At 43.0% G+C, this 71375-nt stretch overlaps 1 protein-coding gene and 1 non-coding gene across 4 annotated transcripts; both read left to right on the forward strand.

The window, feature by feature from the left end:
- The first annotated feature begins 7071 nt into the window (after positions 1-7071).
- DDX3X (DEAD-box helicase 3 X-linked) lies at positions 7072-36748 on the forward strand. Of its 3 annotated transcripts, XR_006609503.1 has the most exons (18): positions 7072-7895; positions 11074-11131; positions 12681-12728; positions 14528-14660; positions 15558-15716; positions 15800-15899; positions 16321-16456; positions 17525-17610; positions 18278-18376; positions 18485-18645; positions 19048-19192; positions 19280-19424; positions 19620-19801; positions 19890-20007; positions 20253-20406; positions 20725-20864; positions 32900-33013; positions 36553-36748. XR_006609503.1 is itself a non-coding variant. In XM_004754915.3 (17 exons), exons 1-17 carry the CDS (start codon positions 7851-7853, stop codon positions 21174-21176), a joined length of 1986 nt encoding a protein of 661 aa, XP_004754972.1. In that variant the 5' UTR covers positions 7072-7850; the 3' UTR covers positions 21177-23672. The 3 variants fall into 3 exon arrangements, 2 of the variants coding, with proteins under 2 accessions (XP_004754972.1, XP_004754971.1); XM_004754915.3 differs by lacking the exons at positions 32900-33013; positions 36553-36748 and adding an exon at positions 21097-23672 and having other exon boundaries at positions 20728-20864; XM_004754914.3 differs by lacking the exons at positions 32900-33013; positions 36553-36748 and adding an exon at positions 21097-23672 and having other exon boundaries at positions 7073-7895.
- Positions 32616-32688, forward strand: TRNAK-CUU. The gene has a single exon. It is a non-coding gene; the product is annotated as a tRNA-Lys (tRNA).
- Positions 36749-71375: the final 34627 nt, after the last annotated feature.

A 71375-nucleotide genomic window follows, 5' to 3' on the forward strand; every position in this document is an offset into this window, starting at 1 on the left:
AATGAAGTCTTTAAAAACCTTGGACAGGGGCACCTGGGTGGCTCAGTGGGTTAAAGCCTCTGCTTTCATCTCAGGTCATGATCCCAGGGTCCTGGGATCAAGCCCCACATCGGGCTCTCTGCTCAGCAGGGAGCCTACTTCCTCCTCTCTCTCTCTCTTTCTCTCTGTCTGCCTCTCTGCCTACTTGTGATCTCTGTCTGTCAAATAAATAAAATCTTAAAAAAAAAAACAAAAAACAAAACCTTGGACAGACCTGTACAGGGTAAGGAGTGAGGCAGGAGAAGCAGTGAGGAAGTTTCTGGAATAATCAACAGCAGGCTTGAGCAAAGCCTGAACTATCCGGGAGAATTCTTGTAAACATGCATATTGCTTTTAAATTGGCACTCATGCAAGAGAGAGAGAGATTGCTCACTACTGATGTGAAGGTAAATAAAGGCCTGAACAGGGCAGTGGGACAAGGAGACCAGTTGGAGAGGCATAAGGTGCAAAGGAAGAGGGAGGGTCTGTTAATGGGCGGCAGGTAGGCTAGGGGGGAAATGGAGTCCAAAAAAATCGCTGAGGTTTTAAGTCTGGGTATGCAAAACGATGATGCTAGTATGTGAGATAAAGGCCAGAGACACAGTGGTTTGGGAGGCGATGGGGAATCGTGTTTGAGGTGTTGGGGTGGGGCCTGGTTAATGGGCCCTGGCTTCAAGGGCACGGATTGACCTCTGGTGGTGTCCACCAATCACCAGGCCTGCCAATGACATGGAGTCCTAGTGCCTTCAGTCTGTGTCCTGGAGTGTGTGTGTGTGTGTGGGGGGGCAGTTCCTCCCTTCTAGGGCTGCTGTGAGGATTAGATGAGCTAATAATGCCTGTGAGGTATTTAGAACAGTGCTTCTGAACAGACACCGAGAACCAGGCCATAGAAAATGCAGCTCCATCTTCCCAGAAGACGTAAAAGAAGAGTTCCAAAGCACTTTCCCTGGTCTCTGCATTCCAGGAGGGCTCATCTGCCCTGTGTGGGTGGCCACACAGACGGTCTGTAATTAAACTGGATTTCCATGACGAAGCTTTCCTGCCTTTTGGTTCATAACGTTTGGATGGTCAACATGAGGGAGGACTCTGCAGAAGTGGGTCCGGAGTTTTCCCTAAGTGCACGATTCTCCATTTATAGAGTACAAGGGGTCGGACAGTAGGATTTTGATTCCACTCACAATGTGTATTTTCTTCTATACCACCAAGCAATTCTGACACCAGCTGGGAGCCCTACATTCAAATCCTTTCTGATGCTGTCTCCAGGTAGATGCCATAGAGTAAGGGCTCAGGCCTACAAGATTGCCCCCTTCCCCCAGTTCAGATGCCACGAATCCAGATTATCACCCGTGCTTCTGATCAACCGGCTACAGATCAGAGATTCCAACAACCTCCACCTCTGGTTCGATTAATTTGCGGGAGTGGCTCACAGAAGTCAGAGAAGGATTTCACTTAACAGATCGCCGGTTTATTATAAAAGGACATAACTCAGAATAGCCAGATGGAAGAGATGCACAGCACAAGGTAGGAGAGAAAGGGCAGGGAGCTTCCACACCCCCTCCAGAACCCACCACTCTCCCCACATCACCACGTGCTCACCAACCCGGAAGCTCTCTGAACCAGTCTTTCTGGGTGTTTACGGAAGCTTGTTACACAGGCACAATTAAATCATTGGCCAATGGGATTGAATTTAACCTCCAGCTCCCCGCCCCCTCCCTGGTTGCTGGAGTGGGACTGATAGGTCCAATCCGCCAACCAGCCCCCATCCTTAGGCACTTTCCAAAAGTCACCTCATTAACGTAACAAAAGACCTTTATCACACACTCCCTTCCCAGGAAATGCCTAGGGTTTTAAGAGCTCAGAGCCTGGAATGGGGGTCAAAGACCAAGTATTTATTTCTTATTCTAAATCACAATCTCATAGATTGCCCTAGCAAGAGGTCTTTAAAAAGAAATCAAAATTCAAATGTTGAAAAGGTCTAAAACACTTTAAAAATGATTAAACCCAGCACCCACCAAGGTCTGTAAGACGACAGTAATAATCTCCAAGTAGGAAGGGGTATGGGAAAGAATTAATGAGTTTTACAATGCACCTAGTGTGTATTTCCAGCACAGGACTGCTGACTGCGAGAGTATGGCCAAGTTCTGGATCACCCGAGAGAGCAAGACTGCTAAAGATGCCACCACCTAAGTTGTGGGGTGTAATCTCGAAGGCATGTGACCCCTTTCGTTTATTTCCGAGTCCTCCTCTCCCAAGGCAAGGCCACCTTGTTGCCCGCCCCGCCCCCCACCCCATCCCGTTCCCTCTGGCTCAGAGCCTCTACCCAAGGCTTCCCTATATCTACCCCTTGTACTGCCTAGTCACCTTGCGTGAACGAAGGCAGGAGTGCACTGGGTTTTTCTGTTTGAAAATATTTTTAGCAATGTTAGCGGTAGCGAAGATACCCTCCACTGTAACTTGGTTTTTCGTCTTGCCATCTTTGTGGGAGGAAAGTGGATTCCAGGCCAGGTTAGCTATTTGGGAATATAGTAATTGCCTAAAAAATACCTGGTTTTGAATGTACCAGCTCTTCTCACCCTTGGAGAATAAGGGTGTACAGCAACTTCCCAAAGTCTAAGTCTCCTCTTCCTTCTAAAACTTTTATCAGCCTCCATAGTAACATCTTCCTAATCACAGTTGACCCTGGAACAATGTAGGGATTAGAGACGCCGATTCCTGACCAGCTGAAAATCCGTGTGCAACTTTGGACTCCCCCAAAACTTGACTACTAATAGCTTACTTTTGACTGGAGTCCTTTCGGATAACATAAACAGTTGATTAACACATTTTACAGGTTTTATGTATTACATATGGAATTCTTAGAATAAAGCAAGCTAGAGAAAAGAAAATGTTACTAAGAAAATCATAAGAAAGGGGCGCCTGGCTGGCTCAGTCAGTACAGCATGTGACTCGATTTCGGGGTCGTGAGGTCCAGCCCCACGCTGGGCATAGAGCTTACTTAAAAAAAAATTATAAGGAAAAGAAAATATGTTTACAGTACTGTACAGTAAAAATCCCAAGAATAAATGGCCCGTGCAGTTCAAACCCCTGTTGTTCAAGGGTTAACTGTACTGTAAATTAGCTGGCAGGGGAAGCTAACCTGCTTTATTGGGAGCCCGAAACAAACAGAAACTCAAAAAGGCTATTACACTTTCAAACATAAAAGGAGACTCCGTGGGCACTGCTTTTACCTCCACACCTGGTAATTATCCTGATTACAGGGGAGTCCTGCCCTCTTCGAACTTTATTCCCTGTCCACACTAAAGGGAAGTGTGGGTCAGTTGGACCCGGCAGACCTTTCCTCTGGAACTTGCAGAAAAACTACTGAGAATTATAAGGTTCACTAAAGGCTCTGAGGTTTCTAGCTCTTAGCACCCCTTTCCCTACCGCTTTTCTTCAAGCTGCAAAATAGTCTGATTATCTTTCTGCAAGGTTTTAGGTTATTTGGCCACATTGTTTCTTTGCACCATAATAAATGTGATTTCAGTTTATCTCAATCTTTGAGAATGGTGATGAAATTTACTTAAAACGATTTGCGGAAGCAAAATAATGGATTTAGACCCCTTAACGTGCCCCACATTACAATTTGCCCAAGGCGGGCATTTGCACTAATTACTTATCATCAAACATCTATGGGGCAGTCCTAGGGTGTGACGAGTTCCCTCTTGTCTGTGGGTTCAGACGCAACCGCGGTGAATGTAACTGGCTTAAGCAGCCGGGTGCTACAGGAACTCTCTGTCTAAGGAGCTGAGACAATGGGGAGAGAGCCAAGTGTATGTGGACACGAATCTACCATGTACTAATCTCTCCCTCCTTGCAAAGCATTTTCACGTACCAGCCCTTGAATCCCAATCATCTTTTTTTTTTTTTTAAATAAGATTTTATTTATTTATTTAGATCACAAGTAGGCAGAAAGTCAGGCAGAGAGAGGAGGAAGCAGACTCCTCGCTGCGCAGAGAGCCGGATGCGGGCTCTCTGCGCAGCGAGGAGCCAGGACCCTGAGATTATGACCTGAGCTGCAGCTGCAGGCAGAGGCTTTAACCCACTGAGCCACCCAGGCGCCCCCAACCACCTTTTGAGACAGAAACTACTGTCTTAAATTTATCTATTTATTTAGTAATCACTACACCCAACATGGGGCTCAACGCCATGAGCCGAAGATCAAGAGTCGCACGCTCTCCTGACTGAGCCATCCAGGTGCCGCGAGACATGAACTATTTTCATTCTATCCTTACAGACGAGGAAACTGAGGCCATGAGCTGTCAAGTACGTTGCCCCCAGTCTGAACTGTTGATTCCAGGAGCTGCAGTTCATAGGGTTTTGTCTCCTCGGCTGCCTCCAGGGATTGGGGGATGGGATGGTGCAAAAGGTGTATTTGCTTCCATAGGGGCCATCTGCTTAAGATTGTCTGGGAATGTAAGGAAGTGAGAATGCAAAAAAGTTTCCCTGGTTTCAGCTTTTCCTAACCCTTTTTAGGTCACTTCGGATAAAATTTGCAAATGACTGCCCTGTGAAGATATGCAAATGACTGCTTAGTGGAAAAGTCCTTTGGAATGCTGCGAAAGTTGGTTCTTTTAGCTACCCCAAGTGTGCACGTCATTCTTTTTCAGTGGGAATGTGTTTGAAGACAAAGCTTTGTATGTTTCCCTTCTTCCTTTCCAATTTGATATTCCAATTATAACATATTGATTAACAAAAACCCCTGGTGGTTTGAACTGAGTATGCCTATGAGCAGGGGTTAATTGAAAGTAGGAAAGTGCTGTATATTTTAATTCTTTTAGGTACTCCCAGGGTAGTAGCCTTTACCTTGGCGCTACTGGAAAGTAAAATAAAGCCTGGAGCCAGGGATATCAGTACAGCCTATTGTTGGTACATGCAGTTTGAACTCTCAGAACCATTAATTTTGAATGTTTAGCCTGTTGTATATTAAAAGGAAACTGAGGGGCGCCTGGGTGGCTCAATTAGTTAAGCGTCTGCCTTTGGCTTAGGTCATGATCCCAGAGTCCTGGGAGTCTACCTCTCCCTCTCCATCTGCCTCTCCCCCAGCTCATGCACTCTCTTGTGGGAGCTCTCTCTCTCTCTCAAAAATAAATAAACAAAACCTTAAAAAATAATAAGAATAAATAAAAGAAAACTGAAGCCAAATCAAGCAGAAACACCTCATCAATGCTCTGTGAGAAATCATGAATCTCAGGGCTGAAAGGGACCCTAATGGTCATTAAGCTTAATGGCTCTCAAGGGGGCATTGTGGTTATCTGTATTTTTGGATGTCACAATGACCAGCATGGCTACTGGCATTTTAGTGAGCCAGGCAAGCTAGATGTTTTACAATGTTGGTCAGTCCTATACTGCTAAGAATTGATCCCCTGGACACTCATCTAAGTGAAAAATGAGTTTATCATGATATAAAGCCTGGAACACTACATATAAACAAGAGTATTTTTGCTTTTTTTTTTTTTTTAAGGTTTTATTTATTTGACAGAGAGAGGGAGAGAGTGAGAGAGGGGACACAAGCAGGGGGAGTGGGAGAGAGGGAAGCAGGGTTCCCACTGAGCAGGGAGCCTGATGTGGGGCTCCATGCGGGGCTTGATCCCAGAACCCCAGGATCATGATCTGAGCTGAAGGCAGAAGCTTTAGGACTGAGCCACCCAGGCACCCCTTTTGTCCAGTTTCGATGTACACTGAATTCTCCATGAATGGTAATACTGCAACAATTGAGCGAAGATAATAGTGCTTTGTTTCAAACATTACCAAGAGTTCATCATTTTAGAAAAGGTCACTGATGGCAACACTGCTGTTAGAACCCTTTACTTGAGTTGCATTTGTTGACTGCACTGGGCAGGTGTCTATCACCACTTAAGTGTCCTTGTGCAGGAGATGCACATATTAAAGTACATTGTTTTATTATAATCGTTTTGTTTCTATCCTACAGTTAAGTCACGTTTTTGGAAATTGCGTGCTCTCGTATTTAGGTTATATTAGCTATGATTTGTTATTTCAGCACGGTTAAAGGGGATGTTAACGGTTGTCATAAAAAGGAACTGAGTCTTTTTACAGGGTTATGTAGTCCACTCAACTCCTTCTATAGATGAGGAAATGGAGAACCAAAGCAGTTAAGCAACTTGCCTGGACACAAATGTTATATTATCTCCCAACTCAGAATTTCGGTTTCAATTTTAAGAATCGGATAGGGAGAGAAGCAACGTGGTAATTTATGCGACGAACACTAGCTGTTTGAATTCTGGCTGCAGAAGACCTTTTGAGGGATGGTGGAAAACCCTGTGTGTTATTTGTTAGTCTGAAGGTTAGACGGGCGGGGGGAAGCATTTATAAGAACGAAGTTTGCGCGGCTGCTCGCTTAAAGCCAAGGATCTACCAGTCAATACATTTTCTTCTATTTAAGGGCCTGTGGCACTGACGCAAGAACGTAGGGGTGGCCTGGTTCGGAGGGGGCCACAAGTAGGGGTTCCTCCAACGGCAGAAACCCATTTCCTCCCACTCCTCATCCACTGCAGTGGCCTGAGGGTCACCCCCACCCCAAGCCGATAACGCCGTAGCACTCTCTTCGGCAGGCCCTGACTGCGCCCAGCCGCAAACACTGTCGACTCTCTAGGAGAGCTGTTCGCAACCCCCAATTGAGAGAAGCAGCAGAGCCACCGGAGGCCACCGGCCCCGAGTCGCTGAGCGCCCCGAGGGAGGAAACTAAGGGCCTAATGTAGGCCCGTTGCTTCCACGGAGGGCCGGGGTCCCGGGAGGACCCACAAACACCGGCTCAGCTTCAGCGCCTGATGGTCTCATTGTTTCCTCACCGCGGGGGGCGGGGGCGCGCGCATCAGCGCGCTCGCGTCGCGGGATGAAACAGAAGGGGGTTATTGCGTTTCTAGGCGGCGCCCCCGCCGCCTAGGCAACCGCGCAGTTAAAGTGTCCGGCCATCAGGACTTGTCCCCAGATCCCCTCCGCTACCCACCCCTCCCCGGTCACCATTCCTCCCTCCTTCCTCCTCCTTTCCCCCCTCCTCCTCTTCCCCTTCTTCCCTCCTCTGCCTCTCTTCCCTCTCCTGTCCCCTCTTCCCCCAACCCCCTGCCCTCCGAGCACTCAATTAAGGCCAAGGTTTCCAGCTCCACAAAATGGCCACCGCGATAAACACCTGCGGTCACGTGACCCGCCGTCCTCCCGGCTTCGGGCTTTTTTCTGCCTAACTCCGTTTTCGGGGAGGCTGCCCGCGGAAGAACAAGGGCTGATTAGTTCGAAGAAATCTACCGACATTCCCAAGTCGGAGGACTGACAGAAACACGAACGAGTGCTCGGCTGAAAATAGCAAAAAACTGAGAGCATAGGGAGAAAAAGAAGAGGCCTAGGTTAAATTTTAAAGACCTCCTCGGAGGCGGAAAACGGGACACGAGTTATCGCGAGATTTCAAAAACTCAAAGACAAGCTAGGGTATTAGCGGAGAACAGGGCAACTGAAGCTCCAGCGAACTAGGACAGCATTTGGCGCTCGGAGGTCCAAGGTAGGACGCCAAGCCAGGGACGGGACTGATTAGAAAATCACGCGAGGTTTGGACTAAACGAGCTCGCAGTAGCTAGGCAGAAGTCACAGCGGCAGGAGGAGTGCGGGTGTGAGAGGGAGGGCCTACGTCTTACGTGCTGACGTACAGCCTTCCGAGAGAGTATATTAGATCCGTGGCCGCGCCGTGAGCTTCAGAGCCGCAGTTCTCCCGTGAGAGGGCCTTCGCGGTGAATCAAACACAGTCGCTCAGCAGAGGAAGACTCCCGAGTTCTCGGTACTCTTCAGGGATGAGTCATGTGGCGGTGGAAAATGCGCTCGGGCTGGACCAGCAGGTGAGCTGCAAGGAGCTGCCGGGATGGTTGCTGACCTGACTTGGCTTATGGCGCAGCGCTAACTGGCACTCTTAGTTCCCATTTCCTGCGTGCCTCGAGCTGGCCAGTGTCAGTGCTTCGGGGCTGTGAAAGAACGGGGAGCGGGCAGGAATGCTGGTTATGGCCGTCGCTCGGACCGGGGCTCCGGCTTGGCCCGCGGTATTGTCCCCCGGCCGAGCACAATGGCGGCTTTTGTGTGTGCGTGCGCAGGCGGGAGGAGGGGAAGGGGGGTGCGAGCGCCTTCATGGGGACGCGCACGCGCGAACCCCGACTAGTTAGTGACCCGTGGGTGGTGGTGGGGGGGGGTGGTGCGTGGAGCGGCAGTGTGCGATTGGGGACCCCTTTGGCCTCTAGGGCTTTTGACTCTGCGCGCGCGGCCTGGATTCCTGTCCCAGAGACCCGGCGGCGTTGGGGTGTGTGTGTGCGCGCACCCGCGCAGCGGCATTTGTGTGTGTGAGAGAGCAGGAGGGACGCAGCCCTTGAATGTGGGAGGGGGCGGCGCGGGGGGGTGGCCTTCGCTCGGGGTAATGGCGGCGGCCTTCTTTGTGTGGGGCTGGGCGGTGCTGGGGCCCACTAGCGGGAGAGAGCGGGCCGCGGGCAGGCGAGGGGCTTGGAAAGGAGGATGGAATGGACATCTTGTTTCTCCCGGGCTTCCTTCCTTAGGCTTTTTCGCTTCAGCCAGGTTTCCGCAGGGGCCATTGGACCGAGGGTGCCGCGGCCGCCGAGGCCGCGTTTCCGGAGTGGAAAGTTTTGTGACGCAGAAGATTCGGGGAGGAGTGGGGGGAAGGGGAGGGAGTAATGGGTCCCTGCGTGCGTGGTGGCGCTGGGCTCTAGATAGAGATTGAACACGGCGGGGAGACCTTAGGGAGGTTAGGGACCTGGAGTGGCCCCTTTTTCTTACTCGCTCCAGATAGTGTGTGCGTGGCAATTTAGCGAGGGCCGGGCATTGTTTTGGGTGGTACCACGGGTTGTATGACCATTCCCGTGTCAGTGACGTTTGATCCAGGAATCGGCCGGAGGAAAAATACCCAGAATGTAGCTTGAGGGAAATAAACACTTTGTTAACTTGTTGCTGCCTGTGCAGTGAAATTGTGAAATAGGTCAGATCTCCGGGTCTGTCATCTTAACCAGAATCTCCTCTTCTAAGGCTTTGGGGATAGATTAGAGGAGGACGTGTGATCTGAGCGAGGAGGAGGGGTTATGGGCTTTGGTGGCAGGAAGTCTGCATCCCTCTGCAACAGAAGCACCGTGCTTCCGATAAGCTTTTAGGTGGGATGTGGGATCCTTTTAAGTATTTATCTACGGACGCCAGAGAAATCCTGAAACGAAGTTTAGTGACACAAATTGATCGTAGGTTTTAATGTAGTCCCGTGTAATATTTTTAGAGATTTAATCCTGTTTCTTTGGGAGCATTTTCCCCCCTTTAATAAATCACTTAGATTCTCCAAATTGCTGACACGTCCTTTGTTGAGTGAAGCGCATAGAATATCTTGTCAAGAGCACAGGCTATCCCCAATTTTAACATTTTCTATATCGGTGGTGCCGTTTTAAAAAGATTAGAGGCAGGAATGAAGCAGTGTAATCCTGAGAGTTTGTAGTAGTCTTTAACGTGGTCTTTATCGTTCCTGTTGCCCAGTGTAAAATGAACAAAACTTGTAACACAGGTGCAAAAGGACTTTCTGTTCCTGTTGCTCAGTGTAAAATTAAACTTGTAACACAAGTGCAAAAAGACTTTCTCTTCTTTTGGACTTTAAAGTATCTGTTAACAGAAAGCATGTCAGCGTTTTTGCTGATGCAAACTATGGAAGCCAGGTGCCTACAAGTCCTATCATACTTTGTTTCTTTTTAAGATTTAGCATCTGCTGGGATGGTTCAGTGGGTTAAGCCTCTGCCTTTGCTCAGGTTGTGATCTCAGGGTCTTGTGCTCTGCTCAGCAGGGAGCCCCCCCCCCACTCGTAATCTCTCTCCGTGTCTGTCACATGAAAAATAAAATCTTCCAATTTTCAGTGACTCCATTGATAATGCTTGCAATTTGACAGTATCTGGAGCTTTTAACAGAAGACTTACGTCACCTTTGCAAACAGGTGGCATCAGTATTGTGTGATTTGGTTTTTTGTGGCTTTCTTAAATTAAGCTGTTCCTTTTGACACATGCAGTCCTGTCCCCCCCCCCCCTTTGCTTGCATGTAGTTTCTGTTGAGTCGTAAAAGAATGAGAAAACATAGGTCTTTTTGTAGAATGTTGAGGTTTTGCGTTCAGTGTAAGGGGATGAGAAGTGGAGATTAAATGTAGTGAAATGTGTTCTCTTAAAGTGTTGAATGTCACGTGCAGTTTATGTTCAAAATCTTCTGAACTTAATCTAGATCTTGAAAATGGGAAAATAAATAGGTAGAACCTACCTCAGAGTTTGTTTCTTTCTTTTTTTTTTTTTAAAGAATATTTTTTGGGGGGGGTACAGAGGGACAGTGAGAGAGGGAACACAAGCAAGAGGGGTGGGAGGGAGAAGCAGGCTTTTGGCCCCGCAGGGAGCCCAATGAGGAGCTCTGTGGCAGGACCACGGAATCCTGACCTGAGCGGAACGCAGACACCCCACTAACCACTGAGCCACCCAGGAGTGCTACCCTAATTAAAAACAATTGTGCAACATTTAGGGATAAAAGAACTAAGAAATAGTTAAAATTTTAGTTTATTTTTCAGGTGTGATCTGTAGACTTAAAATAATTTCAAGTAGGAAGTTGGTGGCATTGGAAACATTTGTCAAATATGATTGGAGTAAAGATGAATCCATTGTCTTTTTGACATTTTAAAATAATTTCTGGGGGCTTTTACCATGGAAGATGTTACAGGGAGAAATTCATTTTTCATTGGATGACTTAAGTTTGGACCCAGTTTCTACCGGATAACACCAGCCTCCTAGGGCGCTGCTTTCTGTACTATAAACAGTGTTATTTTGGGTTTGCTTAGAATTTTACAGTCTTCAAAGCACATTCTTAGTTCATATTCTCATTAAGACCTTCCCATCAGCCCCACGAAGCAGGCCGGGCAGCTAGTGCTACTTCGTGCTGGAGGGCAGGACTAGTTTTTTCTTAGTGTAATACTTTAACACACGGGCTGCTAACCATTTAACTCTGTTTTCCTAGTTTGCTGGCCTAGACCTGAACTCTTCCGATAATCAGAGTGGAGGAAGTACAGCAAGCAGTAAGTAAACCGTTTTATGAATTTCTTGAATGTTAGAGCATTAATAACTTAATGCTTTCTTGGACTTATTTAAAGCTTAAGAATTTCCCTTCCACGTTTTGCTGTGGAAAGAATTATATAGTCAGTGTTTGTAGAATTATGTAGTGTAATTAATAATCATAACATTGTGGCCTTGTGGTAATAAAAGAAAGGGACTCATTTTCTTTAGTAAATAGTCCTTAAAAAAAGAACTTGGTAGAACACACATTATCCTTGGAAGTGTTTGATGGTGTTCATTATGAATCTTGAGCCAAGCTTAGAGGTGGTGGGGATGTGTTTATCCCTATTTACCAGAATTAAATTCAGTAAAGGGAACATTCACATTCATCAGCTACAGTTAACCCTTTCCTGTGAAGAACATGAGACATAACAGGCTATAACAATCTTGAGTGGTAGTTAGGATTTTAAATGCTAATTTAGCATCATTTGTTTGAAAAGAAATTAGATATAAAAGCTTTATTTCATTTTTTCAGAGTGTTTGTTTTTGCTTTTTTGAGACTTGTTACAGATTAGTATTAAGGTGTAGGTGGTTTATTATTGGTTTATTTTGTGGCACTAGGACAGCTTCAGGTTCCTTCTGGTCAGGTCTCTTCCTATTAACTCCCCTGCCCCGGAAAAGGAGGGGGGAAAATGTAGGGTGTGAAAGCTTTTTTTTTTTTTTCCAAGCACTGTGTTAGGTGGTAAAGGACGTGGCCTCATTTTTAGGCAAGAAGGGCCTTGTTGAGCACAAAGTTACTTGGTATTTTTTATATTCTACTTTATTTGCCAAGGTAAAGATCTTTAGAGAGTTGATCATCCTACCTAATAGAGATACTTAATATTTAATTCAACCCAAAAGTAGAAAGGGAAGTTAAGTTGCAGGTTCTTTAGCAATAGAGCAGGTTGATTTTCCTTTACCTGGTATTATACATTATTTGCTTTTCCTTCTCATCTATTGTCTAGGCTGTATTCTTGCTTGCCTACAGAACAAGTTGACTATAGGCTTAGCAAGCTCTAAGTTAAAACTCCAGTTCTTGAAATCCTTTTTGCCTTTGCTGTTTTTCCTTAATGTATATTGTCCATTTTTTGGAATTTAACCAGGATGGAAATAAAAATACTTAGTGTCTAATTACATGATTTATTATATAGTAGTCTGTGAGGTTGTAATACTTACATGTTGTTAACTGTGTCTGTTTTATGACCTTTCTCTGAAATAATAGCAGGCCCTTAAAAAAAGTTGTGTTACGTTAACCATTAGAGACAAACTGTTTATTTTTGGATTTCAGTGATTAGGTTCCAAGTCAGATTTTTATTTACCACCCTACCCCCCGCCCCACTTATAGTTCTTAAAAAGCAGTATGCATTTAAAGTAAAAGCAGATTCATTTTACCCCCCTCTCAATTTCCAAATAAGAGACTGGGTGGCTGGATACTAAAAAAATTTGTTCCAGGACCATTTTTTAGTTGCACAAATTTTTGTAAAAAGCTTTAACTGGAAGTTTTGGCATTTAAATTTATATTCTTTCTTTTAGAGGGACGCTATATTCCTCCTCACTTAAGGAACAGAGAAGCTACTAAAGGTAAGTCGAGCAACTTGGGTAGACCTAATTCTTGTTTTTAAGAAGTCAGAGCCTCGGGAAAAATGAGGCACTTTGGGAAGTCCGTAAACATGGTGCTTGGTTCAAATATTAGGACTTAACACTCTTTGGGAAAACTCATCTAAATTCATGCAGTGGAAAATTGTATTTCCTATGTCATATTCTTCTGTGGCCAAGGACATGGTTTTGTACAACCTTACTAGTGTTGTACTTTGTGATTGTGTTTGTGATCATTCACATCATGATTTCAATTTGAAAAGGGTGAGTAGGCACCCTACTATGTAAAACAAATTGCATAGTGATAACCCAGTTATTTCTGTTTTGCAGAGCTGTCAAAAAAGATAGATGGGTTATTGCAGAATAGGTTAACAGATTATAAACAGATCATAGCACTGGGCATGCTCGCAGTAAGTTGGGAGTGATCCTCTGGTTTCATTCATCTCCTTTCCTTGCCTTTAACTGCTTTAGTTTGAAAGGTTTTGTCTAATGTGTCGACAACACCTGGTCTTCTCTGATTGTGTTTGTTAATACAGTGATAGACTGATACTTCATTATGGGACAGTTGTCTGGGTCTGTATATTCCATAAAACAGGTGATCTGAGATTCAGAGGAAGAGTGAAGGTTTGGAAAACTAAAGGTTAAGAAGAAGGAAGATGATGAAGGCGGAATCAGAAGGGTGAAGTCCACAGAAACCTGTGGTTTACTGTCATTCTTCCATATGCATGTGCAGTCTTTATCAGATGCACTGTCCCTGCAATACATGATATAAAATCCATATTATAATCTCTTAATTAGCATATCATTGTTTTAATTACTGTACATTGTCTTTATTGTTGTGGGTTCTCTTATTCTTAAGAGTGTTCTAGTTGGAATTGGCCTCGTGTATATTCAGTGCTTTTCCCTCTTCATCCCAGTGACTGGAGATCAAAGGGAGGAGGTAGTATAGAGCTTTTAGAACTGAAAGAGATCTTAGAAATGTAAAATTCTTTATTGCTAGTGAAGTCTGTTGATCACCTGGCTGGCTAATGGTAAAGGCACCAGTCTGAAGGAAAATAACTTGTAAATGATCTCTATTTAATAAAGTGCTGCTGAAACTAGTTTAAATCCTCTACTGCTTGTCTTTAAAGCCTCTGCCTGTTGGGCTAATTTATACCTTTCTCATTCCCTGTTATTGAATGCTTATAGTTGTGCCTAAGAATTTGTCCACACCAACAGTGTGCAGGAATGAGGATTTTCCTTTTTTCTAGGTATTCTTGATTCTTGTCTGATAGTATGCATTTCATGTGAACAGAGCATTATTCTACTTTTTACTATTGAATCTGGAAAATAATGTATTAAGTAATCTGACACCTTTAGGAATGTCTTAAATAAAGAGCACCTCTAGGAAACATTGAAACAAAGGCAGCTGTTCTAGTAAACTGGGTTCACACGTATAAAATGGAAATTAAATTGTGCCTGTGCTGGTCATACAATTGTTTTATAGGCAATGCGATTGACCTTTTTAGTGGTGGTATTTTATTCATTTAGAACACTTTTTAGACTGTCAAACTGCTTGATTTAGTGCACAGTGTTGTGTAGTATTAAAAATATTTAAAAATTTTGTGTGCCGATTACAAACCAGCTCTGAATCTTGGTTCACTTCTAGTACCACGATAGGAATATTTCCATTGTCCTTTCAGTTCACAGAGATCAAGTTAGAAGGCTCTGAATTCAGAGACCTAGGTATTGTAAATTTCTATTTAATAAAATAAAATGGGTTTGCTTCTCTTTTTGTATTGAAGGATTCTACGACAAAGACAGTTCAGGGTGGAGTTCTAGTAAAGATAAGGATGCATATAGCAGTTTCGGATCTCGTAGTGATTCCAGAGGGAAATCTAGTTTCTTTAGTGATCGTGGAAGTGGATCAAGGGGAAGGTAAGTGATTTTTTACTGATCTTCTTGTCTTATGTGTATGCAATTCAAGAATTGGTCTTTAATTTGATAAGTACTCATTCTTATACCCTGATCATTAAGCATGTTTTTTTTCCCAGTAGATCACCTATTTGGATGTTAAGCATTAAGTTTGTGTAATCTTATTTTTCTAAATGTAGGAGGTCTTAACTAAATTGAACTTGTTGTATAGAAACTAGATGAGAATAAGAATGTGCCCCTGGACATACTGAAATCGATTACTTTTCTATTTCTTTAGTTTTATGTATATGTAAAGGAGTAAAGTTTGTCTAGTGAATGGCCTAATATGGTTGAGATTTTTTGTGGATATTCTACATGATGATTTTTAAACACCTTATATTTTTGATTACACAAGTGGTGAACTGACCTCATGCGCCTAATAGCTGTGGTTAGTCCTGTGTGTCCTGATTTTTCGCAAACAGGCCTAAAACTAAAAACATCTTAATTCAGGTAAGGATTATTTTCTACCTTTTATCCAAAGTCTGTCACACAGGTGAATTGTTTGTCCTTATAAGTGACATTCTAATATAACTGGGACAATTGAGGTTTGATGTGCTATTTTCTTTTTCCTACCACTAAAATATATTTGGATGAGAAGTTTAAATAAAAGTGTAAGTTACATGCTGATACCAAATATTTAAGACTCGGTTCTTAATTTCAGCATGTATGAGGCCTGTGTAGGCTGTAAAATATTACAGAATTCAAGAGGGATACATACTTGATATATGTAAATAACACAGTCTGATGAAGTTAGCATAATGAGTTGTTCAGTTTCTCTCTCTACGTATGATTCTAGAGTAGTTCTAGGAATCTGATAGTGGTTAAATGATACGATTCTGATTGGTTGCTTATGCTGTTCAGGTTTGATGATCGTGGACGGAGTGACTATGATGGCATCGGCAGCCGTGGTGACAGAAGTGGTTTTGGCAAATTTGAACGTGGTGGAAATAGTCGTTGGTGTGACAAATCAGATGAAGATGATTGGTCAAAACCACTCCCACCAAGTGAACGCTTGGAACAGTAAGTTTTTGAAATGTGTGTTAATTGTGATAAAGCCGCATTAGCTAGGATAACAAGTAGACTTACCAATCTTTTGATTTCAGGGAACTCTTTTCTGGAGGAAACACTGGGATTAACTTTGAGAAATACGACGACATTCCAGTTGAGGCAACAGGCAACAACTGTCCTCCACATATTGAAAGTGTAAGTATTTGTGTTTGACCTTTTAAGACACAGACGGAAGTGTAAGCTTTTTCATATTTCACAGCACATCAAAATGAGGTGGGCTTCCTAAAAGCAAATGCCAGTTGTACCTACTTCAGGAAGTCTTCAGTTACATTAAAAACCCGCCTCATTGGTTTGTGGAAAGATTGAGTTCAGTGTCTCCATTACTAATAATTGGAAATAGAAAATGGGTCAAATATAGGAAGAACCCAGATTTCTCCAATGTATATTAAACCTGGGAGTTGATTTTTCTCAAAATGTAATGTCGTTTCACGTGAAGCAGCTGTATAGTACAAATTAGCTATTAGGGTCGTCCCCCCCCCCCCCGATTTAATGTAAAGCAAAAATGGCTCCAGATAGCATTTCTAGCTATTTTAACGCTATTGAATTTCTTTGACAGTTCAGTGATGTTGAGATGGGAGAAATTATTATGGGAAACATTGAACTTACTCGTTATACTCGCCCAACTCCAGTGCAAAAGCACGCTATTCCTATTATCAAAGAGAAAAGAGACTTGATGGCTTGTGCTCAAACAGGTAAGTTTACTTGATGAAAGTAAAAAATTATCAAGAGTACTTTAACTAGGTTTGTTCTTATGAAACTAGTACCAAAAAAACCACAATGGGGTATATAAAAGTTTCATGGTGAAGCTTCTGGGACTCATCAGTATATTTTGACACAGGTGTGCAGTAGCCGGCTGGTGTATTTGCTTTAGATCTTTGATTTTGTTATCTCCAGTGTTCACCTTAGGGCCTATAGAAAGTCCTCAGCCCTTACTGCTCCAAGAGGAATAGATTATTGTTAATGCATTCGTGGGAAATGAGCACTGTAACATTACATGTGAAACAAGGAGGATAAGATTAGAATAGCCTGTGATCCATAGGAATATGGCCAAGGGGAAGGTGGCTTCATGGAAAAGGAGCACCTCCCATCTTTTGGGAATGGGGGTAGAGCCTCTGAATTGAGTACAAGCTTTGTTATATTGGTGAGTTTGACCAATATGAAAGAGGGTGGCAAATCCCCCACCCATTAAAAATAATATGAATCATTCGGTATTTTTTCTTCACTATAGAAGAGTGAGAATGTCATCCTTTATACCATCAATATCTATAGTACCTATAAGGAAATGTTAGAAATTGAAATTGACATCACTTCTGAGTGAAAATTGCTGTTCTCTTTACACACACAAGTGCAAAGAAGCGAATACTACTTTGTTATTGATGTTTGTGGTGTACTTCCTCTGTAAGGGAACAAAATAAACATTTTTGGTTTTATGGGCCATATGGTCTTCATTGCCAGTCAACTCCTTTTTGCTATGTAGTATGAAAGCACTTATAGACGGTATGTAAATTTGGTGTGGCTGTGTTCCAGTAAAACTTTATTTACAAAGATAGGCTGGGTCTTTTGCTGACTCCTGTTACAGATGGCTCAAAGAAGTCACTTCTTGGTATTTTTAACTTAGCTGTTAATTTTTAGAAAATTCATTTGGGCATAAAGTAAAACTACTAATTAACTAGTAATAGGGCAGTTAAACTCAGGGACCAATATTAAAAAATAATCTGGTTTTTCTGTGGTTGAATCAGAATATGCTTTCCCTTAAACAGGGTCTGGAAAAACTGCAGCGTTTCTCTTACCCATCTTGAGTCAGATTTATGCAGATGGTCCAGGAGAGGCTTTGAGGGCCATGAAGGTAAATATTAAATGGGACTTTATTTTAAAGTAAGCTCTGCCCAGTGTGGGGCTTGAACTCACCACCCTGAGGTCAAGAACTGTGTGCTCTACCAAGCCAGCCAGGTGCTCCTAAATGGATCACCATCATTACTGTTTTTAAAGATGTTATTTATTTGAGAGCCTGATAGAGAGCACAAGCTGGGGAGGAGGAGAAGCAGCAGGCTCACCACTGAGCCCTACCCAGGGCTCGATTCTAGGACCCAGGACCATGACCTGAGCAGAAGGCAGACCCAATGGGACATTACTGTTAGAACTTTTGTAAGTAGATGTTGAGAGAACTTTCTGTATGAGAGCTCTTTATAAAAGACTTCACACTTCTGGGGCACCTGGGTGGCTCAGTGGGTTAAAGCCTCTGCCTTCGGCTCAGGTCATGATCTCAGGGTTCTGGGATCGAGCCCCGCATCGGGCTCTCTGCTCAGCAGGGAGCCTGCTTCCTCCTCTCTCTGCCTGCCTCTGCCTACTTGTGATCTGTCAAATAAATAAAATCTTAAAAAAAAACAAACTTCCACTTCAAGTTACTGAATGAAAAGGAGTTTTCAAGTGTAATCTATAAATTACTGAAGGGAATTATGTTGTAATGGGTCTTTAAAAAGGATGTTAAGAGTTTAACTTAAATTATTTCTTAGGAAAATGGAAGGTATGGGCGTCGCAAGCAATACCCAATCTCCTTGGTATTAGCACCAACTAGAGAATTGGCAGTACAGATATATGAGGAAGCCAGGAAAGTAAGTATGCATTTGAGGGATTATTGGCTTTCCTGTTGATTCTAATGAAATGTTTTAAGACCATGTAAAAGTGTTGGCCTTGAAGTTGATAAAATTCTTTGCTTACAGTTTTCATACCGATCCAGAGTTCGACCTTGCGTGGTTTATGGTGGTGCTGATATTGGTCAACAGATCCGAGACTTAGAGCGTGGATGCCACTTGTTAGTAGCTACTCCAGGTCGTCTAGTGGATATGATGGAAAGAGGAAAGATTGGATTAGACTTTTGCAAGTATGTTGATTTTTAAGTGCATAAGATGTAATAATTTTTTAAATTATGGGCCACTTGTTTTGTAGAAGTAATAAGTAGTAGTTGTTGACATTTTAAGATTGAGAAATGGTTTTTAGTCCTCTAACTTTTATAAGCGGTTGGCTGTTTGTAATTTTAATGTTGAAAAATCAAGGACCTTTTTTTAGTAGAGGCTGAGAATAACCAGATTGGGAGAGTGAAAAGTAGTAAGAGCTAGTTTTGCTGTATGCTTGTGAATGATGGCACAAATCCTGGGCTAGGTTTCCTGTACACGAGTCTGATCATGCAGTGTGAGGAATTTATATCAAACTCTTACTATGATAACAGCTATAATAAAACTATCTTTTTTCAAATTCTAAATGGAATTTTTTTTTTTTTTGGCAGATACTTGGTGTTAGATGAAGCTGATAGGATGTTGGATATGGGTTTTGAACCTCAGATACGTAGGATAGTTGAACAAGATACTATGCCACCAAAGGGTGTCCGCCACACTATGATGTTTAGTGCTACTTTCCCTAAGGAAATACAGGTATTGTTTGATGCTGCCGCTTTTACTACTTGGGAATTTGTACTACTTGGGAATCTCGGTAGATGATAAACTTTTTTTTTTTTCCAGATGCTGGCCCGTGATTTCTTGGATGAGTATATCTTTTTAGCTGTAGGAAGAGTTGGCTCTACCTCTGAGAATATTACACAGAAAGTCGTTTGGGTGGAAGAGTCCGATAAACGGTCATTTTTGCTTGATCTCCTAAACGCAACAGGTAAAATGACAATATTAGCATCACATTGGTGGCTTAGGTGATGAGAGTCCATTTGGATTGCCTTTACTGCTTTTCCTCCCCATTCAGAACATTGGTTAAAAGTCTTTTTTATTTGCCTGTCTTTGCATGTTTACTAAATGTAAAGAGAACTAAGTCACTGTTAGTGACAAAAATCCGGTAATTTTTCACAATCAGGCAAGGATTCACTGACCTTAGTGTTTGTGGAGACCAAAAAGGGTGCAGATTCTCTGGAAGATTTCTTGTACCATGAAGGATATGCTTGTACCAGTATCCATGGAGACCGATCTCAGCGAGATAGAGAAGAGGCCCTTCACCAGTTCCGCTCAGGAAAAAGCCCAATTCTAGTGGCTACAGCAGTATGTATAAGACAGTTCTTATTTTCAAGTTCAGCATGTTCAGTGTTTGGCTTGAAGTGCGCCATATATAACAAAAGTTATTTTCCAGGTAGCAGCAAGAGGACTGGATATTTCAAATGTGAAACATGTTATCAACTTTGACTTGCCAAGTGATATTGAAGAATATGTACATCGCATTGGCCGTACAGGACGTGTAGGGAACCTTGGTAAGTGTTCAGTTACTTGATGGTCTGGTGGTGGTTTTTCAGGGGGATATGTGTAGCCAAGAACTCTCTAGGACCTTAGATCTAAGAAATCTGTTTCTAAGGAATGTGGTTAAAATCTGTCTCCGCAATACAAATGACTCATTCTCTCTTTGCATGGTATTCTACTTAAGATGCTGTATAGGAAAGTAAGAATACTACGTTTCAGTGGATGACCTTAATTTATATACTTTTTGGAACTGGTTTAGGCCTTGCCACCTCGTTCTTTAATGAGAGGAATATAAACATTACCAAGGATTTGTTGGATCTTCTTGTTGAAGCTAAACAAGAAGTGCCGTCTTGGTTAGAAAACATGGCTTATGAACACCACTACAAGGGAAGCAGTCGTGGAAGATCGAAGAGGTAAGGCGTATGGGTAGTGCATAAAGAGAGGGATGGTGCCGTGTCCACAGTTCACTCTTCCAGTGTTCAGTTGAGTGGGCTTCATGTTTCTTAGGTTGCCTGGATCCTTCGGGTGAGGGGTGTTAGAAGAGATGACACTGAGTTAAAGCCAGTTATTCACCGCTACAGTGTTTACGATCACTATTAGGGAAAAGAGGGCTGGATAGGGAAACTTTGGTATTGCAACAGAAATTGACCACGGCAAAGTGTTAACAAGAACTGGGTTATTTGGTGGAATTGCATCTTCCCGAGAACCACCAACACACCTTGTCGTTGCAGTAGCAGATTCAGTGGAGGATTCGGTGCCCGAGACTATCGGCAAAGCAGCGGTGCCAGCAGTTCCAGCTTCAGCAGCAGCCGCGCAAGCAGCAGCCGCAGTGGAGGCGGCGGCCACGGCAGCAGCAGAGGGTTTGGTGGAGGTAACTGTCTTTGGGAAGGGGTTCTTCCTTGTAGTCCTCTTTTTAACCTGTATTTGGGAAGGGGTTCTTCCTTATAGTCCTCTTTTTTAGAGCATAATTAAAAACACTGGGGGAAGTTCTGCCCTATAGATTGCTTTTAGTAATGTGACATCAAAGTATTTAAAGAAGGGAAAGATTTAACAGTGGCTGACTTAATTAATTTGTCTCTTTCTTTTTTTAAATCTCTCATTAGGTGGCTATGGAGGCTTTTACAACAGTGATGGATATGGAGGAAATTATAACTCCCAGGGGGTTGACTGGTGGGGTAACTGAACCTGCTTTGCAGTAGGTCACCCTGCCAAACAAGCTAATATGGAAACCACATGTAACTTAGCCAGACTATACCTTGTGTAGCTTCAAGAACTCGCAGTACATTACCAGCTGTGATTCTCCACTGAAATTTTTTTTTTAAGGGAGCTCAAGGTCACATGAAGAATTGAAAGGAACAATCAGCAGCCCTGTTCAGAAGGTGGTTCAAAGACTTCATTGCTGTAGTTTGGATTAACTCCCCTCCCGCCAACCCCCATCCCAAACTGCATTTATAATTTTGTGACTGAGGATCATTTGTTTGTTAATGTACTGTGCCTTTAACTTTAGACAACTTTTTATTTTGATGTCCTGTTGGCTCAGTAATGCTCAAGATATCAATTGTTTTGACAAAATAAATTTACTGAACTTGGGCTAAAATCAAACCTTGGCACACAGGTGTGATACAACTTAACAGGAATCATCGATTCATCCATAAATATTATAAGGAAAAAACTTATGCGGTAGCCTGCATTAGGGCTTTTTGATACTTGCAGATTGGGGGAAAACAACAAACGTCTTGAAGCATAATAATGGAATTAGTTTCTAATGTGGCAAACTGTATTAAGTTAAAGTTCTGATTTGCTCACTCTATCCTGGATAGGTATTTAGAACCTGATAGTCTTTAAACAAGCCATTCCAGTCATGATGAGGTGATGTATGAATACATGCATACATTCAAAGCACTGTTTTCAAAGTTAATGCAAGTAAATACAGCAATTCCTCTTTCAATGTTTAGGCAGATCATTAACTATGAGCTAGCCAAATGTGGGCATATTATTACAGGGAAAGTTTAAAGGTCTGATAACTTGAAATAGGTTTTTAGGAGAATTCATCTACTTAGACTTTTTAAATGCCTGCCATAAATGAAATTGAAATGGTAGAATGGCTGACCACAGCAATGACCAGCCCTCCTCGGGGCCCTGGGTGATTTTTGGTCTAATAACGCATGCTAGTGTTGATGTTTTTTGGTCAAGAGGGTATGAACAGGAAGAATTAATGCAGCAGGCTTTATTTTAAATGCCGATTCACATTACTCTGTTCAAGCTGCGTTGAGATGTTAAACTGGCTTACTATAGACTTTGTAAAAATGGCTCCAGAAGAGTAACAAACTGAAATCTTTTGAGATCACACAGGTTGGAAATATGTACATAACTGCACAAGGTGTCGATTCTGCTCTACAGTGCAGTTGTAGTCAGTTTTAGTTGCATAGGTTTCCATTGTATTTATAGTCTGTTTATGCTAAATCTGGCCAAAGATGAGCATTGTCCACCACTAAAATGCCTCTGCCACTTTGAATTCTGTGCTAATTTTGTGGCCAGAATGCGGTGATCAAAACGCTCAATCTTTTTACAGTGGCATAGGAAGACGGCAAAAATTTCCTAAAGTGCAATAGATTTTCAAGTGTATTTGTGCCTTGTTCTAAACTTTTATTAAGTAGGTGCACTTGACAGTATTGAGGTCATTTGTTATGGTGCTATTTCAATTAGTCTAGGTTTAGGCCCTTGTACATTTTGCCCATAACTTTTTACAAAGTACTTCTTTTATTGCACATTCAGAGAATTTTATATATATGTCTTGTGTGCGTGTCCTTAAACTTCCAATCTTATTTTGTCTCTTGGAGATTGTTGAACGCAGCTTGTCTAGGAAGGGGATGGGACTAGATTCTAAAATTTATTTGGGACCACGGGAATAATAGTCGGGAAGAAAACTATTTGCACACGACAGATTTCTAGATACTTTTTGCTGCTAGTTTTATGTAATATTTATTGAACATTTTGACAAATATTTATTTTTGTAAGCCTAAAAGTGATTCTTTGAAAGTTTAAAGAAACTTGACCAAAAGACAGTACAAAAACACTGGCACTTGAATGTTGAATGTCACCGTATGCGTGAAATTATATATTTCGGGGTAGTGTGAGCTTTTAATGTTAAGTCATATTAAACTCTTAAGTCAAATTAAGCAGACCCGGCATTGGCAGTGTAGCCATAACTTTCTGATGTTAGTAAAAACAAAATTGGCGACTTGAAACTAAATCATGCCAAGGTTTTGATACACTTGTCTTAAGATATTAATGATACACTTCAAAACACTGATAAGAAGTGTCCAGATTCTCAGATGTTTGTTGCGTGAGTTTTGTTTAGTTGTGTGTATTTTTTTTTTCAGTGAATGTCTGGCACATTGCAATCCTCAAACATGTGGTTATCTTTGTTGTATTGGCATATTCAGTGACTTGTACATTCAGCGGTAGCATTTGAGCAAGTTGTATCAGCAAGCAATATTTTCAGTTAATAAGGTTTCAAAAAATTACATAAGAATGGATTTAAACTTGCTGAATGTAAAGATTGAACTTCAAGTCACTGTAGCTTTAGTAATTGCTTACTGTATTAGTTTAGATGCTAGCACTGCATGTGCTGTGCATATTCTGATTTTATTAAAATAAAAAGTTGAACTGCACAGTCTCCTTTGTTGTTGTCAATTGTGGTTTATTATTATAGGTGAAAATAAAGTTGTGCTCTTGCCTGAAGAATTGTAAGGTCTAATTTTTTTTTAAAAATATTTTTTGGTTTGCTGTCCAGTGCTAATTTGGAGATGCCTTTTGGAGACAGAATTACTCTGATACAAGTATTTGTCATAAACGATGAAGTTGGCCCCAAAAAGACTTGGACTAGATGGGAATCTAAGAGGTCCTTAGTGATGTATCGTATGTATTGCAAATTGGTTTGTGCTTTGAGCAGCTTAATATGGGTGGGAATCTCTGTTTGAAGCATTTAATGAGAAGGTCATTTGAAGTAGAAGAAGTTGGGTTAAAAGCAAAAGTACTAGTAATCCAAGTGATGGTGAACACTTAGGGATCAAGAATGTATTTGGTGCTGGGGGTGGGGTGGAGCAAGGGGAACTCCTGGGTGGTTCAGTCAGTGAGTTCAAGCCCAATGTTGGGCATGGAGCCCACTCTTTTTTTTTTTTTTTTAAAGATTTTATTTATTTATTTTACAGAGAGAGATCACAAGTAGGCAGAGAGGCAGGCAGAGAGAGGAGGAAGCAGGCTCCCTGCTGAGCAGAGAGCCCGATGTGGGACTCGATCCCAGGACCCTGAGATCATGACCTGAGCCGAAGGCAGTGGCTTAACCCACTGAGCCACCCAGGCGCCCCATGGAGCCCACTTATAAGTGTATTTGGGGTCAGGGTGATAGAGATGGCATGGGCACCCTTCCTCTGCGTTCTTTGCTGATGTCCATTACTCTACATAGCTGCAGGCCCCTCAACTACCAAGGAACAGATGGTCTGGATAAGCCCCATTCTGAGAAGTGAGGTTGAACCATACAAAAGGACTATTTTGTTTGGGGGGGTGCTCACATGTGGTGAAGTGTTGGCAATCAGATATGCTTAAACCTAGGGAAAATATTTAATTCACCTTGTTTCTCTTGGAGTTCTTTGCGGTATGATTGAGAATTTTTCATGAGCATTGTAGAAAAGTACTTGCCTCTGGATAGTTATTTTCAGAGTTCAACATGATCTCATAGCAGCAAACTTGTTTTTAGGGCAGAATTTTGAAGCATACCGTATTGGTTTTAAAGGTGGGAAAGAGGAAGGGGAGCCTGAGTTTAGTCAAAAGTGTAGAAAGAGGTTATGTTAGGACGGCTGCATTGACAAGACAGTGACTGAAGGTGACAAAGTGTGAAATTGGATTCTAAGAATGGTTCCAGTTTGCTTTTGAGTGAACACAAGCTATCTGGGGGGACTGTAGTTCTGAATTGAGAATTATTTCTAGTCTAGCAGGGCTAAGATTATAATAACTCAGGTTTACTTGCGTATTATGTTAATTTTTGTAGTTTAATTTTTAATAATTTATATGATACGTTTAAATATAAAATACTAGTCCTTTCCCCCCTCTACCCAATGTTAGCAGTTTCCTGGGTTTTTTTCTTAACCATCTTGGCTGAATTTCAAAACCAGATACTTTTTTTCGAAAATGACTTAGTGGGGCCATGTTTGAAAATGTTCCCAGTGTCTTTGCTTAAAATTATATAAATGTTTTTTTTCTATTCTGGGTAGCTGTTCCCCCTGCCCCAGTGCTCATAAGTGACCTGGTTGAATGGTCACAGGCTTGTTCTTGAAGCTCAGTAACTAAGCTATCTAGGTGTTGACACAGGTCTTAATGTGCCTTCCCACTGGAATGCAGAGGCTCCAAACATTCACTGCATTTTAGGTGTATCTCGGGGTTTTTTTCTCTTCTGTTCTCATTGAACACGATTCTAGATAGGTTTAAACCTGCTCTGCTTCACATCTCATCCTCATTTCAGTTGATGGACTTTCCAGCACGTTCAGTCTGTTTGTAATATGGTTTCCTCTATAATGACTCTTCTCCACTTTCATTTTCATTGTCCATCCCCCACCCCACCCCCACCCCCCAGGTTTTTCCTATCTACCTGATTGGGTTGTCTTCAGGGTAATTCTGAAATAGGAATATTTTGACACAAGGCACTAGGTTTAATTATAATGTGGAAGAATATTTCATGACCTGCAAAGATGCTTATTACGGGAGAAAACATAAAACAGATGAACACATTTACTGTAAGAGGAGCGGCAGTCTCAAAACAGGTGTTAAGCATAGAATTACATTATGACTCAGCAATTTTACTCCCAGGAGAATTCTACCCAGGAGAAACGAAAACAAGCTTACAGCTTATGTTTGCATGCGAATGTTCATAGCATTCAAAATAATCAAAAAGTGGAAACCACCCAAATGCCAATCAGCTGGCGGATGGACAAACAAAATGTGTATACATGGAATGGAATGCTGTTTGGCCTTAAAAAGAAGGAAGTACTGATGCTATCTCTATCCTTCCTCTAGGGACATGACCACATCCCTAATTTCCTTTCCCTTCAAAGGATCATTAAGAGGGCTTGTTAGTACTGTGACACATGTCTGTATTCTGACTTAAGGTTTTCTGTGGATGTCTGGTTTCAGTCCTGATTTTATTGTGTTAGCAGATCTAGTCATGGTTTATAATTTGAGGGTTCCTGTTTTCCTTGTTACACTGAGGATGACATTTTACTTTTTTTTTTTTTTTAAGTAGGGCCTTGAACTTAGGGTTAGGGTTACCTAACCCTAATCCTGAGATCAAGTGTGGCACCATGACATTTTCCTTTTGAGCTAAGTGAAGTAAAAATGCCTCCCATCTTTGGGAGAAAGTGGAAATCCTCATTCTCCCTTTTCCACTCTTAACTCTATTCCACACTCAACTAAATTTTCAACAGCCTGTCTCATTACCTGACATCGGTTGGTTAGTTGGATGCGGAACAGTCTCTGAACCTCCACTCCTGACCCAGTCACCTGGTAGGATCCTAGTGGGTTATCTAGTAAACATTTGGATGGCCAAATCCAAAAATGGCTCATTCAAAAGCTGATTTGGGGTCTGCTTGAGTGTTAGGGAATGTGTAGTGTTGATTTCAAATGTAGTCCTTGTCCTCTTAGAACCTAGTTTTTTTTTTGTGGTTCCCCAACTTGATATTGCGACAAGGGAATCTGGGAAATGATTCTATGGCAACTCCTAATAAAATCTATCCCTGGGGATTCACTCTATAATCTCTTTTGCTTTTTGCTTCTGCTTTTCATTTCCCCAGGCAATTCTGATGCAGCAAACTTAGGTATGGAGTCTGCTGTTCTCTACCCTTTATCATGTGTTCCAAAACTTCCAATGCCCATGATCATGTTTCAGGTACTTCATGGCAGAAGATCTCTATATTCCAAATTACAGTAGATACTGCAGCCAAATTAATGGCACTCTATTAAGTTGGTCCAATGGTGTGGCACCAGTCTCCCTTGGTAGCTCTTAAGTTCCCCCTGCCTTATATTGTAGCTGAATATGATGCTCTTGTGCGGACAATCCTGTACTCGGCCAGAGTTTTTGTTCACCCTGTTCCTTCTGAGTGGAATTTGAGCTGAATGTTTAATTTTATATATTGTGCTAAGGATATTAAGCCGCCATTTACAATTATTAGTGATGTAGAGAAAATAATTGCTCTGGGTTGAGGGAGGGTTGAGGAAGGAGTAGGTTTCAACTGGAGTGTGCAGAACGAGCTCAACTCTTTGGAGAATGTGTAGAAAACTAGAAGGAAATCTGCCAAAATAGAGGCAGTTCCTTCTTCTGGTTGAAACAAAGATTTTCTGCTGCTTCACACTTTCCCTGTACTAAACAGGTTTTATACAATTATATTTTCGATAAAACTTAAGTTTATGTTTTTTAGTCTGAAATGATAAATTCATAGGAAGTTGTGAAGTAGTACAAAGAGGTCATTTGGGTCATTTGTACTTTTCAGTTTCCCCTGTTGGTAACATCAGGCATAACTAATACATCAAAACCAGGAAATTGACGTTGGTACAATCCATAGACCTCCTTCATTTCTCACCAGTTTTATGTGTGTGTGTGTGTGTAGTCCTATGCAGTTTTATCACATGTTGATTCGTATAACCACCTCCACGGAACTATTCTACCACTAAGATCTCCCTAGTGCTGCTCCTTTAGAGCCACACCTGCCTGCCTCCCTGCTTCCCCACCCTGTCACCCCTGGCAACCACTTGTTTGTTTTCCATCTCTAAAATATCATCTCAGAATTGTTAACATAAATGGATTTGTGCAGTGTCTGACCTTTTGAGATTGGCTTTTCTGTCACTCCACACAATGTCCTCAAGAGCCATTCAAGTTGTCGCAGAGTTGGTTTCTTTATTGCTGAGTGGTATGGACGTTCCCTGGTTTGTTTATCCAGCCTGTGAAGGGCATTTGGCTTGTTGCCAGTTTGTGACGATGACAGATCAAGGTTGCTACAAGCATTAAACGCTTGTGTACAGCTTTTGTGTGGACATGGATTTTTGTTTTTCTGGCAGAAACGCAATTGTTGGATCATATGGTAAGTGTATGTTTAGTTTAAGAATCTGCCAAACAATTTTCCAGATGCCCATCAGCAATGCACGAGAGATCCAGTTTCTCTGCATCCTCACAGCGTTCGGTATCAGCACATTTTGTTCTGGCTGTTCTGATTGGCGCGAGATGGTGTCTCCTCGGAGTCTTAATTTGCATTCCCTAATGGCTAGTGATGTTGAACATCTTTTCAGGTGCTTATTTGCCATCTCTGTAGTCTCTGGTAAAATATATGTGTGTGTCTTTTGCTCATTTTAAAATAGTTGATAGTTTTGCAATGCTGAGGTTTAAAAAAATTATTGAGTTTTGCAATGCTGAGGTTTAAAAAAAATTATTGAAGTGTAGTTAACAGATGATGTTACATTAGTTTCAGGGATTTGATAATTCTCTACATGACATGGGGCTTACCATGATAAGTGTAGCCACCATCTGTCACCATACAAAGTTGTTGAAACATTATTGGCTATATTCCCTATGCTGTACTTTTCATCCCCATGATTTATTTCATAGCTGTAAATTTGTATCTCTTAAGCCCCATCACCTATTGCCACCCCCCCAACCCCACCGAACTCCCTCCCCTCTGGAAACCACCAGTTTGTTCTCTGTATGTATGAGTGAGTCTGTTTCTGTTTATTCATTGGTTTTGTACTCTGGAGTTTTGAGAGTTCTTTATATATTCTAGGTAGTAGTCCTCTGTCAGATATGTGATTTACAAATATCTTTTCCCAGTCTATAGCTTGTCTTTTTATTATTATTTTAATTCCAGTGTAGTTAACATACAGTGTTCTATTAGTTTCAGGTGTATAAGATGGCAATTCAACAATTCCAGTGCTCAGATAAGTATACTCTGGGATTGAGCCCCACATCGGGCTCTCTGCTCAGTGGAGAGCCTGCTTCCCTTCCTCTCTCTCTGCCTACTTGTGATCTGTCTGTCAAATAAATAAATAAAGTCTTAAAAAATAAATTCCACATATGAATGAAATCATATGGTATTTGTCTTTGGATCTCTCATCCATCAATGGACACAAAGGCTGCTTATTTTTCTTCTTAGCAGGGTCTTTTGCAGAGCAAACATTTTTAGTTTCTTAAAAACATTTCCAATTTTGATGCAGCCCAATTATCAGTATTTCATTTTGCGGATTGTGCTTTTGGCATCACATCTAAGAACACCTCACCTAGCCCTAGGTCCTAAAGATTTCCTATTTTTTCTAATTTATAATTTTACATTTAAAATTTTGAGCCCATTTTTAAGGTGTGAGGTTTAATCTATGGATATTCATCCATTTTGAGCCCATTTTTAAGGTGTGAGGTTTAATCTATGGATATTCATCTATGGATTTTTAAAAAATCTTTAAACTTTTTTTTTTTTAAAGATTTTATTTATTTATTTGACAGAGATTACAAGTAGGCAGAGAGGCAGGCAGAGAGAGAGAGAGGAGGAAACAGGCTCCCCGCTAAGCAGAGGGGCTCGATGTGGGGCTCGATCCCAGGACACTGGGATCATGACCCAAGCCAAAGGCAGAGGCTTTAACCCACTGAGCCAGCCAGGCGCCCCAAAAAATCTTTAAACTTTTTAATCTATGGATGTTCAACTGCTCTAGCACTGTTTGTTGAAAAGCCCCTCCTTCCTCTGTTGACATGCCTATGCACCTTTGTCAAAGCTCAGTTGACCATCCTTGTGTGGGCCTATTTTGGGTTGTCTTCTCTTTCATTCATCTATATGTCTATCCCTTCCCTGACACCACACTGTTTCCATTACTTCTAGCTATATAGTGAGTCTGAAAACTGGGTAGAATGATTCTTCCCACTTTGTTCTTTTTCAAATTTGTTTCAGCTCTTCTAGTTCCTTTGTCTTTTCACATAACATTTTACTTTATTTTTTAAAGATTTATTTATTTATTTATTAAGTAGGCAGAGAGAGACGGGGGAAGCAGGTTCCCTGCTGAACAGAGAGCCCAATGTGGGGCTCGATCCCAGGACCCTGGGATCATGACCTGAGCTGAAGGCAGAGGCCTTAAACCACTGAACCACCCAGGCACCCCCACATACATTTTAGAAAAAGTTTCCTTCCTTTCTTTCTCCTTCCCTTCCTTTTTTTTTTTTTAAGTAATCTCTATGCCCAATGTGGGGCTTGAACTCATGATGCCGAGATCAAGAGTTGTATGCTCTACTAACTGAGCCAGCTAGGCAGCCCTAGAATGTAAGCTTTTCCTTACAAAAAAAATCTTGCTGGGATTTTGATAGTAATTGTGCTGAACCTATAGATCAATTTGGAGGAGAATTGATCTAAATCTAAAACACATTTTTAAATTGTGAACTCAGAATATCCAGCCAACAGGAAAAATCATCTGCTACTTCCTATCTGGAGCGCTTCTATTTATTCATGCTCCTGGAGCACAAGATCATGCTCTTGGTTTGGAGCATGTCCATGAAGCAGGAGTCTCCGTGAAATGCCATATTTTGTGAAGGAAGTTTATGTAGGAATATATAGATGAAGGAGTCCAGCTGGTGCTCATGGCAGTCTAGATATTTAAGAGCAACACTCCTGCTGAAGGCAACCATAAAAATGGACGTAAATTTAATGCAGGCATTCCCCTTCTGGAAGGGTTCCTGTTAGGAACAGAGAGGCTTCCCGAAAGTCAAGTTAGGAACTGCCTGTGCAGAAAGTGTGCAATATTCAGTTTATCTGAAACTTGTAAGAAACCTTACACCCTGGGGCGCCTGGGGTGGCTCGTTGTTAAGGGTCTGCCTTTGGCTCAGGTGACAATCCCAGAGTCCTGAGATCAAGCCCTGCATCAGGCTTTTTGCTGAGGAGCCTGATTCTCCCTCTCCCACTCTGCCTGATTGTGTTCCCTCTCTCACTCTCTCTCTCTCTGTCAAATACATAAATAAAATCTAAAAAAAAAGAAAAGAAACCTTACATCTTTTCAGTTTCATCTTCTTAAAACTCATCATTGGGAGAGTACTTGGGAGTCTTACTTTCATATTAATTCTCAGCAGGCACTGAACCTAATGACCATAATGTCCCAGAATTTTAATAACAAAATTTTAATGTCAGTTTTCATCAGGGAACTGGGTCTTTGGATTGTCCTGTGGTGACTTCCTGTAGAAGCTTCTTTAATTGGCATACACTTAGGCAAAGCCGTCTTTCCCACAAGGGGCACGGGAACTGCCATGTGCAGTTTGTAAGTGTGTTTATTCCGTGGATTTCTAAGAGATCTACAATGTTAACAGTATTTCTTGTGATAGGACCTGTGGGATAGATTTATTTTGGATATCAGTGTCATAGACAGGCTTTTTTCTAAGGACGTGTTTTTACTTGAGCCCACTTCTAGGAATGAGGTCTGGGGCATTTATTAACGACACCCCTGGTTGAATCTCAGCCTACTCATTTCTCTTTCTCTACTTCTTTCATTTTCTTGCGCAGACATCTGAAATTTGCTTGTATGTTTTGGAGATAAGGTATAAATACATAAAGTGAAACTTAACACTCTTTTTAAAGTCTGTTGTTTTGGTGTGTTACCACAGGAAGGAATATCTGGAGATAGGAATTCAGCTTTAACAATGATAATAAAAAAATAGAAGAGGGGGCATGATTCAATTTTGACAGCCCAGCAATGTGGGTAATTGATTTCCAGCTTTGGAGTTGGATGGGATACAACTCAGGTTTTATCTAATTCTATAGGGAAGTTGGGTTTATATTCCCGTCTGTAGCTTTCCAAAAACTAGCTTAAAAAACACTGGATGGCCCTTATAATTGTGTTCTCTCCTGGGACAGAGTCAACTCTGTTGTGAATGGTAGTGTCAGTAGGTGGTCACAGCCATAGCTTACATGTTATAGTGATCAAGTAGCCAAAGGAAAGGTGTTTTTAAAAGGCATTTAGTTCCAGAAGATCAGGATGTATTTGCTAACAGCTCTGTTGAAAACCCTAAGTAAAGAGAGGAACCGGCATCGCCCCTGGCCAGATTCATACTTTGTGTTCCCTTCGATGCTTTCTTCTGTTACCTCCTCGTGGAAGAAGTATGGCGTGCTCTTGTTTAGACCATCTAGCTCTGCTTTTCTCGACCACTTTGTTCTGTGGTGGCCTCTCACCTATGAATGTATTATCTGTATTTCTCTCTCTTCTGGATCATTCCCTTAGTGTCACCGATCTCAAAGCCCTGGCTTGATCTCATGTCTTTCTCCAGCTTGCGCTTCCATCCGTGTTCATAGCTTTCAGTACCATGTCTTTTTTTTTTTTTTTTTCTTCCTGGTACCATGTCTTTTAATTAATATTTTACCTAGAGAATACATTGACTTATTTTAGAATCACCCGATATGTGAAGTTATGCAATGAAGTCTTATTCCCACCTCGCCCCCATCCCAGCCAGTAACCACATATTACTTACTTGTCTATCCTTCTAGAGGGTCTTTATGCAAAGGGAAGCATCTATGAATATATTTTCTCCTAATTTTTCATAAAAGGTAGTGTGCTACAAGGTGCCTGGCTGGCTCAGTCGGCAGAGCGTGTGACTCTTGATCTCAGGGTTGTGTGTTCAAGCCCCATGCTGGGCATAGAGCTCACTTAGGAAAAAATAGATAGCACAGTATATGGTTTCATACCTTTTTTCTACTCAACAATATATAATGGAAAATTTTGCATGTCACTACATAGAGTCCATTCCTTTTTACAGTTGTGTACTCAGAATAGTCTTATTGTGTGGCTATACCGTAATTATGCAACTATCCTATTGATCGGCTGTTTTCTGTCATTTGTTATTTCCAGTAATAACTGCAATGAATGATTAACTTCATACACAGAAGTATATTCTTTGAAATTTGGGCACATATGGTCAAGTTCCCCACAGGAGTTGCATCAATTTGCACTGCCATCAACAAGGTACAAGAGTGCTTCTTTTTCCATAGTTTCATATTTTAGTGTGTTGGCAAACTTCTATGTTGGCTAATGTAATTGATCCTGTTTTATGTTTTTTTTGTTTTTTTAACCTGGATAGTTTTATAGTTCTCTTCTGAATGAGCTCAAACACCTTCCCATTATTTAAAAGACTATTTGTATTTCTTTTTCTGTTAATTGTCCATTCCCAATGATCTTTGGGCGATTTTTCTTTTGCGTTATTGGTCTATTTCTTGTGTTTGAGTTGTAGAAGCTCTATATGAAGAAGAGTAGCTCTTTGTTATAGTAGTAGCCAAATAGTTTTTGTTTTTGTTTTACATTTGGCCATTTGTGTTTTCATGTTGCTTATGGTGTTTTGGTTTTTGACAATACAGAGGATCTAAAAAATTTTTTATTTTTTATTTTTTTTAAAGATTTTATTTATTTATTTGACAGAGAACACAAGTAGGCAGAAAGGCAGGCAGAGAGAGAGGAGGAAGCAGGCTCCCTGCTGAGCAGAGAGCCCGATGCGGGACTCGATCCCAGGACCCTGAGATCATGACCTGAGCCGAAGGCAGCGGCTTAACCCACTGAGCCACCCAGGCGCCCGAGGATCTAAAAATTTTTTAAAAATTAATTTATATGACAGAGAGACAGCGAGAGAGGGAACACAAGCAGCTGGACTGGGAGAGGGAGAAGCAGGTTTCCTGCTGAGCAGGGAGCCTGATGTAGGGTTCCATCCCAGGACCCTGGGATTGTAACCTGAGCTGAGGGCAGACGCTTAATGACTAAGCCACCCAGGCGCCCCAATACAGAGGGTTTTTAAAAATTATTTTTTATTAGGTAGCTTCTACGACCAGTGTTGGGGTCGAACTCACAACCCCCAGATCAAGAGTCGTATGCTGCACTGACTGAGCCAGCCAGGCACCCCTGGCTTTTTTATTTCTTAAAAACAGCATTTACAGGGGCACCTGGGTGGCTCAGTGGGTTAAAGCCTCGGCCTTCAGCTCAGGTCATGATCCCAGAGTCCTGGGATCGGGTCCTGGGATCGGGCTCTCTGCTCCACAGGGAGCCAGCTTCCTCCTCTCTCTCTGCCTGTCTTTCTGCCTACTTGTGATTTCTGTCTGTCAAATAAATAAATAAAATCTTAAAAAAAAAAAAAGCAACATTTACAATCCATCTGTTTAGCTCTAAAAATTTTTCAGGTTCTTTTGGAATGGTGTTGATTTACAAAGTGACTTAAGGATAATTTACATATATGATAACTCTGGTCAGGTTGTCTTTTTGTAACTTCAGTAATGGTTTTAGAGTTTTCTTTGTATAATTTTTGCACATTTCATGTGAAATTTATTCCTATGTGTTTTATGTTATTTGTTGCTATTATAAATGAGGTATCTTCTTTCATTAGATTTTCTAGCTGGTAGTTATATGTAGGAAAGCTGTTGATTTTTGTATATTTTATTTTCTGCTACCTTACTGAATTCTGGCATTTTTTATAGTAGTTTCTCGGTTGAGTCTCCTGGTTTTTCAAGGTATACATGTACAAATATAATAGTTTTACTTTCTCCTTTCTAATTATTAGACCTCAAATTGGGGGAGGGCAGCACTAGCCAGGTTATGTTTCTTTATTTTCTTTTTTTCATTGCAGAAATGGTACTATTTATGAAAGACAAACTATATTTTATACTATAAAAAAGATACACTATGTTAAAGATATACCCTATTAAAGATATACTGAAATCACTCAAATAATACATAAAGTAATTTTATCTGTTCCTTAAATCTGTACTATTAGACCTCTGATCCATTTTTCTTGTCCAGTTGCCTCAGTTAGTATCTCCACTAGAATGTTAAAATAAGAATTGTGAATTCTTTGGGTGTTTGCCATTAAGCATGATGCTAGAATAATATCAACTGAGGGTATCAGTCTGTTCAAATTTTGAATTTTTATTGAGAATGGGTGTTGAGCTTGTCACATGCCTTTTTAGCCTTTGCAGAAATGATTATGTGTATTTTTCTCCCTAGATTCATTAATATACTTAATATATTACTATACTTAAGCATACTCCCTAGATTTATTAATCTCCTTAGCTCTATTAATATATCTAAATTTATATTAAATATAAATTACTATAAATATACATAAACTTTAAGAGATTTTATAATATTCAAATAATGGGGTACTCGCCACCATCTGAACTAAAGAACTGAAAGGTGGTGGATAACAGTAGATACTTGTACGTTCGCTTCCCTTTCCCTGACCTCCTCTGGGTCCTTTCCCCATTTCCTTAAATGGCGAGATCGTTCACCCACTCACTCAGGTCAAAGGCTCCGAAGTCATTCTTTTTTTTTCTCTTTTTCTCCTTCCCTTCATCTGCAAATCTCAGATGCTCTACTTCTAAACCTGGCCACTTCACCACCCCCGCTGCTAAAGTCCAAGTCAACTTCCTTTCTTTCTGGAACTCCTCTCACAGTCTCCTCGCCTGACCTTCCTGCCTCCCTTATGCCTCATAAGAGCCCCTGACTGGGCTCCTCCCTGCAGCCACGGGACCCCCTCACACCAACCGCCTTTCCCTCCCTTAGCCGTGCCAAGTTCCCCCTTTCTGCTACAACTTCCTTTGTCCTCACAGCAGTCTCCTGCTCATTCAGGTCTCACCCAAATGTCGCCTCTTCAGAGGCCCTCCCCGACATTCTTAGCTAAGGGCTCTAATTAAAGTCCCAGGGAAGCCCTCAGGGAAAGACATGCCACTTCTGACAGGGCCCTGAGCCAGTCTCTTGCCTATGAAAGGGGGAACAGGAGCTGCTGAGGCTGATGACTCTTCCTTGGCCCCCTCCTTCCCAGCTTCTGAGGGCCAGCTTCCAGACGGCTGGGTTTCCCCTCTCTCCAGGCCACTAGATGTGGTTCCCTTGATGCTCCTGTACCAAGGGCTGCCCTCCCGATACTGTCTTCCTGCCATGGAAGGATCTGTAGCACCAAACCACATTTACTCCCTGAAAGTAAGATGCTGTGTATTTAAAGGGCCATTGTATGATTCCACGGCTTCACTGGACATATCGCCAATAGTGAACTGTCACTACAGGCACAAAAAATAATGCCCTGCCCCTGCCTCCCAATCCTTCCACTTGTCCACCAGGGCAGGAAGCTCAGCACCACCCTGACGGCTCATTGTAACATCTCTCCTACCGTGATCTGAGATTGGCTCATTGTTTCTGAACATGGCTCCTGTCTGCTCTTCCTTCCCTTCCTGCTGCCTTCTGCCTGGACCCCCGATGTGGCTGCCTCTCTGCCTTTATTCTCTCCCTGTCTGTGACAGATACTCCTTTCCCGCCCGTCTCCGTTCCTAACAGAACCCCACTTGGTTCAGGATGGACATGCTCCTCTAAGAGTCCTTGGCTCCTTAACCCCCCTTCCTCTAGGGCAGCCTCGTCTGTCAATTCTGGTCAATGAGGTGTAGGTAGAAGTCTCTGGGATGGATGGGTGGCCCTTTCCAAGGGAAACCTCATAAAAAACCTTTCAGATCTGCTATTTTTTTTTTCTCTCCTAGAACTTGGAGCCTCACACCCAGGGGTGCAGGAAGTGTTCTGTGACCAGAAAGACTAAAACCATATGCTGACCATAGCGGAGTAGCAAGATTGAGCAAACCTACATCACGGATGACCCTGTGATGCCAGTACCCCAGCCTGAGCTGTCTTCCCCGATGCCTCTCCGTCCATAAGAAAAATAAATCCCTGTGCATCTCACTTTCCTTCCTTTGGGCTGTTTATTCTTATAACTCTTTGGCAGGTTTAAATTTTTTTCTAGATAAAATATTGGGAAGCAAATGAACCTATAAAACAAGAGGGAAAGGGCAGCTCCAATCAATCATGATACATAAATATTTTTACATATATTTTCCATCATATGAGAGATCTGCATGACCCCTTGGCAAATACAAAATTTCTTGTTTTACGACTTTATATTTTATTTTTACTGTTAAAGAAGAACACACACACACACACACACACACACACACACACACTTTCTCTCTCAGGAATATGGAGAGCATGTGGCTGGGCTGACACTGTGTTGTTATAGCGTCACTACGATGGAGGTGAGCCCGTTGCACAGAAACACTGAGAACTAGTGACTCACCAGTAACTACCACTGCTCTTGATTTTAAGTTTTCTCTGTGAGTCAGACCTTGGTCTCACAAGTTCTCACAAGCACCCGGACGTTGAGGAATTGTGGGAGTTTTTTTTCCTGAGGTGTGATAATGGTAGTGCAATTACTTTTTGTGAGGGGGCTTCCGACCTTTCAGAGATACATGTTTATCAGTGAAAGGGAACAATGTCTGGCATGGGCTTCCGAATAATCCAAGGGGCAGAAGTGGGGCAGGGTACAGACAAAATGAGATCACCCAATCAGTTGACAGTTGTGAAGTTGGATGGTGGGTAAGTCTTTTAAAAAATATTCCCTGAGGGGGCGCCTGGGTGGCTTAGTGGGTTAAAGCCTCTGCCTTTGGGGGCGCCTGGATGGCTCAGTGGGTTAAACTGCTGCCTTCGGCTCAGGTCATGATCTCAGGGTCCTGGGATCGACTCCCGCATCGGGCGCTCTGCTCATCAGGGAGCCTGCTTCCCTCTCTCTCTCTGCCTGCCTCTCCATCTACTTGTGATTTCTCTCTGTCAAATAAATACATAAAATTAAAAAAAAAAAAAAGCCTCTGCCTTTGGCTCGGGTCATGATCCCAGGGGCCTGGGATAGAGCCCAGCGTTGGGCTCTCTGCTCAGCAGGGAGCCTGCTTCCCCCCAACCCCCTCTGCCTCTCTGCCTACTTGTGATCTCTGTCAAATAAATAAATAAAATATTAAAAAAATATATTCCGTTAGGATAAATTCCCAGGACTGGGGTTAGGGATCAGAGGGTGGGCTCATTTATGAGTTGTTTTTTTTTTTTTCCTAACATTTTATTTATATATTTGACAGAGAACACAAGCAGAGGGAGAGGGTGGAGCAGACTCCCCACTGAGCAAGGAGCCCAACACCGGGCTTGATAGCATCTGCCTTGAGCTGAAGGCAGATGCTTAATTGACTGAACCACCCAGGCACCCCTTAAATATTGGTTTTGCCTGGTTTTGAGCTTTCTTTGCTCTGTAATATTCGTGAATAGCACAATGTACTGAATTCTGGCATTGCTGGACATTTGGGCTATTTTCTAGTATTTGGCTCTTGAAAACAATTGCCGAGCAAGCTCTGAGGTTCTAGCATTTTCGAAAGAACACAAAAGTAGAGAAGGAGTGATAGGATGAACCCCCGTGGAGTCACAAGAAGCTTCAACTATTATCAGCACTGCAATGCAAGTCTTTTTAACACAACAATAGAATCTCTGGGGGCACCTTTGCTTAACACACAGGTTCTAGCTCAATCCCTGAAGATCCCACACTACATTTAGTTATGTCACTATTCACCAAACTATGAACCTAATCCCAGCATCACCAGTGTTTTCACAAATGTTTCTGATCTGTTTCAGGATCCAACCCAAGATTCCACATTGTATGTGGCTATTATGTCACCTGGTGTCTTCCGGTCTCTGACACTTTTTTAAAGATTTTATTTATTTGTCAGAAAAAGCACAAGCAGGCACCTGGGTGGCTCAGTGGGTTAAGCCGCTGCCTTCAGCTCAGGTCATGATCTCAGGGTCCTGGGATCGAGTCCCGCATCGGGCTCTCTGCTCAGCAGGGAGCCTGCTTCCTCCTCTCTCTCTGCCTGCCTCTCTGCCTACTTGTGATCTCTCTCTGTCAAATAAATAAATAAAATCTTTAAAAAAAAAAAAAAAGAAAAGAAAAAGCACAAGCAGGGGAGCAACAGGCAGGAGGAGGAAGCCCAAAGGCAGATGCTTAACTGAGAGAGCCACCCAGGTGTAGAAGCTTACTTAAAAAGATACTTTTTTTTATCTGATACTCTTGATTTCAGCTCAGGTCATGATCTCAGGATCATGAGATCAAGCCTGATGCGGCTCAGAGCAGGCTCAGAGCAGAGTCTGCTTAAGAAGTCTCTGTCTTCCTCTGCCCCTCCACTGCTCTCTCTCTCTCTAAATACATACATACATACATACATACATACATAAAATCTTAAAAAAGGATAAACACAAAATAAAAACATAACTAGGCACTCTAGTTAAAAAAAAAAAAAAAAAAAAAAAAAGAAGAGACACCAGAGAGCTCCCTCTCTCTCTCTCCATCATGTGAGGACACTGCGAGAAGGCGGCAAGCCAGGAAGGGGATTCTCACCAGAACCTGACCAAGCCAGCACCCCGAGCTCCAATTTCCAGCCTCCAGAACTGTGAGAACATTTCTGGTGTTGAAGCCACGTGGTCCCTGGTATTTTGTAATGGTGGCCCCCTGCTGACTGAGAGCCTCCCTTGAGGTGACAACTGTCCCCACCGCCCCAGTTCTAGGGGTATGCTTCGGGAGAACCATAGTAAAGGCTCTATATTCAGGGGTCTTGGGGAGGGGAGAAGATGTATGAGCTCCTTTAGAGTTTTATATGTATCTACCCAAAGTGAACAGATGCTTTCCCTGACTCAGCACTCCCACTCCTGAGTAGATCCCCGAGGGAAATGCAAATATACATTTGCCCCCGGACAAAAATGTTCATGGCAGCATTCCTCTTAATAACCCTAAACCGGAAACCACCCCAATGCCACTGACGTGGAACAGAGAAGTAAATGATGTCGTCAGACAGTGGAATACCATACAGCCACGCAAATGAATGAGCTCTTGAGACAAGGTGGATGCATCTCCTAATGTTGACCAAAAAAAAGCAAACAAGCCCGCATCTGTACTGTATGATTCCATTTACAGGAAGTTCAAAAACAAGGCAAAATGAACCCGTGATATTAGAAATCAGGGGAGTGGTTATGTTCCACTAAAAGTTTTTAATATTTATTTATTATTATTAATATTTTTAAAAGATTTTATTTATTTATTTATTTGACAGAGAGACAGAGAACACAAGCAGGGGGAGTAGGAGAGGGAGAAGCAGGCTTCCCGCCGAGCAGGGAGCCCAATGCGGGGCTCGATCCCAGGACTCCGGGATCACGACCTGAGCTGAAGGCAGATGCTTAATGACGGAGCCACCCAGGCGCCCCTATTTTTATTTATTTAAAAATTTTATTTTATTTTTTATTTTTAAAGGTTATTTATTATTTATTTTTTTAATTAAGTAATCTTTATGCCCAACGTGGGGCTCTAACTCACAACCCCAGGATCAAGAGTCGCATTCGCCACCGGTGGAGCCGGCCAGGCGTCCCTTCACTGAAAGTTTTTAAATCCGCGCTGACAAATGATTGACCAGGTATGAAGTGCCGGAGCCCATCAGTTACCTCATTCTTCGCTCTTTTTCCTGCCTATGGTACTTTATTGATATTATTTAGAGACAGCCAAATGCATAAATCTGAAGTGACCAGCTGGGTAACCCACACTTAGATCAGGCTCCAGAACATTCCAGCACTTCTGAGGCTTCTCCCACATCATCTCCTTTTATCTTCATGACAATCGCAGGACAGCAGAGCTGTTATTTGCTCCCCTCAGCACTGAGAAACAGTCTCAGAGATGGACTCCTGGCACTGAGCCCTGCCTCCCCCAGGTCAGGATCGTGCTGCCTTTTGTAGCAGAGGGTGACTGAGAGAACTCTGAGCAGCCTTCTCAGCACTCCCTCTTTGGAGCTTGCACCATGAGCCCATGAGCTGACTCCCTGGAAGATAAAGCTCCGTCCCCCTTTCCACACAGCCAGGCAGAGAAATTGGGGTGGCCCAAGTGGGAGGTACTAGTTAGTTATTTTTCAGCTCCAGTTATTTTCCAGAGTCCTCTTCCAACCATCAGCATTCTGGACAATGCCCTGGAGTCTGAGGGTTGCTGGGGACGCTGGAGCCAGGCTAGAAACTGCCGCTGGGGAGGGAGTGGCCCCCAACCCGTCAAACCGGGTGGGCAGGGTGCCTAGTGATGACAGGTACCTCTAACCCATTCGTGCTTCAAAGGAGCGGGGCCTGGAACAGGCCTCAGGCCTAAGCTTCTGGATGCTCTTGGAGTCCAATTTTCACTGTTCCTCCATCCCCGCCTGGGGCTGGGTGAGGTTTGAGGGCTGACCATAGGCACACTAGAGCAAAGAGCAGGTGCCCTATAATTTTTCCTGGGGATTTCTTCCTTCAGTCCTCCCTCAAACCTATCCCCAGGTCACAGCCCTGGGGACAGAGCCCAGGCATCTACGTGACCTCTGTTCTTCGAGGGTAGCCCAGTAAGCTCCGCAGGGGCGAGGATGCCCTTGCTCATGGTTTCTCAGAGTTCTGGGAAGTTCTCAGTCCTCTTACGAGAATATTCTGGACTCTTTCAGTCAGAAACAGAGCTCCTCCATCGGCTCCAGGGGTTGGAATTCGGTTGTCTGAAAGCGGATAACTGAAGGTCTGGATGACGAGGCGACGTGAGAAATATACAAAGGCTTGACAAAATCTTGTCTCTTCTATTTTTCTATGAAAACACACACACACGCCTTAACATTCCAAACCCACAAATGAACTTACACCATCTGCTTATCCCCCAGCTTAGGAACACAATTCCAGGAAGCAGGAGAAAGCTGGCCTGCCCTGGCTGTCATGTGAGGACCGTCGGATGGGAACAGCTGCTTATCCTCAGTGACTATTTCCATGTAGGCCCATTTTGGGGATTTGCCGTTCTTTGCGCGGCAGGAAGGAAACAGACCCCCCACCTCTGCCCAAGGGCCAAGAAAAGCGGGGTCTCTCCTCCCCCCTACAACACAGGGAGCAAGTGCAGGGGCAAGGCAAGAAAACAAACAGCCTCATGTTGCTCAAGGGACTAAGGTTTCACTTGGTTCAAAAACAAAACAAAACAAACAAACAAACAAAACAAAAAAATCAAACACAAACACAACCCTCTTCCTGTTCCTGTTCCTGGGGACTGAGCTTCTGAGTAACAACTGTCAGCCTCTGCCCCCACAGATCGCTTCATCTGGATTTGCAACAAGCTCCTTGGTGTGGGACTCTGATATGAATTCTAGCCCTTTTATTTCGGCACATGCCCGCTTGATGTTGTGTAAGTGTGTATGGAGTGGGGGAAGGCACTAGAATCAGTGCGGGACAGGAAGTCATAGAGGCAAAAGAAGAAGAAGGAGGAGGAGGAGGAGGAGGAGGTATCTTTGTTGTGCATACAAATGTAGCCACACCCCAGCCTGAAAGATCCTTCCACAGAGAGAAGGAACTGGGCAGCAGGAGTCACATGCCACCCAAGCCTCAGTGAGGTCTGGGTGAAATGGAAACTTCCTGTTTATTTTAGTCCATCTGAGCCATTGGGGGGAGGGGAGGCAGGGATTTAAACCAGGGCTGTTGGGCTTGGAAAGAATCAGAGCTGCTGCATCAGTCCGGAAAACTGTGGCGTCGCTCGTCCCATCAACCACTCCCTCCTGTTCCCAGCCAAGGACAAGACCGAGATAATACCATGATAATGCATAGGAGTTGCCGTGAACTTGCACCAGATGCTTTCAATGAGCTAATTTTAACCTCACGGCACCCTTTGGGGGGTGGAGGTGAGAAGCAGACACCATCCTCGTTCTCTTGACCAATCACAGCCCGGCTGGGGGAGGCTGACTGACCCAATCGCGGTCAAACAGCAACTCAAAGGCTGAGTCAGGACCTAGCTCGGTCTCTGTCCTCCCTCTACCCCGGCTACTTCCTCCTAAATCGCTCTAAGCACTTAGTTTCTTGGGCCTCAAGTTTCAGCGCCTAGGCTGCCAAGAGCCATGATTTCCTCAGTACGGTTCCCCCTCGTCAGCATGCCATCCCCGCTGTCCCCAAACCTGGGGCTCTCTGTGCAAGGGGATCCAACCCCGGGCCACCCCACACCTCAGAGGGGTAAACAAGTCGGACTTCTGGAGCTCAGAGCAGGGTGCTCAAACTTAGTTGCATCTGTGCAACGTGATAGAGACCCACGGGCCAAGGACATGGGGAAACTGGAACCCTCCCCCGTTGCTGGCCGGATTGTTACATGGTGTGGCTGCTGTAGAAAACAGTTTGGCAGAGCCTCAAAGGATTAAGCAGAGAGCTAACCTATGACCCAGCAGTTCCACTTCTATGCACCTCGCCAAGGGAAGTGAGAACGCACGTTCACACAAGAACTTGCACACAGACGTTCACAGCGGCATTAAACACAACAGCCCCAACGAGGAAAAGATCCAAATGTCCATGAACGGATGCTTGGATAAACAAAATGGGGTTGACCTGCATTGGGAAATACGATTCGGCCGTTGAAAGGAAGGAAGGCTTGATACCTGCTACATTACGGATGGACCTTGAAAACATGAGGCCGAGTGAAAGCAGTCAGACACACAGGGCCACGTATTGTACGATTCCATGGACAAGCAAAGTTCAGAACAGGCAAATGCACAGAGACGGAAAGTAGATTAGTGGTTGCCAGAGGCTGGGGGAATGTGTGGGGGGGTGGAGAATGAGGAGTGACTGCTAAAGGGTTTGGAATTTCCTTTGGGGGCAATGAAAACGCTCTAAAATTAGATAGTGGTGACGGTCGCAAAACTCTGTGATTATGCCACAAACCACTGGCTGGTACAGTGTAGAAAGGCGAATTTCATGGTATGTAAATTACACCTTGGTTAAGTTATTACCAAAAACAATACAGATGCCTGGGCCCACCTGCAGAGATTCTGGCTTAGCCAGTCTGAGATGGGACCTGGGCACCTGCCTTTTTATCAAGTGCCCTAAATGTTGCGGAGGGAGCGGTTGGCAAAGTGTATGGCGTCACACCTGTCCTCAAAGTGCTAGCTCATTGTCACACTGGGGAAACATGGGAGCCTCTTAAGGGACAATTTCAGTGTCATTCCGTGTGATCCTAGAGGAGAGTGCATAAGAAGTTCAGGAGATAGAGGGCAGTTTGGGTCAAGGTGGATTGCGGGTGGGGAGGGGGGATTGATCCTTGGAGGATGGACAGATGTACACAGACAGGATCTGCTGGCACAGATCTGAGCATGGCATGGTTTGGGGTCTGTTTGAACTGACCTTGAGGGTGAACTTGGGGGGTGTTGGGAAAGACAGGCTTGGAGGAGTGGGCTGGGATCCTCCCTGAGTGCCAGGCAGGAAGCACTGGGGTGGGAGATGTGGAGCCAAAGAGGAATCTAAGGATAAAAAGAAGCAGAGTTTTAGGAAAAATAATCTACCATCTATGTAAGAACATATTAAAGGGCACCTGGGTGGCTCAGTGGGCTAAAGCCTCTCCCTTTGGCTGGTCATGATCCCAGGGTCCTGGGATGGAGCCCCACCTTGGGAATCCCTGCTCAGCGGGGAGCCTGCTTCCTCCTCTCTCTTTGCCTGCCTCTCTGCCTACTTGTGATCTTTGTCTGTCAGATAAATAAATAAAATCTTAAAAAAAAAAACATATTATAGCCAAGGACTGGCTGTCAAAGGCTGATTGAAAAGTTAGGGCAGGAATCAAGAAATAGAATGGTGAGGGTCTGCACCAGGGGCTTGACAAGGTGTTAGAGATGAAAGATCAAACTCGGGGTTCAAAGAGGAAATTGGCATGTGATGGAAAGAGTAGAATCAGAGAGAAGCCTACGTGCTCGTTCACACAAAAGGAGGAACCATGGTTTCAATCCCAGCTCTCCCTCTATTGGCTCTGGGACAGGGGGCAAGTCATGTGACCTCTCTGTGTTGTACTCTTCTAACGGGAAAAGTCAAGGAACCATTGTAACTACCCCAGAGGTTGTCCTCATGAATAACTGAGAAAATCCAGATGAAACAGAGGGAACACTTTGGAGAATTCAAGTGGGCTTTTCCGTCTTGCGTTTCTGTATAGGTCACCTTCTCCTTGGGCAGTCTGAGGACCATTTGGTTGGCAGCAGGAAAGGATTTTTCTGCATTTCTTGACTGAATTAAAAATTAATCCTCTGTAAAAATAAACAAGGAAGACTATATTGCACTAAGAAGCTTCCGCACCACAAAGGAAACTGTCAACAAAATGAAAAGGCGCCCTACTGAATGGGGAAAATATTTGCAAATCATGTATCTTATAAGGGGCTAGTATCCAAAATAAACAAAGAATTCATACAACTCAATAGCAACCCCCTCAGGCAATCTAGTTAAAAAATGGGCAGGGGATCTGAATAGACATTTTTCCAAAGAAAGCATATAGATGACCAAAAGGTACATGAGAAGGTGCTCAATGTCATTAATCATCAGGGAAATGCAAATGAAAATGACAGTGGGATATCACCTCACTCCTGATAGGATGACTTTTATCAAAGAGATAAGAAATAGGGGCGCGTGGGTGGCTCAGTCGGTTAAGCGTCTGCCTTTGGCTTAGGTCATGATCCCAGGGTCCTGGGATGGAGACCTGCCTTGGGAATCCCTGCTCAGCAGGGAGCCTGCTTTCCCCTCTCCCTCTGCCCCTGCCCCCATCATGCTCTCTCTCTCTCTTTCTCTTGCTCACTCTCGCTCTATCTCAAATAAACAAATAAAATCTTTTAAAAAAGACAAGAAATAACAAGTGTTGGACAGGATGTGGAGAAGAAGGAACTCTCGGGCATTGTTAGGAATGTAAATTGGTGTGGCTACTCTGGAAAATGGTGTGGAGGGTCCTCAGAAAATGAAAACCAGAGCTGCCGCAGGGTCCATCAATTCCACTTCTGGGTATTTATCTGAAGAAAATCAAAACCCCGATTGGAAAAGATACATGAACCTATGTGTTTATTGCAGCATTATTTATAACAGCCAAGATGTGGAAGCAACTCAAGTGTCCATCAATGGGTGAAGGGACAAAGAAAATGTGATGTTCATATATACAAGGGAATAAGAGTGAAATCTTGCCATTGGTGACCACCACATGGATGGATCAAGGGCATTATGCTAAGTGAAATAAGTCAGAGAAAGGCAAATGCCGTATGACCTTACTTATATGTGGCATCTAAAAAAACAAAACAAAACACACACAAAAATCCAAGCTTGTAGATGCAGAGATGTAGATGGGTGTTTGCCAGAAGTGGGGTGGGTGGCTGAAATGGTACAATTTTCCAGTTATAAAATAAATAGGTCATAGGGATGTAACGTACAGCACAATGACTATGGTTAATAATACTGTCTTGCATATTTGAAAGTTGCCAAGAGAGTAGATCTTAAACGTTCTTATTACAAGAAAAATTTTTTGTAACTGTATGATGATGGATGTTAACGAGACTTACTGTGGTGATTATTTCATAACATATACGAATACCAAATCATTATGTTGCACACCTGAAACTAATGTAATGTATGTCAATTATACCTTTATACAAAAAAATCGATTCTGGAGAATTCATATCACAATAGTTCCCCTGTGATGGAGAGACAATGCCCCTTGGTCAGGCTGTTTCTTTTGAGGAGGAAGATATGACCTAGAGGAAGTGAAAGCCCAACATTGGTCCCATATGGTTCCTGGGAATTGTGGGAAGAAACATGGAGGCGGGGCCAGGAGAGGCGTGGCAGTGGGTCCCAAGGTTGCTTTTCTGGGCATATGGCCAGAGAAAGGGTGAAAACTTGGGAGAAATTGAACGGGAAGAAGCAGAAGGCCTTTGGTCATAGTCACATTTAGGATCCTGAGAGGAGATCGTGTCCTGCACTGTCCCCTGCCACCAAACACACACTGGGGGCCACATGGGACAGTCTTGGCAACACAGCATGAGATAGATATACAGCAGGGAGGAGTGTGTAGCTGCCCAGGATTTCCTTCCTGCGCTGCATGGCTTGGAAAGAAGTTTCTGTTCTGGCTGGATTTAGGCCAAGAAGAGAGAGTCAGGCTATATGTAGAAAAGTAGCAGTCAACGTAAATTGAGCCCCTAGAAAGTTCTGCTCTGGGGAATATAGAAGGAGTGGTGCAAAGGTGACCTAGAGTTTTATCTTTCAGAAAAAGATCCTTGAATTCAAGCTTGGCGAGCTCACTGACCAACAGGGTGAGGAGACCCATAAATCAGGGAAGACTCAGTCAGAAGCTTGCACACACCCCCAGCCAAGGGAAATTCCAAAGACTGTCCCTGACCGGAAGTGTGGCGGGAAACCTGGCAAAGTGCTGTGTCAAGGAATCAGGGGAAGGCCACGGCTTCAATGACAGATGTTCAGTTCTGGAAGTGCTTGGTACAGGCCCACTGACTGGGCGCGGCCAAGTTGGGTTAATCCACGTGTTAACAGCTCCGTCCCTCCTGTGCCTCTGAGCCTTTCTACTCGCCTGACATTTCAGGATGGGGAGGCCGAATTCGCTAGGCCTTGAATGTGCTCTTTGCAGAGAGGACTGTACTCCTGTTGGATCCCAGGCTGACAGGAGAACAGGTCCCCGTTTGGGAAGCCACCCAGGCCCTTACTGGTAGAGTTCCTTCTGGTGCCACACCTATTGCCAGGGGAGAGGTGAGTCAGGGCCTTAAGTAGCCCAGGGGAGCACTCCCTGTCATCAGGGAGCCTCAGTCCTGGCTGTTGGCCAGAGGGCAAGGGAGCAACTCAGTTTCCTTCCACTACCATGGTTGCAACCTGGGCATGGTGGCCAATTCTGAGTGCCAGAGTGGCAGAGGCCATGGGAGTGCCCAAAGGCGGGTGGGCAGGTCACTTGGGTGGGCAGGTCACTTGCGTGGTCAGGCCTGCCTGGTCCAGATCCCTGAACTGGGCCAGGAGGGTGTGTCAGGCAATTAACCGAGGGCAACTGTGGCTGGGCACACAACCCCTGATTTCCACATGACTTGCTTCTTGTTCTTCCTGTCTGGGGTAATTTTAGTTTTTGTCTTGGTTGTTACTTTCTTTTTTTCTTTTAAAGATATATTTATTTATTTGAGGTGGGGAGGGGCAGGAGAGGGAGGGAGAGAGAATCTCAAGTCAACTCCATGCTGAGCGGGGAGCTCCATGATGGGCTCGATCTCATGATCCTGAGATCATGACCTGATCATGGACACTTAACTGACTGAGGCACCCAGGCGCCCCAGTTCTTACTTTCTTTCTATAGCACTTGGTCTGAAAAAGGAGATGAAAAAAATAGCCCCTCCATTTGGACCCAGAGAGAAGTTTCGGGATGGGATTTTCTTTTTTCCTCTTTCCTTCCTTCCTTCCTTCCTTCCTTCCTTCCTTCCAGTAGAGGCATTTATTTATTTATTCATTTACATTTTAAAAATATTTTTAAAATTTAAATTCAATTAATTAACATATACTGTATTATTGGTTTCAGAGGTAGAGGTCAGTGATTCATCAGCCTTATATAATACCCAGTGCTCATTACATCATGTGCCCTCCTTAATGTTGGGGATGGATTTTTAAGGCCCTGGTTGAGGAGGGAATAATGGGGACATCACTTCTTGAGATTCTCAGTCACTGCGGGAGATTATGGAAATGACAAACTTTTTCATGGGATATATTCATCATTGTGACAAAAGGTAGATATGGACACAGTCTCATTTACCAAGTGTTAGAGAGAAAGAGAGAGTGCATGTGTGTTTGTAAGCAGGGGGAGGGGCAAAGGGAGAGGGACAAGTACACTCTATGCTGAAGGTGGACCCTGACTTGGGAATCAATCCCAGGCCCCTGAGATCGTGACCTGAGCCGAAATCAAGAGTCTGACATTTAACTAACTGAGCCACCCAGGCGCCCAAAGTTGTTTTGAAATTTTGAATGATTTGAACCTCCTATGTTTTCTGCCAGTTTTTGTGTGTGAAAGTTGTTCCCTTAAGCTGTTAACGTAGACAACATTCTGGCATTCAAAGCCTCCGTACTTTGATCCTAGCATGATGAAATCAGTCTTCTCCCTTAGTACTCATTGACATCAACTTCAAGCTTATTCACTCATTTATTTATTCATTCATCCATCCATGTATTCATTCATTCATTCATTCATTCAAGACACAGTTTTTGAGCATGAAATGCATAGCTATGTGCTGCTTGAAGCTTGGGGTGCAGAGATGAAAAATAGTTTGTAGGGTTCAAGAGAGAGAAAATAAAAAACAGTTTACCATTCCATGTGCAAGTGTTAGGCTTGGGACTGCAGGGTGCTGCGATGGCCTGCCCCTTCTCCCCTGGGCCCCTGAGCTCACCTGTAGCTGTGGTAGGCAGGTGAGCACTCTACCTTGAGGCCTGCTTCTCAGCCTCTCAGCCTGAGAAACTGTAGGTACAACAGGAATTGTGGATGGGGGTTAGCAAAAGGGCATCGGAAGTTGGTAGAGAATTGTCCCAGCCTCCTGGTCCTCCAGTGTGATAGTTTGGAGGCCTGTCCCCGACTTCTCAGATGATCCCTAGGAGGCCTGAGTCCCAGGTGCCCAGGGTGCTAATCAACCCATAAACACAACCTTTATTGGCTTCCCTCTATGTCTCACTTTCCCTACTTGAAAAGAATAAAACCATAATTCTTTTTTAGAAAATATCTATTTATTTATTTGAGAGAGGGGGAGAGAGAGAGCACTCGAGAGAGCAAGCAGGGAGAGGGGGAGGGGGAGCGGGGATAAGGGAGAGAGAGAGAGAAGCTGACTCCTCCTTGAGCATGAACCCTGAGGCAGGGCTTGATCTCAAGACTCTGAGCTGACCTGAGCCAAAATCAAGAGTTGGATGCTTAACCTACCGAGCCACCCAGGCGCCCCTAAAACCAATTCTTTGAAGGATGGAAATCAGTTTTGATTCCTGGGGTCACCTGTCAAATAAGCTACTCGTCTCTAAATCATGCTCTGAGGGTTTGCTTTGTGGGGAGGGCAAACTAAGACAAGAGGGATGTGAATTGGGGGAGCCCAGAGGAGGGACCCCCAAACCAGAAACCGTACAAATTTCTACAGACAAAAAGCCTTGAACGGAGTCAGATGAAAAGCCTGAGTTGATTAGGTGAAGAAGACAGAGAAGGGCTTGGGCTCCACGCAGAGGGGCTAACAGGTGGAAAGGGTTGTAGGTGTGAGAAATCACGGAGAGTTGCAAGTAGAACCTCCAGACCGCAGTGGGCGCAAGTGCAAGTTGCCAGGTGGGCGGGGCCGGATCTCCCGCGCAGCCGGGCTTGGGGTGGGCTTCCTGCGGTTCCGGAGACTCAATGCCACCTCAGAATGGGTTGAGCAAACCCTCTACCCAGCCTTCTAACCTCGCTGGCGCCCCCTGGAAAAAAAGAAAAAAAAAGACAACATCTACTGCTGAAAAGCCAACATTTTAGCAAGAATTTAGAAGCCTTCGAGACGGGAGCTTCAGGTTACCTCAGTCTGTAGACCCTGTGGCTCTTGATCTCGGGGCTGTGAGCTAGAACCCCACGTTGGGTGTAAAGATGACTTAAAAATAAAATCTTTAATTAAAAAAAAAGAGGGGCGCCCTGGTGGCTCAGCGGGTTAAAGCCTCTGCCTTCAGCTCAGGTAGTGGTCTGGGGGTCCTGGGATCGAGCCCCGCATCGGGCTCTCTGCTCAGCGGGGAGCCTGCTTCTTCCTCTCTCTCTGCTTGCTTCTCTGTGATCTCCATCTGTCAAATAAATAAATAAAATCTTAAAAAAAAAAAAGAAAAGAAAAGAAATCGTCACCGAACATAGGAACAAAACCACATTGGCACCCTGACTTTCCAAGGAAAGAACATAGATAAAGCAGCAATCAGGCATTCCCTTAATCCCGACGTAAGTGTTTATGGGGCACCTACTGGGAGCCAGATGGGTGTTCAGTCAACACAAGGAAATGGCAGGGCGTCCTTGTCACGGAACACGTCTCTGTGCCCACTTGTAAGTGGACCTTTGCCTTGAAAGTGAACCATAGGGTTGATACCATGAGATAGAATCGGTTGAACAGAAGGTGAGCAGTAGGAAGGCTCGTCTTAGCTCTTTCTAGTTTTCTCCCTCCCTTCTTTCCTTCTCCTTCCTTCCCTTAAAACAGTGTATTTTTATTCTCTTCAAGAACCCACAAGGGCAGAGCTAATTCTTGTTCTTTTGTTTGTGTCTGTTTTTCTGAACTGGTAATACACCTTTGTTCTGTAAAGAGAGAACAAGGTAACACGGACACAGTCGTCGTCCTCCTTCTGCCCTAAGAGTCAATGGATCACCTCCCCAAACCTAACCCCTGTGATCAGTTTCTTGTGTACCTTCCAGAAATACCCTACGCATTTATCAACATATATGTTGATATATGGTTTTATATATAGTTCTGTCTTTTTTTTGGCTACATAGAAATAGTAGTATTCTCTACACCATCTAAACCTTCTATTTTTACCTTGAAAATCATTCCTGGAGGTCTTTCAATACCAGGGTAACTGAAGGGGCCTCATTTGGGGGGGCCATGCCATCCTGTATTTGGCTCGCCTGCTACTGATAGATATGTAGGTTGCAGACAGCCTGTTGCTGTTATAAACAACGCTGCAATGCATACTTTGTTTACAGATCATCTTGCGCAGGTGTAAGTGTCTCTGTAGGATGACTTCTTAAAGGAGCTTCTGAGTCAAAGGGATGAGCAAATTTTAATTTTCATAGATATTGCCAATTTGCCCTCCGTAGAGGTTATGTGAATTTACATGCGAAGCAGAAATACATGCATGCAGCCCTTTTAAACATAGTGTATTAATTTTTTATGGCTGCCTAACAAATTACCTCAAACTCAGTGGGTTAACGCAACACCCATTTATTAGCACACAGTTCTGTATATTAGAAGTCTGGCCCAGCATGGCTGGATTCTCCCTGCTCAGGGTATTACAAGGTTGAAGTCCAGGTGTTGGCCTGACTGACTTCTTGTCTGGAGACCCTAGGGAGATACCTGCTTCTAAGCTTGTTTTTGGTGAATTTCAGTTCCTTACAGTTGGAGGATTGAATGGGGAGAAGTTGTCTGTACACGAGGGGGTGGGAATTTGGGAGATCATCTTAGAATTCTGCCTGCCACACACAGTGTTATGAATGTTTTTGATCTTCGCCAATGTGAGTGATGAAAATGGAATTTATTGGATATTTCTCTTACTATGCTGGTGAATATTTTTTTATGGTTTTGTGGGGGTTTTTTGCTTTTTTTTTTTTTTAGAGGGAGAGAGCGCATGTGCACGAACACAGATGCAAGTTGGGGGAAGGGCAGAGGAAGAGAGAGAGAGAGAATCTTTTTTTTTAAAGATTTTATTTATTTATTTTTCAGAGAGCGAGCGAGTGAGGGAGCAAGCCGAAGCAGGGGGGTGTGGCAGGCAGAGGGAGAAACAGGCTCCCTGCCCAGCAAGGAGCCAGATAGGATACTCAGTCCCAGGACCCTGGGATCATGATCTGAGCTGAAGACAGATGCTTAACTGAGACACCCAGACATCTTCAAGAGAGAGAATCTTAAGTAGGCTCCATGCTCAGTATGGAGCCTGACCACGGGACAGAGAGGGCTCGATCTCATGACCCTGAGATCATAACCTGAGCTGAAATCAAGATTTGATGTTGGACTGAGCCACCCAGGTGCCCCACAAATATTTTCATATATTTAAGATTCACTTCTATTTTTTTTTTCTATGAATGCTATCTGCTTATATTCTTTGCCCCTTTTCCTACTGGGTTCTTGGTCTTTTTCTTTCTTTCTTTTTTTTAAATAAGATTTTATTTATTCATTTGTCAGAGAGGAGAGAGAGCACAAGCAGGGAGAGCAACAGGTGGAGGGAGAAGCAGGCTCCCCGATGAGCAGGAGCCCAATGTGGGACTCGATCCCAGGACCCTGGGATCATGATCTGAGCTGAAGGCAGACACTTAACCAACTGAGCCACCCAGACATCCCTTTTTGGTTTTTAGAAGAGCTCTTCATATGTTGAGGATATTTCCTACCTTTTTTTTTTCCACCAACTCCCTCCTACCTTAATGACTTTGTTTGTCCTATTTATTTTACCTGGAACCCCACCCTCCTTCAGCCTTCTGAAACATCATTCATTCTTTACCCACATTACTAATGCCGTACTAATGCATGCTCCGCAACTCCTCTCGACTCTTTTCTTGTGCCATTCTATGCTTTATGTTTGTTGGTTAATCTTGGCTCCCCAGCTGGGATGTTGAGCTTTTTCACTGCAGGGATCCAAGGAGTTTCAAGCGTGAGACTGAACATGTAGTATGCCCAAAACTGGTATCTGTAAACTGATAAATGGATGCCTTGAACTGGAAGTTAAAAATTTCAAGCTTCCTCTCCCCATTTCCTATGTTCATTATAAATACATGTCAGCATATACCTCAAATAACCCTGTCTTTGTAACTTCCATCTTTTTATAATTTTTTAAAGTTTATTTAATTTTTTTATGTAATCTCTGTGCCCAGCATGGGGTTTGGACTCACAAAGTTGAGGTCAAGAGTCGCATGCTCTTCTGACCAAGCCAGCCTGGTGCCCCCATTTTTATAATTATTAAATGATACTAGAGAATGTTAGTGGGTAATCTGTCATGTAATCTCATTTTTTAAAAAAAGGTTTTATTTATTTATTTGACAGAGATCACAAGTAGGCAGAGAGGCAGGGAAAGAGAGAGAGAGGAGGAAGCAGGCTCCCTGCTGAGCAGAGAGCCTGATGCGGGGCCCGATCCCAGGACCCTGAGATCATGACCTGAGCCGAAGGCAGAAGTTTAACCCACTGAGCCACCCAGGTGCCCCTGTAATCTCATTTTTTCTGTTAGCTTGTTTCTCTTTGGAATGGCACAGTTAGTGAAATTCGTCTCCAAATCCATAATATTTTTTAAATTTGATTTGATTTGAAATTAGTTTAAGAGTTTATCAAAGGGGGCGCCTGGGTGGCTCAGTGGGTTAAGCCGCTGCCTTCAGCTCAGGTCATGGTCTCAGGGTCCTGGGATTGAGTCCCGCATCGGGCTCTCTGCTCAGCAGGGAGTCTGCTTCCTCCTCTCTCTCTCTGCCTGCCTCTCTGCCTATTTGTGATCTCTGTTTGTCAAATAAATAAATAAAATCTTAAAAAAAAGTTTATCAAATAACATGTTCATTTTCTTTCTTTCTTCCTTCCTTTCTTTCTTTTTTTTTTTTTTTTAAAGTAGGCTCCATGCCCAGTGTGGAGCCAGTATGGAGCCCAGCGAGGGGTTTGAACTCATGACTCTTGAGATCAAGACCAGAGCTGAGATCAAGAGTCAGACGCTTAACCGACTGAGCCACGTAGGTGCCTGAATGTGTTCATTTTCTTCTTTCTTTCCTTTTTTTTTTTTTTTTAAAGATTTTATTTATTTGAGAGTGAGAGAATGAGCTGGGAGAGGGGCAGAGGGAGAAGGAGAAGGACTCTCTGGGATGATGCCCTGAGTCAAAGGCAGACGCTTAACTGAATGAGCTCCCCAGATGCCACCGGAATGTGTTCATTTTTTAAGAGAGTTAAGTGGAACTGAGAGTTTCATGATGAATCACCCTGTCCCGGCCTTCCCTACCTCCTTCACTTCTCTTCCAAAGGAGATATTTTCAGCCTTTTCTCTTTCTCATATTTTTCTCCATATTTCTAATTAATACACGTTAAAAAGTTTTTTTAATTTTTTAAAGCACTCTCAACACCCAACTTGGGGCTTGAACTTAAAACCACTAGATCAAGAATCTCATGTTCTGCTGACCAAGTCAACCAGGCGTCCCTAATTAATACACTTAAACCACTCTGATTTTTTTTAAGTTTAGATATCTTTGGTGACTTCCTGTCATGGTGATGAAGACAGGGCCTTTTCTTGTATCCTGATCCCATTTTCCCCACTTTTACTCCCCCACCAGGGCTGCTTTGTAATTTTTGCTTAAAACAGGTCACTATTTATATTATCATGACCACATAAATGCTTACTGCTGGGCTAGGTCATGCTCCACAGCCCCATAATTCCTTTCTTAACCAGCAGTTTTATAAATGTGTGTCTACTGGTAAGGAACCTGGAAGCAACAGAAAATCCATCTTATCAACAGTGGCTTAAACCATAAGGCTCTTACTTTTCTTTTCTTCCGTTCTTTTCTTTCTTCTACACACCCGACGTAGGGCTTGAACTCACCTCCTCGAGATCAAGAGTTGCATGGTCTGCTGAGCCAGCCAGGGGCCCCACTTTTCCTGCTTTCTCTAGGAGCATGAAATAGGCAGGCCAAGGGTTAGTTCACAGATTTGGCAACATCATTAGAACCCAGTTCCTTCCCTCCTTCCACTCTGCCCATCTGTGTCCTGTTCTTCATATTTCGTTTTGCTCTGAACACAAGATGGTTGACATGGCTCTAAGAGTGGCATATTCATACTACGTCATTCAGGAAGAAAGAATTCTCCTGTGGCTCTTTCTTTATTTTGCCTGGGGTGGTGGTGGGCGTGGGGGCGGTCTTGGAGATGCACTTCCTTTCGTGTCTCACCTGCCAGAACTAGGTCACATGAGCTACCAGCTGTCAGGGAAACTGGGAAAGTAAGTGTCTGCCATTTTCACCCTCTATAATGGAAAAGAAGTTGGAAAAGGGTTGCCAACCAACAGCATGGGCCCGTGAGGGTGTTTTCTCTGCAAGTGACAGAAGCCTCGATTTAAAATTGCTTAAACAATACTGGGGTTTGTCATTTCATATAAGCTACAGAATTCCAGGTTGGGTAATTGACTGACTCAATGATACCAGCAAAGATCCAAGCCCTTCCTGCCTTTCTGCTGTGTTATCCTTAATTGTTGGCTTTGGTCCTCTGACTTTCTCCTCATGGTCATAAGGGGGCTGCAGTGGCCAGGATCACAGAGCACCAATGGGATTAAAGAGAGAACATTTGGGGGGGCACCTGGCTGGCTCAGTTGGTAGAACGTGCGACTCTTGGGATTGTAAATTTGACCACCATGTTGGATATAAAGATGATTTAAAAAAAATAAAATAAAATGATTAAAAAGAAAGAGAAAAAGAGAATGTCCTGTCTTCCTCTCTCTCTCTCTTTCTTTTTTATTCCAATATAGTTGACATACAGTGTTATATTCGTTTTAGGTGCACAATATAGTGAGTCAACAATTCCCTACATAATTCAGTGCTCATCATGCTAAGTGTCCTCTTTATTCCCTTCACCTGTTTCACCCATCCCCCCCACCCACCTCTGCTCAGACAACCACCTTTGTTCTCCATATTTAAGAGTCTGTTTTTTTTGGTTTGTTTGTTCCTCTCTTTTTTTTTCTTTATTCATGTGTTTTGTTTCTTAAATTCCACATATGAGTGAAATAGAGTCTTTCACTCTATAGAGTGAAATATCTTTCTCTGACGGACTTCTCTCACTTAGCCTTATGCCTTCTAGATGTTGCAAATGACAAGATTTTACTTTCTCTCTTTTTTTTTTTTAAGATTTTATTTTTTATTTATTTGAGAGAGAGAGAGCCCAAGCTGGGGTGGGACAGAGGCAGAGGGAGAAGCAGGGAGTCTGATGTGGGGCTCGATCCCAGGACCCTGGGATCATGACCTGAGCTGAAGGCAGATGCTCAACTGACTGAGGCACCCAGGCGCCCCCAAATTTTATTCTTTTTATGACTGAGTCATATTCCATTGTGTATATATACAGCACATCTTTCTTATCCATTCATCTATTGATGGACACTTGGGTTGCTTTTGTATCTTGGCTATGGTAAATAATGCTGCAGAACACATGGGGGTGCGTGTGTCTTTTTGAACTAGTGTTTTGTATTCTTTGGATAAATACCAAGTAGTGGAATTACTGGATCATATGGTGATTCTATTTTTTGTTTTCTGAGGAAACTCCATACTGTTTTCCACAGTGGCCATACCAGTTTGCATTCCCACCAACAGTACACAACAGCTCCTTTTTCTCTACACCCTTGTTGACCCTTGTTTCTTGTGTGTGTGTGTGTGTGTGTGTGTGTGTGTTTAATTTTAGCCATTCTGATAGGTGTGAGGCGATAGCTCACTGTGGTTTTGGTTTGCATTTTCCTGATGAGAGTGATGTTGAGCATCATTTCATGTGTCGGTTGGCCATCTGTATGTCTTCTTTGGAAAAATGTCTATTTATGTCCTCTGCTCATTTTAAAATTGGATTATTTTCTTTTCTGCTGTTGGAGTCATGTAAGTTCTTTATATATTTTGGATATTAACCCATTATCAGATATGTCATTTCCAAATATCTTTTCCCATTTAAGGAGTTGTCTTTTTTTTTTTTTTTTTTGGATGGTTTCCTTCACTATGTGAAAGCTTTTTATTTGTGTGGAGTCCTAATAGTTTAATTTTGCTTTTGTTTCTAGATATGTTTAGATATATCTAGAAAAATGATTCTATGGCCAATGTCAAAGAGATCACTGCCCATATTTTCTAGTAAGAATTTTATGATTTGGGGATACCTGAGTGGCTCAGTCAGTTAATCGTCTGCCTTTGTCTCAGATCATGATCCTAGGGTCCTGGGATCGAGCCCCACGTTGGGCTCCTTGCTCAGCAAGGAGCCTGCTTCTCCCTCTACCTGCCATTCTCCCTGCTCTTGCTCTCTTTTTTTTCTCTGACAAATAAATAAATAAGATCTTTAAAAAAAAAAAGAATTGTGTAATTTCAGGTCTCACATTTAGGTCTTTATTCCATTTTGAGTTTATTTTGTGTATGGTTTAAGAAAGTGGTTCAGTTTCGTTCTTTTGCATGTAACTGTCCAGTTTTTCCAACACCATTTTGTTGAAGAGACCATCTTTTCCCCATTGTGTTGTTCTTGCCTTTTTTGGTCATAGATTAATTGACCATATAATTGTGGGTTTATTTTGGGGCTCTATTCTGTTTCATTGATCTGTGTCCATTTTTGTGCCAGTACCATACTGTGTGTGTGTGTGTGTGTGTGTTAAAGATTTATTTATTTGAGAGAGAGAATGGGGTAGGGCATGAGTTGGGGAGGGGCAGGGGGAGCAAGAGACAGAACCTCAAGCAGATTCCCCACTGAGCATGGAACCTGATGCAGGGCTTAATCTCACAACCCTGAGATCATGACCCAAGCTGAAACCAAAAGTTAGATGCTTAACTGACTGAGCCACACAAGTGCCCCTACTGCCCCTACTGTGTTTTGATCACTACAGCTTTGTGTAGTTTATCTTGAAACCTGGGAATGTGATACTTCTAGCTTTGTTCTTTTGCAAGATTGCTTTGGCTTTTTGGGGTCTTCAATGGTTCCATGCAAATTTTAGGGTGATTTGTTCTAGTTCTGTGAAAAATGTATTGGTATTTTGGTAGGGATTGTATTAAATCTGTAGATTGCTTTGGGTGGTATGGACATTTTAACAATGTTGGTTCTTCAGTCTATGAGTGGGGGGTATCTTTCTACTTGTTTATGTTCTCTTCAATTTCTTTCATTGGTGTTTTATAGTTTTCAGAATACAGGTCTTTTACCTCCTTGATTAAGTTTATTCCCAGATATTTTATGTGTTTATGTATTTATTTAAAAGATTTTATTTATTTGAGAGAGAGAGAGCATGAGGGATGGGGAGGGGCAGAGAGAGAAGCAGACTCCTCGATGAGCACGGAGCCTGATGCGGGGCTTGATTCCAGGACTTTAGGGTCATGACCTGAGCCGAAGGCAAATGCCTGACTGAGCCACCCAGGTGTGCCGTGTATTTACTTTTTTAGTGAAGTTGTGAATGGGTTTGTTTTCTTTATTTCCCTTTCTGCTACTTCATTATTAGTATATAGAAATGCAATAGATTTCTGTATATTAGTTTTGTATCCATTCCTATCCTTTTCTTTCTTTTTTTAAAAAGATTTTATTTATTTATTTGACAGAGAGAGATCACAAGTAGGCAGAGAGAGAGGAAGGTAAGCAGGCTCCCTGCTGAGCAGAGAGCCCAATGTGGAGCTCGATCCCAGGACCCTGAGATCATGACCTGAGCCGAAGGCAGTGGCTTAACCCACTGAGCCACCGAGGCGCCCTCCTATCCTTTTCTTAAGAGTGAGATGTCTCTTAGAAACTTAGCAGAATTCTCAGTTTCATTGACCAGTACTGTGTCACCTGTTCATTAGTTAACCAGCCATCATCAAAGGGAATAAATTACTATGATTGGACTAGTCAGGATTCTCTCTCTGGGGAAGACACTTCAAGAGTCCCAGCACTCTTTTTTTTTTTTTTTTTTTTTAAGATTTTATTTTATTTATTTATTTGACAGAGAGAAATCACAAGTAGGCAGAGAGGCAGGCAGAGAGAGAGAGAGGGAAGCAGGCTCTCTGCTGAGCAGAGAGCCCGATGCGGAGTCCCAGCACTCTTGAAGTAGATGAAACTGACATATACTTAATTGAAATCAGAGTTCTGTTAGCAAAGAAGAAGGAGGGATGGCTGCTGGGGAGGCAGCAAATAATGTCTGCCACACCTTCATTTTTCCCTGGAGTTTATAATTGCCTTAATTTTTTATTCACCTGTATTAAAAATGTATTGAGACTCTACCTAATTCTAGGCACTATTCCAGGTATTGGGTATTTTTCTTAAACAAGAAAAACTTTGTTTTTGGCATTATGGACTTTACAACAAGATCATACAAGTTGGGAGCATTGGCTGATGGGTAGTTCCTTAAACTGCCATTGGCAATGGTCTCCTGCAATTTTCATTTGGGTCTACATGTACTTGTTTGAAGACTGCATCTTGCTCAACAATTATTTATATTCTTCTTTAAAATTTGAAACATTTTTTGGCCTGTCTCTGAGTAATTCATTTGAATTCTTAAGAGAGGCTTTATAGTTTCAGTTGTCAGTTACTTTTCAGATTCCTCAGACTGGATAATCAAAAAAACAATCTTACTTCCTTAGACATGGAAGGATCAATATTTTTGTTTTCTTATGATGAGCACCTTTGGGTACATTCAGTCATTCCTGATTTGAAGATAATGTTCCTTTTGACTATTGTTTTCAATGAGAGATAGTAGGAGGATGAGGCCACACTATGATATAGAAGGAGAAGGGATTTTTCAAAGATACCATGCTTTTTTCAGATTATCCCATTCAAGACTCTCCCTTCTTCTCTATTGAAATAAGAATAATCAGGGTGCCTCGCTGGCTTAAATGGGAGAGTATGCAACTCTTGATCTTGGGGTCCTGAGTTCCTGCCCCACATTGGTGTAGAGATTACTTAAAAAAAAGTAAAAAAAAAAAAAAAGAAATCAGAATAATCAATAGATACTCTCAAGTTTTGCCTATATTAATCATTAGCACTTGTCTCCTGCAAAGGCTACAAATTTCAGGAGTTTTTCTCTCTTCTAAACTCTACTACAATTTTGTATAAGTTTTGCTTCTCCTAAGTCAGTATTTAGGTTTTGAGTAAACATGCCAGTAGTCTTGGTAGCATGTTTTTTCTGGCCCATAGCAATGAAAACATTTACTTAATCAGTCAGCTCCCACGGTAGGATGTGAAGTTCAAGAGCTTTCACATTAACTGCAGTGTATCATGAGATATTTTAGTAAGGGGAGGACAACAGTTTTGTTGGAATTCTGAGAAATCTGTGAGATGAAGTTTCACCCAGTGCCACTGGCTCATTCTTAGGAGGTTGTGAGCAGACCTTTTCCACAATTGTTCCACTTTTTGTTGGTGCTGATGACAAATGTAGGTTTTAACTTTGTGAAAATTGCTGTGTACTATGATCTGAAATCATGGTCGTGTTTTGGAAAGGGGTGATCCGTTTAAAAGAGGACTGTTTTATCTCACTCTAAAGAGACTCTTTGCATTTTACTGGAAACATTTTATGAAAATGTTCTTGATAAGCATAATAGAACATGTAGAACAGGTGGGGAACTGATGATTCTTTGGTGGTATTCGTAAAGTCCGATTTCCCACTGTAAAGAACATTTATGTTGCTTATTTTAAAAAAAGGATTTTGTTTATCTATTTGAGAGAGAGTGAGAGAGAGAGCATGAGAGGGGAGAAGGTCAGAGAGAGAAGCAGACTCCCCGTGGAACTGGGGTCCTGATGTGGGACTCAATCCCTGGATTCCAGGATCATGACCTGAGCCGAAGGCAGTTGCCCAACCAGCTGAGCCACCCAGGTGCCCTTATGCCGCTTTTCTACTGAGTGTGTATGATAGGAGTTCAACTTTGTAAAATTATATGTTCTTCTCACGTCTTTTGAACTCGTTTTGACACCAAAATTAAAAATTAAATTTAAATTTAAATTTTCCCTCTCACTCTTCAAACAGCCTGGAACTGTTGACAGAGTTAGCCCATCTGATTCAGGCACCTAGCATGGAAAACCATGGAACATTCTGTGAGTGCCCTGGCCTCTGGTGGTTGAGTTGCTCAGCCCTTCCCAGCTTTGCACTGGGCTTTGTCCGTCTGCATTCCAGCTCCTGGTGCTGGGTTTTCTCTCTTGGGTCCAGTTCTGCTTTTACCCTTCAGTCTCCTCAAATGATCTTGGCTACCTCAGGCCTGGCGCTCATGGAGCTCACTGTGCTTGGCTTTGCTCCCAGCTCTCTCTGTTCTACCTGTGTCCTCTAGGTGTCCTGCTCTGGCCTGGCCCTAGGATCAGAGCCCCCCCAGTGCTGGACTGCCTGGCCACTTCTCACCAGGGCAGAAACATGCCATGTGTTATAGGAACAAGGATGCATTGGCTTGTTGGGTCCCAAGGCCTGCCTTTGGGGGTGTGCACTATTACCCCCACTTCACACACCTGATCCCAGCTATCACAGCCTGATCAGACACTCCTCAGAACCTGCACTCGACAGATCTCCATTTGCTCTGTTTATCAAAGAGCCTTTCCACCGCCACAGGCCTCCCTCTCTCTGATTTCCAATCTGGGCTGCAGTTTTTACCTCTGAATACTTTCCATACGTCAGGCACTGCACTAAGGGTTTCACACAGATTATTGCCTTCAGCCTAGTTATAACCCTATGAAGTAGGCACTGTGTTCAGCCCATTTCACAGATGAGGGAATGGAAGCTTCCAGAGTTTCTGTCCCTGGGCCACAGTCACCCAGCCTTCCAATTTATCCCCTGCAGACAGACTAAATGATTCACATGGCCCCATGCTAACTCACCATCCAGGTAAATGGGTAACCTGTAAATATGCCTCCCTCTATAGACCCAGAACATTTCATCCCTTGGTCATTAGAGCTTTCATCCCTGTTGCCTGTGAGCCTCACCAAAATGTTCGTATCTAGCAGGACTTCTCCTTGCCCCAGCAGGACAGATCCCCTGTTAGATTTAGTGGGGTACTGTATACTGTGGGAAAGAGGCATATATGGCATGGGGCTGACAGGCATTGGCTCCAAGGGAGACAGTCAGAGAAAACAGCCTAAGACTCTCCTTCCTCCCCGGTGGCTTCAGCTCCCCCTGTTGAAAAGTTGAAGTGCACTGTCTTGCCCCAGGCCGGCTGACAGGTTTGCTCAGCCCCGTGGGATTCTGCTGTTGGTGACCCTGTCCAAGCACCCAGCAGTATCTTCTGTCGCCCTCGGCCCGCAAGGACGACCATGAGCCTGGTATGGTGTTAATGCTTCATTTCCGTTTATTTAATCAACTTCCTTAGCTTATATACAGCAGGGTGACCAATAAGGGGTCAAGCCATGGGGAGAGCCAATGAGAGTCCTGTTACTATGCTGATTAAATTTGATACAGCCAATAACTATGTCCTCCTTTAGGCGGGCTTCACCAGAAAGTTCATTGTATACTTGCAGCGTATTTTGCTAGCAGTGAGCCAAGCACCTTCTTGTAATGGCGGGGACTTTCCCGGCCGGAGGCAGTCCCCGACAATCTTCTACTGCTTTCTGCCTTTGCTGGCTCATTGAGAGCCTGGCCCATTCCTTCCTGTGTTAGTTTCCTATCAGTGCTCTAACAGATTTCCACAATCTCAGTGACTTAAAACACCACCCATTTATCATCTTACAGTTTGGAAAATTCAAGTCTGGATATCGAGGCTACCTACATTCTTTGGCTTGTGGCCCCTCCCTCCATCTTCATGGCCTTCAGTGGAGCACCTTCCAGTCCCTCTCCTTCTGTCTTCGACCTCTGCTTCCATCCCCACATCACCCTCTCTGGCTTTGACCCTCTTGCCTCCCTCTTAGAAGGACCCCCGGGCTCACATTGGGCCCAGCTGGGTAATCCAGGCTGATCTCCCCATCATGAGATCCTTGATCGCATCCACAAAGTTCCTTTAGCTGTGTAAGGTCACGTGTTCATGGGTTCTAGAGATTTCCATACTTCCCACAACAACAGTCCAGCCACTAGAGATGGGGAACTAGGGGACACAGGGGAGGAGATACTGGGCTGTGGCAGAGATCCTGGCCAGCTCTAGTTTGTATGTCCTGTGGGAAGAGGAGGTGGACCAGAAGCACCTGAGGAAACTGCCTTCCTTCTCAGGAAAAGACAAATTTCTTTCCTCAGACAAATTTGGAGCAGCCTTGATTCTGCCTTGCCCTGCCCAGCGGCTTAGGTGGGAGAGGGCAGAAGGGTGGGGGCTGCCCATAAACCGGGTCATCTTACCATCTCCCGCAAGATGGATGGCCAGCAAGGAAAGCTACCACTTGACACACAAGCCCGCTCCTGTCCTGTCCATCTCCTGTCCCCCTGGCCTTGACCCTGTTTCTGTCTCTGCTTCTAACGTGGAGACTTACCCACTGACCTTACTTTCCTACCCTTGGCCCCAATGGTTGTTGAACCAGGCCTACCCTCCAGCTCTTCTTACTTCAGTAGAAATCTGTGTGCCATCTTTGGCCCCTTGGATATTAACACTGTACCTCAACGAGATGGATGTTGCTCAGGGAGAAGAGTCTAGAAATATTTGCCACTATTCTCTTGTTCTGTCTGGCTCCTTGTCCTCAGTCAGGCATTCTGACCAGAATGGGCTGCACACACAGTCTTCCCTCAGCAGAACATGGGCCACTGTGAGCTCAACTTTGTGAATAATTGTGAGGTGCTGGTTCCCCCCCCCAACCCTGCTATCTCAAAAAATGCTTTATGATTTCATTCATTTAGATATAATTCATCAGGATCCTAGAATTTTAGGGGAAATGATGATTTGTAATGACAAGCAGATAGACTATTTAAAATCAGGGCTCACCCAAAATAGCCAGAACATATGATCGACATCTGGAAAACATCTGCATGAATGGTGTGACTACAACAGACACCAAGGAAGTGGAAATTTTAAGAACTATACTGAGGACTTCTGGGTCCTAAGAACACCAAAACGAAGTCCTCATGGATTATATAGCAAACTAACATCCCAGGGGAGATTTTTTATTTATTTAATTTTAAAATAATTTTTATTTATTTATTTAACAGGAGAGAGAGAGTACAGGAGCAGGGGGATGGGAGAGAGGCAGAGGGAGAGGGTGAGAAAGAGAATCTCAAGCCGGCTCCACGTTCAGCACAGAGCCTGACACGGGGCTCAATCTCACAACCCTGAGATCATGACCTGAGTCGAAATCAAGAGTTGGACGCTTAACCAATGGAGTCACCCAGGCGCCCCTCCAGGGGAGATTTTCTTTTTCTTTCTTTCTTTCTTTTTTTTTTTAAACAAAACCCTTTTTACTGTAAAATAAGACACGGACACAGCAAAACAAATACATGACTCGATGACTTATTTTAAGCCAAACATCCTCGTCACCACCAACCAGGTCAAGAAATAGAGCTTTGCCGGGCACCCGAGAAACCCCTTCATGTTTCCCATCCAAACCATACTCAACCCCCCACCAGCATGTAGCCGTGATCCTGACTTCTCTGCTGATCACAGAAAACAATAGTTTTATCACTCAGAGGTACATTCTTATACTATAGTTTAGCTTGCCTTTAAAGAAATTTGTTTTGGGCGCCTGGGTGGCTCAGTGGGTTAAGCCGCTGCCTTCGGCTCAGGTCATGATCTCAGGGTCCTGGGATCGAGTCCCGCATCGGGCTGTCTGCTCAGTGGGGAGCCTGCTTCCTCCTCTCTCTCTGCCTGCCTCTCTGCCTGCTTGTGATCTCTGTCTGTCAAATAAATAAATAAAATCTTAAAAAAAAAAAACTTAAAAAAAAAAAAGAAATTTGTTTTGGTTTGCCTTTTAAAACTTCTCTTCAGATGTCTTCTAAGTCACTTTTAACCTATTCCTCACCCCCCTTCCATTTCTTTCTTTTCCTTACAACCTAGCTTTTGGAGGGCCTGAGCCATTTTGTCCCGGATGGTTTCCCATAGTCTGAACTTTGCCCATGTCTGCTTGCAGCTCTGTCTGCCATTTTCCTCTGCCCACCCTCTGAGGAGATTTGAGCTGTGAAAAGGAGGAGGAATGGCAAACGTGGACCACTCACCTGTTCATCTGTGGTCTTTTCCCAGAAATCTTGTGAATGAGGCTGGTGCCGATTTAGCTCTCCATGCCTGTCGAGGCACCTGCTTCCTCAGCCTGGTCCTTTGGGTTCCCACAAGCCCAGCTTCCCTCATGGAACTGCCCCCCGGTCCTTCCCGACCCCATCCCAGGGTCAGGGGATCTGGTCAGGGTCACAATTTCCTGGCTTCAGTGAGGTTAGGAAAGCAGCCAGGGCTCTCCACGAAAGATCCTGTAGAGCCTTCCTGGGCTGGAGCCTGTTTTCCCAACACACAGGCTTTGTAGCAGGTCAGGCTGCCTCTGCCCGTGGTAATGCCTCTGGCCCATTGCTTCCAAAGTGAGCCCGCGTCCACTGAAGCATCAGATCATCCAGAAGCATTCTTGGCCACATTCTTTTACTGCACTCTCCTGGACGGGCCCGCAATGGAGGCTGGGCTACTGCAGGCAGCAAAGGGAGCTCCTCATCCAACATTGCCCTTGGACCTGGGCCAGAGGGCCCTGGCCTGGGCTCTGTGCTTTGGAGGTCGCCCTATTGCTGTAAGAACACACAGCAAACATGTGGTAGAGATTGCATGGGCATCTCTGCCTTGGGAGCCAGTGGTCAGTGCTGGCCTATTGCTGACCCGGGAATTATGCCCTTCTTAGAACAGCCACTTGCTTGACTAATAGCTGTGGAGGCCCTAGGGAAAGAAATACTTCTGCACAGCGCTTGCACTGTGTCCTCAAAACAAAAGGTGACTATTTATGGATGCCATGAAGGTTTGTGGGTTGTGCCTTCTGTGATCTTAGAGATGGCCACTGCTTTGGAGTAAGGGGAGAATTTGAGCAGCAGAGGCTTAGGAGGAAAAATGACAAATTAACGCATCAAACCCTTCCTTCCGATAGTGTGAACGCAAGAGATCCACGGGTAACCAAGTTATCATTTCCCACTGATGCTGCGTGTCCCTATTCTTGTTTCTCTTTGTGTTCCAAATGGTGGTCCCACGTGGTGCCTAAGGAAAACCATGAAACATTAAATGATTAATATTACTCTTAAGTCTATACATATGCATATCTATAAGCATACATTATTTTTTATTTTTTACTTTTAAAGATTTTATTTATTTATGTGAGACAGAGAGAGAGTGAGTGCGTACACAAGCAGGGGGGAGGGGTAGAGGGAGAGAGAGAGAGAAGCAGACTCTATGCTGAGCAGGGAGCCAGATGTGGGGCTTGATCCCAGGACCCTGAGATATGACCTGAGCTGAAACCATGAGTCAGATACTTAACCGACTGAGCCAACCAGGTGCCCCACAGACTCTTGACATACAGGAAGCATGGTATTAGTTCTCTAGGATGGAGCTTAGGTGGACATTGGACTCTAATAATGTAAAAAGTTATATATTTATAAAAACATTTAACAAGATTTAATTAAGTTTCAAATGAGTGGGGTGCCTGGCTGGCTCAGTAGGAAGAGGATGTGACTCTTGATCTGGGGGTCGTGCATTTGAGTCCCAGAGCAGGTGTAGAGATTACTTAAAAAATGATAAAATTAAAAAATTAAAAATTCTAATAATTAAAAAATACTATTAAAATTTAAAAATAAAAATTCAAATTATTAAAATTCCAGCATGACTTAAATCACTTTGACTTCAAGTTCTGATGTATACATTTTGAGTATACATGTGATATGGGGGCCTGCATCTGTCCTCTTGCCCTTGAGCTTGCAAATCTGGGAGCTGGACCAGATCTTGTACTCTTGAACTTCAAGCTGTCAGGCCTCTCAGAGTAACCTCCCAGCAGCCCTTGCTAATTGCAGACTTCTGTCTTTAAAGCTGAAGTCCTGAGCCGTTCTGCTTTGAAAATACCACTATGTCTTCCCTTTTTTCTTTTTGCTGTTTTCTTATATTTTCATCATGGACATGGACTAATTGATTAATTGTGGTTGTAAAAACCAGCGACTGTTTATGGTAGCCTAGAGTAGTAAGATGCCAGGAATTCCTCTCTCATACCATTCTGTTGTTTCCAAATTCTCTATATTTCTTTTTTTTAAAGATTTTTATTTATTTATTTGAGAGAGAGAGAGAGAGAGAGAGAGAGACAGAACACCTACGAGCCAGGGGTGGGTAGAGGGAGAGGGGCAATCAGACTCCACTCTGAGCACAGAGACCTATGTTTGGGGCTTGATCGCACGACGCTGAGATCATGACCTGAGCTGAAATCAAGAGCCAGAAGCTTAACCAGCCGAGCCACCCAGGAGCCCCTGGAAACTGTCTACATTTCTAAATTTTCAAATTTTCCAAGTTACTTTTATAACCTGAGAAGAATTACAAGGAAAGAAAAGATAAACTTCTGGCCTTGAGCGGGGTCTAAGTCTTCTTGATCAGGAATCCAACTTGTATAAGCCCAAATAAATGTTAAGATATTCGATTCATTTGTACAGTGGCTGTTGATCAGGGCACCATTCTGGGAGCTGAGGACACAACAGCAAATCTTTCATTCTGTGAAACAAAACATATAAAGTTCCTAATGAAAAAAGAAAAAAACCCAACAAACTAGAGAATGGATGAAGCAAAATGGATGAGGGTCAAGAATGAGGAGAGGCAGGAACAGGAGGATCACGTAACTGAACTGATTTCAGGATTAGTTAATTTTGTCCTACCCCTAAGTCTCCCTACCTGTGAAATGATGTTGGTATTCTGTATGCAACTTATGCAACAAGCCCTATTTTAAATGGATAATTAGTAATTATTCCAGTGAAATGGAATATGTTTATTTATTGGTTTTATTTTATTTTATTTTTTAAAGATTTTATTTGACAGACAGAGATCACAAGTAGGCAGAGAGGCAGGCAGAGAGAGAGGAAGGGAGGCAGGCTCCCTGCTGAGCAGAGAGTCTAATACGGGGCTTGATCCCAGGACCCTGGGATCACGACCTGAGCAGAAGGCAGAGGCTTTAACCCACTGAGCCACCCAGGTGCCCCATAAAAATAAAATCTTTAAAAAAAAAACCTTCCAGTATAATTAACATACAGTGTTATGTCACTTTCAGGTGTACAATATAGTGACTCAACAGTTCTGTACATTACTTAATGATCTTCATGATAAGTGTACTCTTTTGTTAAAAATTAAAAAAAAATTTTTTTTTTTTTAGTTTTAAATAGGCTCCATGCCCAGTGTGGAACCCAGTGCAGGGCTTGACCTCATGACCCTGAGATGAAGACCTGAGCTGATATCAAGAGTTGGATGCTTAACTGACTGAGCTGCTCTGGTACCCCACGGTAAGTGTACTCATAATCCCCTTCACTTATATTACCCCCCGCTTCCCTCTGGTAACCATCAGTTGGTTCTCTATACTTAAGAGTCTATGTTTTGGTTTGTCTCTTTTTTTTCTTTGTTCAATTGTTTTGTTTCTTAAATTCCATATACGAATGGAATCATATAGTATTTGTCTTTCTCTGACTGACCGATTTCACTTGGGATTATACCCTCTAGATCCATCCATGTTGTTGTAGATAGCAAGCTTGTACTATTTTTTGTGGCTGAGTAATATTCCATTGTACATATTCATACCACATCTTTCTTATCCATTCATCTATTGATGAACACTCAGGTTGCTTTATCTTAGCTGTTGTAAATAATGCTGCAGTAAACATAGGAGGGCATACATCCTTTCACATTAGGGTTTTGTTTTCTTTGGGTAAATACCCATTAGTGGTATTACTGGGTCATATGGTAATTCAATTAAAAAAAAATTTTTTTTTTGAGAAAAACAAACACCATACTGTTTTTCATAGTGGTTGTACCAGCTTGTATTCCCACCAGCAGTGCACAAGGGTTCCTTTTTCTCCATATTCTCGCCAGCACCAGTTGTTTCTTGTCTTGTTGATTTTAGCCATTCTGACAGGTGTTAGATGGTAGCTCACTGTGGTTCAGATTTGTATTTTCCTGATGATGAGTGATGTTGAGCATCTTTTTATGTAGCTGTTAGCCATCTGTATGTCTTCTTTAGAGAAATGTCTATTCCTGTCCTCTGCCCATTTTAAAATTGGATTTTTTTTGGTGTTATATAAGTTCTTTATATATTTTGGATATTAACTCCTTATTGGATATGTCATTTACAAATATCTTCCCCCATTTAATGGGTTGTCTTTTTGTTTGTTGATGGTTTTCTTCACTGTGTGAAAGCTTTTTATTTGTATGGAGTCCTAATAGTTTAATTTTGCTTTTGTTTCCTTTGCCAAAGGAAGCATACCTAGAAAAATGATTCTATGGCTAATGCCAAAGAGATTACTGCCCATGTTTTCTTCTAAGGCTTTTATGATTTCAGGTCTCACATTTAGGTCTTTAATCCATTTTGAGTTTATTTTGTGTATGGTTTAAGAATGTGGTCCAGTGGGGCGCCTGGGTGGCTCAGTGGGTTAAGCCGCTGCCTTCGGCTCAGGTCATGATCTCAGAGTCCTGGGATCGAGTCCCACATCAGGCTCTCTGCTCAGCAGGGAGCCTGCTTCCCTCTCTCTCTCTCTGCCAGCCTCTCTACCTACCTGTGATCTCTCTCTGTCAAATAAATAAATAAATAAATAAATCTTAAAAAAAAAAAAAAAGAATGTGGTCCAGTTTTATTCTTTTGCATGTAGCTGTCCAGTTTTCCCAATACCATTTGTTGAAGAGACTGTCTTTTTCCCATTGTGTATTCTTGCCTGTTTTGACATAGATTAATTGTCCATATAATCATGGCTTTATTTCTGGACTCTATTCTGTTTCTTTTTTTAAAGAATTTTTTTGGTATTGTTTCATTGATCTATGTGTCTATTTTTTTAAAAAGATTTTATTTATTTATCTATCTATCTATCTTGAGAGTGAGAGTGGGGGGAGGGGCAGAGGGAGAGAGAGAATTCCAAACTGACTCCACGCCAAGCACAGAGCCTAATATAGGGCTTGATCATCTCAACTTGAGATCATGACTCAAGTTGAAATCAAGAGTCAGATGCCTAACCAACTGAGCCACCCAAGTGCCCCATGTGTCTATTTTTGTGCCAGTACTATACTGTTTTCATTACTATAGCTTTGTAGTATATCTTGAAACCTGAGATTGTGACACCTCTAACTTTGTTCTTCTTTTTCAAGACACCTTTGGCTATTCTGGGTCTTTGTGGTTCCATCAAAGTTTTAGGATAATTTGTTCTAGTCCTGTGAAAAATGCTATTGGTATTTTGATAGGGATTGCATTAAATCTGTAGATTGCTTTGGGTAGTGTGGATATTTTAACAATATTAATTCTTCCAGTCCATGAACATGGAATATCTTTCCATTTGTTTGTGTCATCTTCAATTTCTTTCATCATTTTTTTATGGTTTTCAGAGCACAGGTCTTTTACCTCCTTCGTTAAGTTTATTCCTAGGTATTTTTACTCTTTTGGTGTACTTGTTTTTTTGTTTTTAAAGATCTGTTTTTAAGTAATCTCTATAGCCAAGACGGGGCTTGAAGTCACAATCCTGAGATCAAGAGTTTCGTGCTCTACTGACTGAACCAACTAGGTGCTCCTCTTTTTGGTGCACTTGTAAATGGGATTGTTTTCATTTCTCTTTTTGTTTCTTCATTGTGTGTATAGAAATGCAGTAGATTTTTGTATATTGATTTTGTATCCTGTGACTTATTTTTAAAGATCATTTATTTATTTATTTGACAGACAGAGATCATAAGTAGGCAGAGAGGCAGGCAGAGAGAGAGAAGTTAGGGAAGCAGGCTCCCTGCTGAGGAGAGAGCCCGATGTGGGGCTCGATCCCAGGACCCTGAGATCATGACCTGAGCCGAAGGCAGCGGCTTAACCCACTGAGCCACCCAGGTGCCCCTCCTGTGACTTTAATAATAAATTATAGTTCTAGTAGTTCTTTTTGGTGGAATCTTTAGGCTTTTCTTTTTTTTTTTTTTTTTTTTTTTTTTTTTTTTTTTTTTTTTTTTTTAAATCTTTTTTTTAATTTTTTTTTTTTTTTTTTATTTTTTTTTTTTTTTTTTTTTTTTTTTTTTTTTTTTTTTAATTTTTTTTAAAGATTTTTATTTATTTATTTGTCAGAGAGAGAGCGAGCGAGAGCGAGCACAGGCAGACAGAGTGGAAGGCAGAGTCAGAGGGAGAAGCAGGCTCCCTGCGGAGCAAGGAGCCCGATGTGGGACTCGATCCCAGGACGCTGGGATCATGACCTGAGCCGAAGGCAGCTGCTTAACCAACTGAGCCACCCAGGCGTCCCTCTTTAGGCT

Source organism: Mustela putorius, unplaced genomic scaffold, assembly GCF_011764305.1.
Source record: "Mustela putorius furo isolate JIRA1106 unplaced genomic scaffold, ASM1176430v1.1 tig00003836_pilon_pilon_pilon, whole genome shotgun sequence".
Taxonomy (NCBI): domain Eukaryota; kingdom Metazoa; phylum Chordata; class Mammalia; order Carnivora; family Mustelidae; genus Mustela; species Mustela putorius.

Coding starts and splice junctions, on each gene's coding strand:
- DDX3X (XM_004754914.3), top strand. CDS start 7,851: ATGAGTCATGTGGCGGTGGAAAATGCGCTCGGGCTGGACCAGCAG. Junction 19,193..19,279: donor CTTTCCCTAAGGAAATACAG/GTATTGTTTGAT, acceptor TTTTTTTTCCAG/ATGCTGGCCCGTGATTTCTT. Junction 20,407..20,724: donor AGTCGTGGAAGATCGAAGAG/GTAAGGCGTATG, acceptor TTGTCGTTGCAG/TAGCAGATTCAGTGGAGGAT.